Source organism: Mauremys mutica, chromosome 7, assembly GCF_020497125.1.
Source record: "Mauremys mutica isolate MM-2020 ecotype Southern chromosome 7, ASM2049712v1, whole genome shotgun sequence".
Taxonomy (NCBI): domain Eukaryota; kingdom Metazoa; phylum Chordata; order Testudines; family Geoemydidae; genus Mauremys; species Mauremys mutica.
The window spans coordinates 52,297,570-52,368,722 of NC_059078.1; the positions used below are offsets into that span (position 1 = coordinate 52,297,570).

General features: G+C 51.6%; 1 protein-coding gene across 11 annotated transcripts; it reads right to left on the minus strand.

Moving 5' to 3' along the window:
* Nucleotides 1-13,052: 13,052 nt before the first annotated feature.
* On the minus strand, nt 13,053-57,929 carry MST1 (macrophage stimulating 1). Of its 11 annotated transcripts, none has more exons than XM_045024707.1 (18): nt 57,820-57,929; nt 56,715-56,862; nt 41,745-41,857; nt 40,810-40,924; nt 27,920-28,056; nt 27,058-27,178; nt 26,329-26,447; nt 25,270-25,438; nt 24,385-24,515; nt 20,439-20,541; nt 19,964-20,100; nt 19,095-19,127; nt 18,623-18,734; nt 17,090-17,167; nt 15,432-15,578; nt 14,478-14,584; nt 13,960-14,099; nt 13,053-13,491 (listed from the first exon to the last, which is right to left on the minus strand). In XM_045024707.1, exons 1-18 carry the CDS (start codon nt 57,872-57,874, stop codon nt 13,330-13,332), a joined length of 2,127 nt encoding a protein of 708 aa, XP_044880642.1. In that variant the 5' UTR covers nt 57,875-57,929; the 3' UTR covers nt 13,053-13,329. The 11 variants fall into 11 exon arrangements, with proteins under 11 accessions (XP_044880642.1, XP_044880641.1, XP_044880638.1 ...); XM_045024706.1 differs by having other exon boundaries at nt 19,095-19,130; XM_045024703.1 differs by having other exon boundaries at nt 14,442-14,584; nt 19,095-19,130.
* Between the last annotated feature and the right edge of the window lie 13,224 nt (nt 57,930-71,153).

The following is a 71,153-nucleotide window of genomic DNA, read 5'->3' on the forward strand; positions in this document are numbered from 1 at the left end:
GCCCGACTCCCTCAGGGAACTGATGGGCAGGATCGTCTGCAGGAAAGGAGTCCAGGAGAGTTGGATGTAATTTAAATAATCATCATTGAGGTTAAAGGAACAAACCATGACAGGAGACCAATTTGGCTTAACAGGAAATCCTTGCTGATCTTAATCACAAAGAGAGCCTACAAGAAGAGGAAGATTGCACAAATGACCAGGGAGGAGTATACAACTATCGTTCAGGCAGGCAAGAATGAAATCAGGAAAGGCGAAATCACATGTGGATTGCAGCTAGCAAGGTCTTCGGGTATGTTAGCAACAAGAACGTCAGGGAAATTGTGGGCCCATTACTGAATGAAGAGGGGCGGGCAAAAAAGTTATTGTGCTCAATGCTTTCTTTGCCTCTCTCTTAACGAACAAGGTCAGCTCCCAGATTACTGCACTGGGCAACAGAGTATGGGGAGATGACGCGCTCTTTATGGAGAAAAAATAAGTTTAGAGTATTTTGAAAAGCTGGATAAGAATAGGGCCAGATACACGGCATCTGAGGGTGCTAAAGGAGTTGGCGGATGTGATTAGGGAGCCACTGGTCATTAGCTTTGAAAACTAATGGGGATTAGGGGGATGACTGGAAAAAGGCTAATATAGTGCCCTTTCAACCCTGATCGTCTATGATTCTGTGAATCTATCTCTACCCTCGAGCATATCACCCTCTCCCCTCCAGTTGCGCGGCATCTGCAACCTTGCTGAGGGTGCAATCCATCCCATCCTCCACATCATTAATCATGTTAAACAAAAACAGGCCCAGGGAAAAAACCTCGGGAACACTGCTTGATACCAGCAGGCAACTAGCCATCAAGCCGTTGTTCACTAACCATTGAACCCGACAATCTATCCATTATATAGTCTATTCAGCCAATCCATACTTCTTTCACTTGCTGGCAGGAATACTGTGGGAGATCATATCAAAAGCTTCTCTAAAGTCAAGTTATATCACAACTTCCGCTAACCCTAGAGCCATAGAGCAAGTTATCTCATCTTAGAGGGCAACCAGATTGGTCAGGCATGACTTGCCCTTGGTGAATCCATGTTAACTGTTCCTGATCACCTTCCCCAAATCCAAATCCTTCAAAATTGATTCCTTCACTATCTGTGGGTACGTCTACACTACGGGATTATTCCGAATTTACATAAACCGGTTTAGTAAAACAGATTGTATAAAATCGAGTGCACGCGGCCACACTAAGCACATTAATTCGGTGGTGTGCGTCCACAGTCCGAGGCTAGCGTCGATTTCTGGAGCGTTGCACTGTGGGTAGCTATTCCGTAGCTATCCCATAGTTCCCGCAGTCTCCCCCGCCCCTTGGAATTCTGGGTTGAGATCCCAGTGCTTGATGGGGCAAAAATCATTGACACGGGTGGTTCTGGGTACAGCCTCACCCCTCCCTCCGTGAAAGCAGCAGACAACCGTTTTGCGCCTTTTTTCCTGGGTGAACTGTGCAGACGCCATAGCACAGCAAGCATGGACTCTGCTCAGCTCAATACCGCAATCGTGGACGTTTTAAACACCTCGCGCACTCTCGTGCAGTATATGCTGAACCATGACCTGCAAAGCCAGGCGAGGAGGAGACGGCTACGGCAGCGCGGCGATGAGAGTGATGAGGACATGGACACAGAATTCTCTCAAACCGTGGGCCCCTGCGCTTTGGAGATCCTGATGGTAATGGGGCAGGTTCTAGCCATTGAACGCCGATTTTGGGCCCGGGAAACAAGCACAGACTGGTGGGACCGCATAGTTTTGCAGGTGTGGAACGATTCACAGTGGCTGCGAAACTTTCGCATGCGTGAGGGCACTTTCATGGAACTTTGTGACTTGCTTTCCCCTGCCCTGAAACACCATAATACCAAGATGAGAGAAGCCCTCACAGTGGAGAAGCGAGTGGCAATAGCCCTCTGGAAGCTTGCAACGCCAGACAGCTACCGGTCAGTCGGGAATCAATTTGGAGTTGGAAAATTTACTGTGGGGGCTGCTGTGATGCAAGTAGCCAAAGCAATCACTAAGCTGCTGCTACAAAAGGTTGTGACTCTGGGAAACGTGCAGGCCATAGTGGATGGCTTTGCTGCAATGGGATTCCCTAACTGTGGGGGGGCGATAGATGGAACCCATATCCCTATATTGGCACCGGAGCACCAGGGCACCCAGTATGTAAACCGCAAGGGGTACTTTTCCATGGTGCTGCAAGCACTGGTGGATCACAAGGGACGTTTCACCAACATCCACGTGGGATGGCCAGGGAGTTTTCATGACGCTCGTGTCTTCAGAAGCACTACTCTGTTTAAACAGCTGCAGCAAGGGAATTACTTCCCAGACCAGAAAATAACGGTTGGGGATGTTGAAATGCCTGTAGTTATCCTGGGGGACCCAGCCTACCCCTTGATGCCATGGCTCATGAAGCCATACATAGGCAGCCTGGACAGTAGTCAGGAGCTGTTCAACTACAGGCTGAGCAAGTGCAGAATGGTAGTAGAATGTGCCTTTGGCCGTTTAAAGGCGCGCTGGTGCACATTACTGACTCGCTCAGACCTCAGCCAAACCAATGTCCCCTATGTTATTGCTGCTTCCTGTGTTCTCCACAATCTCTGTGAGAGTAAGGGGGAGACCTTTATGGCGGGGTGGGAGGCTGAGGCAAATCACCTGGCTGCTGATTACGGGCAGCCAGACACCAGGGAGATTAGAAGAGCACACCAGGAAGCGGTGCACATCAGAGAAGCTTTGAAAACGAGCTTCATCACTGGCCAGGCTAGGGTGTGACTGCTGTGTTTGTTGATGAACACCCACCCCCCTTGATTGAGTCATTCCCTGTAAGCAACCCACCCTCCCCCTTCGATTACAGCTTGCTTATGGAAATAAAGTCACTATAGTTTAAAAATCATGTATTCTTTATTAATTCATTATAAAACCAGGGAGAGAACTGAGAAGGTAGCCCGGGTGTGGTTTGGGAGGAGGATAGGAGGGATGGAAAATCCCACTAAAAAAAATTCACAGTAATGACAGCCTTCTGGTTGGGCTGTCCACAGGGGTGGAGTGGGCGGGTGCACGGAGCCTCCCCCCACGCGTTCTTACACGTCCGGGTGAGGAGGATGTGGAACATGGTGAGGGATGAGGGTGGTTATACAGGGGCTGCAGCGGCACTCTGTGATCCTGCTGCCGTTCCTGAAGCTCCACCAGACGCCGGAGCATGTCAGTTTGATCACACAGCAGCCCCAGAGTTGCATCCCACCACCGCTGATCTTCCTTCCGCCACCTCTGATCTTCCTGCCGATCTTCCTGCCACCACCTCTCATCTCAGGCGTCCCTCCTGTCCTCACGTTCACTGGCATCTTTCCTGTAATTTGATACCACCTCCTTCCACTCATTCAGATGAGCTCTTTCTTTGCGGGTTACTTCCATTATATCCGAGAACATCTCATCTCGCGTCTTCTTTTTCCTCCGCCTTATCTGAGCTAGCCTTTGGGATGGAGTAGGGAGGCTTGAAAAATTTGCAGCTGCATAAGGGAGGGAAAAAAGGGAGAGAAGTATTTAAAAAGATACATTTTACAGAACAATGGTTATAGTCTTTCACAGTGAACAGCACTATTCACCTTACATAGCACATGTGATTTCACTACAAGGTCGCATTTTTCATCTTAATACTGAGTGCCTGCAGCTCTGGGGTTACAGATCTCTCAGCCACAGGTCTGGGCATCAGAATTCAGCTTGCATGCGGCCATGGTAAGCCACTGTCTTTCGGCTTCTGCAGCCTTCATATATACAGTGCTTTACCCCTCCCCCCACCGCATGGCTGGTATCATGAAAGCTCACTGCTAATCACCCCCCTTCACCCCCCCACCGCGTGGCTGTTAGCTGGGAAGATCCCTGCTGACCAAATGCGAAAAAGCTCATCGATATTTCACTCCTCCCCTCCCCCCGCTTGGCTACGTGCAGGAAAGGATTTTTTTTTTTAAGCTGCAGTCCACGAACCCAGTAGGAAAATGGCCATCTCTGTCCCCTTAATTAAATTCCTGATTTTCAACCAGGTTACCCTGAACGATATCACTCTGCTGAGGATAACACAGCGAGATAAAGAAAGGATGTTTCTTGAATGCCAGCAATCACCCGGACCATACGCAGCTATGCTTTGCCATGCAATGATACCCGATTACTTGCTACATGCATGGCGTGGTAAAGTGTCCTACCATGGTGGACGGAACAAGGCTGCCTTGCCCAGAAACCTTCTGCAAAGGCTTTTGGAGTACCTCCAGGAGCGCTTCATGGAGATGTCCCTGGAGGATTTCCGCTCAATCCCCAGACATGTTAACAAACTTTTCTAAGTAACTTTACTGGCTGCGAATGCATCCCAAGTCCTCAGGGCAAATCAATCATTAAAAAACGCTTGCTTAAAAAACAATGTTTGATATTTACAAAGGTACACTCACCAGAGGTCCCTTCCATGGCTTCATTGTCTGCGATAGTTGCTTGGGAGGGCTGGGAGGCTAATTCCGTCTGGGTCAAAAAAGGCTCCTGGCTGTTGGGGCTAACGGAGTGCTGTGTGCTCTCTGCAAGGTCATCTTCGTCAGCTTCATCATCGTATTCTTCCCCGTCCGCATAATCCTCAGCCATGGCTGAGATTATAACCCCCACCTCGGAATCCATGGACAGGGGTGGGGTAGTTGTGGCACAGCCCCCTAAAATTGTATGCAGCTCAGTGTAGAAGCAGCATGTTTTTGGCCCTGCACCGGACCTTCCGTTTGCTTCTTTGGTTTTCTGGTAGGCTTGTCTGAGCTCCTTAACTTTCACTCTGCACTGCACTGAGTCCCTGATATGGCCTTTATCCATCATAATCTTGGAAATTCTTTCAAATACTTTTTCATTTAGTCTTTTGGAACGCAGTTCTGTTAGCACTGAATCCTCTCCCCATATAGCGATCAGATCCAGTACCTCCCGAGTAGTCCACGCTGGAGCTCTTTTTCGATTCTCAGGAGACTGCATTGTTAACTGTGCAGATGAGCTGTGCGTGGTCACCTGTGCTGATGAGCTCTCCATGCTGGGGAAGCAGGAAATGAATTTCAAAAGTTCGTGGGGCTTTTCCTGTGTACCTGGCCAGTGCATCCGAGTTCAGAATGCTGTCCAGAGTGGTCACAGTGGTGCACTGTGGGATACCGCCCGGAGGCCAATACCGTCGATTTGCGGCCACACTAACCCTATTCCGATATGGTAATCCCGATATTAGCGCTACTCCTCTCATCGGGTCATGGCTATTTCTCCAGTCTGGCACTTTGAATACAGAAGATGTGGGGGGGGGGGGGGGATGAGGTTTCTAAAAAGTAAATTGGCCACACCATACTTGTGGTAAAAGCACAATGTTACAGCTTGTCTCTGAGCCTAGATTGGTAGATGCTCTCATCGAAGTGCAGAACCCCTTGGAGAGCCCAGGAAGGCACCACTAGGGAACTCCTGCCTTAACTGTCTGGGGTTTTAATGAGTAGTTTATTCATGTGACACGGATTTTTTTTTTCCATACCTGGTCCAAATTTATTACAACATAGCTGTATGTATATCTAATTGTCCCCGTAAGAACAACAACAAACAGAAAAATGTGAGCCTTTTTTACATTTTAAAAAGTTATAGCCTTCCAATTGGCTCTTTTGGCCAGGTGCCCACCGACTTCCTTTTACCTTTTTCCTTTTAGGGCAGGTCTACACTATGGGGGAAAATCGATATAAGATACGCAACTTCAGCTATGTGAATAACGTAGCTGATGGGGATTTTCAGGGACCCTGCATGCCTTGCCCCAAACTGTGTCCAGCTGGTCCCAAGCTAAGTTAGCAACAGCAGGCCATTGTAGGCCAGCTTGACATTAAGGCATAGGAAAAATTTGCAAGAGCTTGTGTGGCATAATCAGAAGCTTGTATGGCATAATCAAAAGGACAACAGGAGAAAAAGGGAACCCACGCCTACTGGTAATTGGGTAACCTGACCTAGGATAACAGCATATTAGCTATGGAAGATTAATAAAGCAGAAGAGTCTTGTACAATGAAAACCGCAAGTAGGTGGGCATACAGTTAAAAAAGTGCTTACTGTACAACTCTATTGGAAAATAATTGCATTAGGTAATTTAGTACTCAATAAGATAACGCAAGAAGAGGGACATGGCGAAAGTGGGAGACTCTAGGGACAATAACAGGAAAACCCCTAGATGGTGAGGGGCTCTGATTGGCTTGCTGATAAAAATTATACCAAATAAGGCTGATAAAATTTGTAATGTGTGATTACGCGTTGCGGTTTTTACCTTTATAAGCTTGAAGCAATGTACCCCACGTAAGGCAGCCACCCCCCCCCCCTTTTTGCTGGGGGCTATGCTGACCTTCCCTTTATGCATATCGGTATTTTAATAAAGGTGCCTCAGTGTGTCTGACCCAAAATCAACGGTGTGGTCAATTTTTCCACAACATAGCTGAAGTCGAAGTATCTGATATCGAATTACTTACCGTCCTCGCGGCGCGGGATCGACGTCCGCGGCTCCCCATGTCGACTCCGCTACCGCCGTTCGCGTTGGTGGAGTTACGGAGTCGACATGAGCGCATTCGGGGATCGATATATCGCGTCTAGATGAGACGCGATATATCAATCCCCGAGAAATCGATTGCTACCCGCCGATACGGTGGGTAGTGAAGACGTACTCTCAGGCCTGGTCCACACTGGGGGGCAGTGTCGCGGTAAGATACGCAACTTCAGCTACAGGAATACCGTAGCTGAAGTCGAAGTATCTTATCCCGACTTACCTCCCGTCCTAACCACTCGGGATCGACGTCCACAGCTCCCCCGTTGACTCCGCTACCGCCACTCGCTCCGGTGGAGTTCCGGAGTCGACGGGAGCGCGTTCGGTGATCGATATATCGCGTCTAGATGAGACGCGATATATCGATCTCCGCAAAATCGATCGCTACCAGCCGATTCGGCGGGTAGTCTGGACGTATCCTTAGGGTATGTCTACACTATGGGATTATTCCGATTTTACATAAACCGCTTTTGTAAAGCAGATTGTATAAAGTCGAGTGCATGCAGTCCCACTAAGCACATTAATTCGGCGGTGTGCGTCCATGTACCGAGGCTAGCGTCAATTTCCGGAGTGTTGCACTGTGGGTAGCTATCCCATAGCTATCCCATAGTTCCCACAGTCTCCCCCGCCCATTTTAATTCTGATCCCAATGCAAAAACAGTGTCGTGGGTGATTCTGGGTAAATGTCGTCACTCAATCCTTCCTCCATGAAAGCAACGGTAGACAATCATTTCGTGCCCTTTTTCCTGGGATTGGGAGCTCAGCCAAGAATGCAAATGCTTTTCGGAGACTGCGGGGACTGTGGGATAGCTGGAGTCCTCAGTACCCTGTAACGGGTCGGACTCACCCCCATGGCGCCTCCTGCTGGTGACTCCGGGAATTAGCTCGTTTTCCAGCACTGGAGCGCCCTCTGCAGGCCGGTGATCCGCCTGTCTTCTGGCTCCCCATGTCCCTCCCTGGACCCGGTGCCCTTTTACATGGGGTGCTGCCCCTTGCAGTAACCCCTTTCTCTCTGGGTCTCCCCTCCTTGGGGAACCCCCACCCTCTATCCCCACCTTGCCTCAGTATTGGCTACTGCCAGTCATTGTCTAGCCCCACACTCTGGGGCAGACTGCATTATCAGCCTACTCATCACTGGCAAGGATGGTTTGGACCTGCTGCTTTGGCCTACCCCTGGGCTGCCCTCTGCAACCCCCAGTACCTGTTGGCCCTTCACTAGGCCGCAGCCTGGGGCTTTCTAGGCTGGAGCTCCCCAGCTCCTCAGCCTTTCCCCAGCCCTGCTTCACTCAGGTATCTGGTCTCAAGCTCCCTGCAGCTAGGCCCTTCTCTCTCTGAAGGCAGAGAGAGACTCCTGTGCTTCTGGCTTCCCTGGCCTTTTATAGGGGCCAGCTGTCGCTCAGTTTGGGGCGTGGCCTCACCTGCAGCCACTCCCCCAATCAGCCCAGCCTAGAGCAGTAGCTCTCAAGCCCTGCCAGGCTGCTTTTAAACCCCTCAGGGCAGGAGCAAGGGTTCACCCTGCTACACACCCCCTCCCTCCATGAGCGTCCATTTGATTCTTTGGCTTTCCGTTATGCTTGTCACACAGCACTGTGCTGTGGCCTCTGTCTATCATAGCCTGGAGATTTTTTCAAATGCTTTGTCATTTCGTCTTCTGTAACGGAGCTCTGATAGAACAGATTTGTCTCCCCATACAGAGATCAGATCCAGTATGTCCCGTACGGTCCATGCTGGAGCTCTTTTTGGATTTGGGACTGCATCGCCATCCGTGCTGATCAGAGCTCCATGCTGGGCAAACAGGAAATGAAATTCAAAGGTTCGCGGGGCTTTTCCTGTCTACCTGGCCAGTGCATCCGAGTTCAGATTGCTTTCCAGAGCCGTCACAATGGTGCACTGTGGGATACCACCCGGAGGCCAATACCGTCGATTTGCGGCCACACTAACCCTAATCCGACATGGCAAAACCGATTTCAGCACTACTCCTCTCGTCGGGGAGGAATACAGAAATCGGTTTAAAGAGCCCTTTATATCGATATAAAGAGTCTCGTTGTGTGGACAGGTGCAGGGTTAAATTGGTTTAACGCTGCTAAATTCGGTTGAAACGTGTAGTGTAGACCAGGCCTTAGAAGTGAGACTTTTTAACCCTTTGCAGATAAGGCAAATAGAGACAAGCGACTAGGAGGGATTGTATAGCTACTTGCTGGATGGGTGACCAAAAAAGGGGAATATAACCACGTCAAGGTAGGCGACAGCAAATTTCCCAAATCCAGCCAGAAAGTTATCTACCTGTCTCTGGAAGGTCGCGGTTGCATTTCACAGTCCGAAAGGGAGGCTATTAAATTCATAGTGTCCTGCATAGGTGATGAAAGTTGACCTTTCCTTGGCTGGGTCATCTAGCGGCACTCGCCAATACACCTTAGGGTACGTCTTCACTACCCGCCGGATTGGCGGGTAGCAATCGATTTCTCAGAGTTCGATATATCGTGTCTCATCTAGACGCGATATATCGAACCCCGAACGTGCTCCTGTTGAGCCCGGAACGCCACCAACGCGAATGGCGGTACGGAGTCGACATGGGGAGCTGCGGACGTCGATCCTGTGCCGTGAGGACGGTAAGTAATTCGAGCTAAGGTACTTCGACTTCAGCTACGCTATTCACGTAGCTGAAGTTGCGTACCTTAGATCGACCCCCCCACCCAGTGTAGACCAGGCCTCAGTTAAGTCTAAGGTCAAGATGAATTGGGCACATGCCAGTTTCTCCAACAGCTCATCTATGTGTGGTGTTGGATAGTTCTCTGGCTGAGTTACAGCATTTAGCATACTGTAGTCCATGCAAAAGTGGATTTCCCCATCTGGTTTGGGAACCAAAACCACTGGAGAGGCTCATGCACTCTCAGAGGGATGGATTACACCCATCTGTAACATGTCCTTGATCTCCCTTTCTATTGCAGTTTTGGCTTGAGGAGCCATCCGGTAGGGTTGAGTTCTAATTGGGCGAGCATTGCCTGTGTCAATGGAGTGGTACCCCCGTTCTGTCCATCCTGGGTTGGGTGAAAGCTTTGGCGTGAAGCTGGTGCACAGCTCCTGGATTTGCTGTCACTGCTTATGCCCAAGGGTGGTGGAAAGGCTCACCTCTTCTATGCCACCGTTGTTTTTCCCTTTGTAGTAGACTCGTTCAGGGCCACTTAGCATCCTCTCTCTCTCCTGGACTGTAAACTGGAGAACCTTGATTTCTTGGGAATAAAAGGACTTTAGAGAATTAACATGGTATTGTTACGCTGTGTCACTCAGGGAACACCCTACACCCGCATGTTCATCTCTATAAAATGATTGTGTGTGACCCACTGAAAAGTTTGTCATGTTGACAGTCTTCAGAAGGCTCATGATTCACTGAGCATGGGTCTTATAGTGCAGTTATAGTAAATGTTAAAGAAATGTTTCAATCTTGTTATATGTTATAGTTTCAGTATATATCATCTGTTAGACTCTCGAAGGAGAGACCCCCCCCCTTCCCTTGGTTAGTTTGGGACTACGAAGGGGCAAATCCAACAGGCCACGATAAAAGGGGGTCATTTGCCATGCTCTCTCTCACTCTCTTCCACCTACAGTCTACAGACATCACACGAAGCGTCTGGCTGAGGAGCAACCAACCAGCCTGTGGTGAGAATAATCTAAATTTGTAAGGGCATTGAAAACGTTAAGAATGCCTTTTGCTTTTATTTTCTTTGACTAAAGCTGACGTTTGTTTTGACTTATAATGAGTCAAAAAGCTACATTTATGCTACTGAAACAGTGTATTTGGCTTGAAGTGTGTCAGAGGAGCCCCTCAAGAGAACAATCCTTGTACATAGCTATTTGTTAAATTTACGAACGCATATTACCATGCAGTGTCCATAGGGCATAACTGGACATTGCAAGATGGCGGTTCCTAGGGTTCTGTCTGGGACCAGAAGAGAATTGCACCTTTTACCGCTCTCTCCATCAGCTGTATTCTTTCTCTTTCCATTGCTATAGTGTCTGGCTTCTGTTTTTAGGCCTGGCTTGCATGTGTAAAGTGATCTCCTAGGAACCTTTGAGATGAAACTGACAAGGAGACTTTTCAATCTCATTGCAACCATGATACAATCATGTTCAGAATTCATTGTGGCATCATGTCCTTTCTCTGCTGCGCCCTCAGGTGCAGAGCAACCTTCTGAACCATCCACAACTCCTCAGTAGCGGAGAATGTCAAACAACTGGCTTCATGCGAAAGATCTATAGAACAAGTAATCATCAAGTGACCATCCCCTGTTGCCCATTCCCAGCTTCTGGCAAACAGGCTAGGGACACTCAAGCCACTGATGGACCTATTCTCCAAGAATTTATCTAGTTCTTTTTAAAATCCTGTTATAGTTTTGGTCTTCCCAGCATCCCCTGGCAAAGAGTTCCCTGGGTTGACTTTATAGTGTGTGAAGAAGTACTTCCTTTTGTTTTTTTTAAACCTGCTGCCTATTAATTTAATTGGGTGACCCCTAGTTCTTGTGTTATGTGAAGGATTAAATAAAATTTCCTTATTCACTTTCTTCGCACCAGTCAAGATTTTATAGACCTCTATCATATCCCCATTAGTCATCTCTTTTCTAAGCTGAAAATTCCCAGTCATTTTAATCTCTCCTCCTGTTTCATACCCCTGATCATTTTAGTTGCTCATCTCTGTACCTTTTCCAATTCCAATATATATATATTTTAGGATGGGTGACCAGATCTGCACATACTATTCAAGGTGTGCACGTACCATGGATTTATATAGAGGCAATATGATATCTTCTGTCTTATCTATTCCTTTCTTAATGATTCCCAACATTGTTTGCTTTTGTGACTGTTGGTGCACATTGAGTGGATGTTTTCAGAGATCTATCCACAATGACTCCAAGATCTCGTTATTGAGTGTTAACAGCTAATTCAGACTCCTTCATTTTGTATGCATAGTTGAGATTGTTTTCCAATGTTCATTACTTTGCATTTATCAACATTGAATTTCATCTGCCATTTTGTTGCCCACTCACTAAGTTTTGTGAGATCCCTTTGTAACTCTTCGCAGTCTGCCTGGGACTTAACTATCTTGAATAGTTTTGTATCACCTGAAAATTTTGCCACTTCACTTTTTACCCATTTTTCCAGATCATTTGTGACTATTTTGAAGAGTAATGGTCCCAGTACCAACTCCTCTGGGTTATCATTATTTATCTCTCTCCATTCTGAAAACTGATAATTTATTCCTATCCTTCGTTTCCCATATTTTAACCAGTTACTGATCCCTAAGAGGACGTCCCTTTCATCCCATGATGGCTTATTTTTCAAGTCAATTTAAATTAAATACATTTTTTTTAAAAAATGTTTTAAGAAACCTAGACCTATTATATGTTTTAGTGTAACTTGCATTATCCTTATGTTAAAGTTGCATTATCCTAACAAAACATTTACCATATTTCTTTTATACATCTCATCGGTCTAGACACCCTCCCCTGTAAATTCAACCCCCCCAATTTCAATTCCTGGGGAAAACACTGTCTAGGCACCTCCCCTTGGCAGACACAGAGCCCCTTCCTCCTCCTGTGGGCAGGAATTTCTCCCAGATATCTCGGTTATCCAAAAAAGTGTCCCAGGCTGCAGCCCCAGAGTGCGCTGGTTGGAGTACGCGGGGAGGGTGGGTGAGAAAGTGGCTGGACAGATGGGAGGAACGGGACGCTGGGAGTCCCAGAAAATGTCTGGAGTCTGACTTCCCTGAAGCTATGACTTCCAGGCTATGGCTTGGCCAGATGAGCCTGGTCTGTGCCTATAGTTGCGCAGTCACCGCCCCAGAGCCAGCCCCTGCCCTCCTCCTAGATGCACGCTGTGACCCAGCTCTGGCCTCCCTGCAGTTGGATCCAGCCCAAAGCCCTCTGTCCTGCTTCTGGGTGAAGGTGTCACAGCTCCTGGTCTATTGACAAACATAGAAATATAAATCAGCTCCTCTACCCCAACCATGTTCCCCAGGAGCCATGAGTTGATTGTCCCCGCCAGGACCCGCAGGGGCCACATACATCCTTTCCCCCCGACCCTGGCACTGCCTCATGCCCACCCCGAAGACACTTAAGGACTTTCCCCCCTTTTTTGCCCCCCCTACCATTAACTCCAGCCCCTCGCTGCCCTGTCCTGGTGCGCATGGCTGCAGCATACAAGGGGCTCCCAGAAATCCCTGACTGTGCAGCGAGACATGACTAGGCAAGGCTCTGGGCTGCTGTGGGTCACAACTCAGGATTCAGCCCCCCCTTCCTGATCCTCGGGGAGAGGCTCCTTGAAGTGTGCAGGGCCAGAGCTCTCATCTCCCCCAGGCGGACTTGGAGCCTGGCAGGCCCTAGCCGGGTTACCACCAGTCCTTGAGGCTGGTCCTGTACCCCCAGAACCTTGGGGAGCCCCCCTCCTCCCGACCCACATGACGGAGACAGCCACCGACACCTTGAGCATGTTTATTGAAATCAGTCAATATAGTAACCATGAGTACCCTCTGTCCTAGGGCCGGTGGCCACGGCCCAGGGACGGGCTGACCTGGGTTGGTCTCAGCACATGGGACAGACAATCTGGACTCAGAGCCTTGCCCGAGGATGCTTCGAGGGCTTGGCACAGTTTGGCATGGGTGAACGTACATCTCAGAGCTCACGGCCATCACCAGGCAGAGAGGAAAGCAGCGCTGAGCTCTTTGGGTGTTGAGCGGGGCCCCCCGCCACAAGCTCAGAGCATCCTCATCACTTTGTTAATCCAATCGACGTAGACCGACACACGAGTGAAGACGGCTGGCTTGTCCTTGCGGGCACACACACGCATAGGGGTGATGACGCCCTCCAGCACCCAGCAGTCATGGGTCAGGCAGGCCAGCGGCCCTCCATAGTCGCCCTGCAGGGGCCGAGAAAACATTTCAACTTCTGCGCCCTGCCCTGCCCCCTCACAGAGTCTCCCCGTGCTCATCTTGCATGGCGTCTTCCAGGATTCACTTCCAGCCCTCACAGCACTCCCCTCCCTTCCCCATAGCACTTCTTCCCATCCTGCCTCCCACGGCACTCTACTCGCCATAATATGCCTCTCCCCCCCGCATATCACTTCACTCCCCGCTCGCCCACCACAGCACTCTCCTCCCGCATAGCACTGCCCCCCAGCCTGTCCCCCTATGTCACTTCCTCCCCTCCTCCTAAGCACTCTCCACTCCCCCCCCCACAGGACTCCCCTCTCCCACAGTACTCCCCTCTCTCATGGCACTCCCCTCCCCTACAGAACTCCCTCCCAGCCTGCTCCGTACAACACTCCTCTCTCCCACCGTACTCCCCTTCCACAGCATGCACCTCGCAGCGTGCCTCCCCAGCTTACCTCACAGGCCCCCACCCCGGCTCGCAGGGGCGCAGTACACAGCTCACTCTCCTTCACCTGGCCTCTGAGCACCATGTTGCACTTCTTGTTGCTCATCACGGGTAGTTTGGCTACGTTGAGCAGAGTTTTGTTGCCAGTACCTGGGGGCGGAGATAGAGCAGGTGAGCGACCTGAGGGGGCTAGAACCCAGAGACAGGCTGCCCCATCTCGCTTTCCCCCTGGTCTGAACAGGGCTGGCTGGAGGGAAGACTGGCTAGCCGTGAGGGGAGTCCTTGGTTGGGCTCGCATGTGGAAGTGGTGTGGGTGGCGGGGCGAAGAGTAGCGCAGAGGGGAGGCACCATGGGGCAGAAATCCGGCTGGGGCCCCTGTAGTATAGAGGCAGCTGGGGAAGGTAGAGTGTCATTGCAGACAGTCCCAGCTTGTAGAGGAGTCTGGTCGGCATTGGTGTGTGTGTGCGCCCCATTGTATTCTCCAGTCCTCACCTCCTGGCTGCCCCCTCCCTGGCCCTGGGTCTGTACCTCCGGTTTCACCCCATCCAGCGATTTCGCACTCTGTGTTCTCGGGAACGACGTACCGCTCTGGTGGGAGGCAGATGAGAGCCACCCGCTTGTTCAGAGTCGCTGGCCTGCCAAAAGAGAGCAGTGCCGCACAGCTACCCACCCCCACTCCCTGCTTGCCAACGCCCCCTCACCTGTGTCCATGGCCACCCACCTCCCAGCATGTCACCGAGAGGCTCTGCCCTCACGACAGCCATTGCAGGAACAGGCCTTCAGCGCAGAGCAGATTCCAAATGTGACCCGAGCACAACAGAATGGCTACAGGGAGCCTAGGCCAATGACTCGCAGAGTTTTGAAATGCACCATTCAGCTCTGTCCAGTCCTATGGGGTGCTGAATCCGGATCCCCTGAATTTGGTATTAGCTGGAGGATTCCCCCACGCTGCCCCAGATTTCCTGTCCTCCTGCTTGCAGCTGCCTCTTGCTCGTCAGGGGGAATGCCAGATTGGCTCCAGTGCATACCGCTACAAGAAGCCATTGCACCAGGCCATGGGGGCGGGGGGGTCAGGGAAGCAGAGCCAGAGCCAGGGCTCCACCTGCCAGGGCCATATACTAGCCCACCTGCCTCCCTGTCACAGCCAGACACCTGCCCCATGGGCCGGCCCCCTGAACCACCGGCGCCCATACCGCCCTAGGACTCCAGCACCACCCTGCCCATTGTGGCACCCGACACGCTTTGGCAGGGCATGCCCTGTGGCTGTCTGTCCCCAGCGCCCCCGGCTGCCTCCTGGTGGTTCTATGTGGGAGCACAAGAAATCTCTGGAGCCAGCCGGATCTTACAAGGAAAGGCGACACCCCCCCAGTTGAGGGGATAGGCTGTCACAGCAAAGTCTGCACGGTGGGGGTGGGGGTGATTCAGAGTACGCCTTGGCACGAGGTCCCGGCCCCACTAAGCTGACACCCTCAGCCTGCTCACCTGGCCAGTTTCAGCAGGACCAGGTCAGACACGGAGGGCCCGCAGACAAGTTTCAGTATGGGGAGAGCCTGTTTGTCGGGGTCGCTGAGACTGGGGTCCTTGAAGAGGGTCCCAAGTTGGACCTCATAGCTAGACAAGTCAGTGTCACTGCCAAAGAAGGCACGATCCAAGCTGCAGCACATCACTTCAGCACAGTGCCCCCAGGCCTCACTCTGCTCCTCAGCCCCCGCCCTGAGCCCCTCTTTGACCCAAACGCCCTTCCAGATTCTGCACCCCCCTGCACCCCAATCCACTGCCCCAGCATAGAGCCCTCTCCTGCACCCAAACTCCTTCCCAGAGCCCGCACTCTTCACCCCTTCCTACACCCCAATCCCCTGCCCTATCCCTGAGCACCCTCCTGGAGCCCGAACAGCACATGCCCTCCTGCACCTCAATCTCTTCCTCCAGCCCGGAGCACCCTCCAGTACCAAAATCCCATCCCAGAGACCGCAGCCCAACCCCATGCCTCAGCCCAGTGAAAGTGACTAAGGGTAAGCTGAAGTTGCGTACCTTAGATCAACCCACACCCCCCAGTGTAGACCAGGGTGTGGGAAAGCGAAGGATGGAGGGAGTGGGGAATTAAGTTAGCAGAGTGGGGCCTCGGAGATGGGGGTACAGGGGTTTGTCAAGATTGCTTGGATTTGCACTATTAGACAGTTGGCAACCCTACTGGCTGTGCAGGGGCTCTCTTACAGTCCCCCATATCTGGGACCCCGCCTTTCTGGCCAGGGTGCCATTAGGACTGGTCGAGCAAGGACTGGCCCTTCCATGCAGGCCTAGGGCTGCACAGCCCAGGAAGGTGCCCCCCAGACAGCTTGTGTCTGACTATCACTATGGCGGCCTTTCCGTGACTACGCTGAAGGGCTAGTTCTGGGGCCGATAAATGCTGTGCCGCACAGGGGCGGAAGGCCAGGCCGACAGCGGCTGAGTTCGGTGCTGCCCAGACACCTGTGTAGCCTGCTGGTAGGGAGCGTAGGGGTTGAAGGGACAAACCACAGAGTCCTATTTCCCACTGCCCACCTGGGTACTGCAGCACCCACCAGATGATGCCTGCAACTGCTGCAATGTGCCAGTGAACAGGGCCCATCTGACCTCCTGTTTCTGCTCCCCGTCCCATCACTGACCCCTGCCCCGCTGGCTGAGGCCCCCTAGAGGACTGGATGGCGACAACCCTTGGACTGGTGCGGAGCACCTCAAAGGCACCAGCTAGCTGATCTCTGGACAAGTCAGCGGTCCAGAACTCTCTGCAGACTGTCCCCTGTTCCAGCAACGCCCCCCCACCGCCCCACCCCACACACACCTCACAGTGCCATGAGCTCAGCCAGACTGGCATGTGCACAGGACACTGCACTTCCTCTCGCTAAGGCGGGGGGTCTCAAACTCGGGGGCGGAACCCTGCAGGGGGTCGCGAGGTCATGACATGTGGGGTCGCACGCTGTCAACGCCCACCCCAAACTCCGCTTGCCTCTAGCATTTATAATGGTGTTAAATATATAAAAAAGTTTTTTTACTTTATAGGGGGGGGCGCATTTAGAGGCTTTTGATGTGAAACGGGGCGCCAATAAAAAAGTTTGAGCCCCACTGTCCTAAGGGGCCCCAGGGCACAGCTGACACCTTACCAGGAGGAGAAGCACTGGCGCGTGCTGATGACCCATTGCTCCTTCACCAGGGATCCTCCACAGAAATGCACTCCTTTCCTGCAGGGCAGAAAGCACTTATCACACGGGAGATGCAAGATCCAGGCGGCGCCCCTGCCTTCCTCACAGGGCCTGTCACTCTAGTTAGCATTAGGTGGCGCTGGCAGCAGTAACAAAGAGGCGGTGAAAGGGTGATTCGATCAATGTGCAGTATATCGGCACAGGAACTGAATCTTTCATCCTGGGGGTCTATAAGGGTACGTCTTCACTACCCACCGGATCGGCGGGTAGCAATCGATTTCTCGGAGTTTGATATATCGCGTCTCATCTAGACGCGATATATCGAACCCTGAACATGCTCCCGTCGACTTCGGAACTCCACCGGAGCGAGTGGCGGTAGTGGAGTCGTCGGGGGATCCGCGGATGTCGATCCCGCGCCGTGAGGACGGGTAAGTAATTCGAGCTAAGGTACTTCGACTTCAGCTACGCTATTCACGTAGCTGAAGTTGCGTACCTTAGATCGACACCCCTCCCCCCAGTGTAGACCAGGCCTAAGTTAGCAGAGGAAGAGCTACCAGTGTCCATAGGTGGGATGTTGAAGCTAGACAGCTTCATCCTGGAAATCAGGCTTGCAGTTTTGCTGGTGAGAATAATTAACCATTGGAACAATTTACGCAGGGTCCTTGTGGCTTCTCCACCACTGACAATTTTTAACTCAAGATTGGCTGTTTTCTGGCTCTAGGAAATGTTTTGGAGACGTTCTCTGGCCTGTGTCCTACAGAAGGTCACACTGAACCTCGGAATCTCCATGCCTCTCTGAACACTGGGCGTGCTTGGCCTCCAGCAAATCAGCTATGTGACATTGAGGCACATGAGGAATCTCTGCCTCTGTGACATTGGCCACAGTCAGAGAGAAAGGTCACTGGTCTGCATGGCACTTCAACCCATTGTAAGATGGTAGAGGTCTGTGCAGCTTAGCCCGTCCCCTCTGTCCTCTTTGGGGAATCCATGGCAGGAGGTGTGACCATCACTGTTTTTTCTTCAGGTGCCAGTCCCCAGGCCCACGCTATTGCAGCTACCGACTGCCTGGGGGGGGGCGGGGTCTGGATGATGGGGAACTGTTAGACCCGGGGGCAAGGGCCAACGTTGGTGGCTTGCTGAGCCCTAGCCTGTGCCTTGCAAGCCGGATGGGGGAGGATGCAAAGAATGGGCTGAAGCAGCCAGACAGTGTTACCGCCCCCCCCCCCCCCCACCAGAGGCTCCTGGGCCGGGCTCTAGCTGCTCTGGGTGATGCACACATTGCTGCTCCGCACATATTAAACTTTTGTCCCACTGAATGGAGTTCAAATAGCTGCCGGCTGAGTCGCCTTTTCGAGACAGCGGAGCAGTGGCTAGGCACCAATGGCACATGGCTTCTGCAGCTGCTTCCCCATGACCCAACAGGGTCCCACACTCCAGCTCTCCTGCCCCAGCCCCAACCTGGCTGGGCCCTAAATCCCCAGGGCCACTCCTCACCGGTTGCGGATGCTGACAGTCCAAGGTGAGTTCCCGGGGCGCCCCCCGACGATACGGCCCTTTAGCTGGAGGCGTTCGTCCCTCTTTCCGCACTCGGCAAAGACCACAGTATCTACAGGAACGGGGAGGATGAGGCCAGCACTCAGGGGCCCGGGCCGGCAGCAGGCTCAGCAGGAGCTCCCAAAAGACTTCCCCCAGCGAGAGACAGATGGCCATGGTGCACCTGGTGATCTGGCTCGTGCCCCAGTTCTGAGACAGAGGGGGGGGGTCACCTAGGGTCTCTGTGGCCTCACTCATGAGAACTCCCCACCCCCAGGCTGAACTGCTTCCACCTGCCCCAGTCCTGACACAGAGGTGGGGGGGGGGGTCACCTAGGATCTCTGTGGCCTCAGCTCGTGAGCACTCGCCTCAGGCTAAGCTGTCCCCATTGGCCCCAGCACCCAGACTCTGGGTCACAGATGGCGGGCTTTACCTGCAGTCTCCAGGACGGATGGCGTCTTGTCACCTGCTGAGGAAACAAATCAGAGGCGATGAAAGTCAGTTGCCCCAAGGTGGGGGTCAGAGTACGTGAGCCGAGCATGGATGGTGTCAGGCCTGGGGACTGGCCAAAGCACAGCCTGGGGTTGTGCTGGAGAGCGGCACAGTCCTAGGGCTTCATTCCCTCAGCCCTCAACTCAGCTCCCCTCCCCTCACATTTCTGATTAAATCTTTTGAAAACGCCTCCGGGTTTCCAGAGCAGCGGTCCCCCAGGAGTCCCCAGGCCTCCGCAGACTGGTACTGAGCCAGCCTATAGTTGCATCCCTGGAGTGGGGGCGATTGAGTCCTTAATCGCACCCCTTTACCCCTCCTTCATTGCACCCCCCACCCCCCCACCCCAACTGAGCACCTTCTGGCTATGGCCTGTCCGCGCCCCAGTAGCCCCAACTGCCTGACACAGGCACAGCTGGGTATCTGGAACTCTCAAGGCAGTCTAAGCATGCTTGGGGCCACTTGGGGCCCATCCATCTGCCAGGCCAGAGCCCCAGTCTGCCTTGAGCAGGCTCATATCCATGTGCCGAACAACGGGTGGCCAGGCCTGGTTCTGCTGTGGAGCAGGCCCCTGGAGGGGTCAGACCAGTTTGTGGGCTTGCAGATGTGGCCCTGGCAGTGGCCCTGCCCATCATCAGTGTGGGGCACTGGGACAACAGGAGGCTGGGCCATGGGACAGCCAGGCAGAGGGGAGCCAGGCCACGAGCTCACTGCGTTTTCTCAACTCAGCAAGATTGCGCCGGTCCCCAGAGAACATGACGTGGGGCAGCGGCCATGGGACTGAGCTGTCTCCTCTGTGTGCCAGGCACCCACCGCAGGGCTTGATGGCGCAGTAATCAAACTGGGTGCTGGGGTCCATGGTGTAGCACCAGGGCCCGTGGCTGTCGTTGTCGGGGTTCCGGCAATAATTCTCCTCCAGGTGCATGGCGGGGAACATGGCGGGAGAGATCCTGGGAGGCGGTAGCGCAATCAGCCCTGAGTCCTTCCTCCCTCTGCTGCCCTCAGCCACCATCCCTCAGCCCTCCCCCTGCTGCCTCCTCAAGCCCCCGTTGCCCTGGTTTCCTTCTATCCCCCTAACGCTTCAACTGTCTCACACCTCTCATCCCTCATGCCAACACTCCCCCCGGAGGTGGGTGCCATTCCCACTGCCCTTGGCCCTGCTGCTCGCCTTGACCCAGGCTCCATGGCAGGGTCACACGCTTAGGTTCCTGGACCCAGTGCAGAGACCTCCCCACTGGGGACCTCTCCCAGTGGCTGTGGAGGCCACTGTTGGAGACCCTGCACTCACTGGGGAGTATGGGGCGAGCCTGCTGACCACTTCTGGCAAGTGATGCCCTTCCGGGTCTTGCTGATCTTGCCCTTGTACATTTCACCATTTGCCTGGTAACAGTCTGGAGGTGAGGAAAGCGAAATAAGAGCTGTTACCGGGTGTGCACAACTCCCCCACCCCCTCCAGCTCCCTGGCCCCCATCCCCACCATGCCATCTCCCTCAGGGACTATCCCGGTACCAACGGCCAAGTCCTCCCTCCCCTGCTCTGCACTCAGACCCCCAGACACTTCCCAGGAGGTAACATACACACTGTGTTCTGTTATTGTATGGTTGCTCCTGGGCACTGGGCTGTGGATACTCATTTGTTATGGTATGGTTGCTCCAGGGCACTGGGCTATACGCTCTGGTTTGTTAGTTTAGGGTTGCTACTGGGCATTGGGCTGTGTGAACAGATCATAGAACAATAGAAGATTAGGGCTGGAAGAGCCCTCAGGATATCATCTAGTCCAATCCCCTGCTAAACGCAGGCCCAACCCCAACTAAATCATGCTGGTCAGAGCTTTGTCAAACCAGGCCTTAAAAACCTCTATGGCTGGAGATTCCAACACTTCCCTAGATAACCCATTCCAGTGCTACACCACCCTCGTAGTGAAATAGTTTTTCCCTAATATCCAACCTAGACTTCCCGCACTGCTACTTGAGACCATTACTCCTTGTTCTGTCATCTTCCACCACTGAGCGCAAACTAGCTCCAGCCTCTTTGGAACCCCTCTTCAGGTAGTTTAAGGCGGCGATCAAATACCCCACAAATACTCTTCTCTTCCAGAGATTAAATAAGCCCAGTTCCCTCAGCCTCTCCTCCTACATCATGTGCTCCAGCCTCCTAAAATTTTTTGTTGCCCACTGCTGGACTCTCCAATTTCTCCACATCCTTTCTGTTGCAAGTATCCCAAAACTGGACACAATACTCCAGGTGTGGCCTCACCAGTGTTGAACAGCGGGGAATAATCACTTCCCTCGATCTGCTGGCAATGCTCCTATTAATACAGACCAATATGCCGTTGGCCTTCTTGGCAACAAGGGCACACTGCTGACTCATATCCAGCTTCTTATCCACTATAATCCCCAGGTCCTTTTCTGCAGACCTGCTGCCCAGCCATTCGGTCCCTAGTCTGTAGCAGTGCATGGGATTCTTCCATCCTAAGTGCAGGACTCTGCACTTGTCCTTGTTGAACGTCATCATATTTCTTTTGGCCCAATCCTCTAATTTGTCTAGGTCCCTCTGTATCCTATCCCTACCCTCCAGCGTATCAACCACTCCTCCCAGTTTAGTGTCATCCGCAAACTTGCTAAGGGTGCAGTCCACACCATCCTCCAGATCGTTAATGAAGATATTGAATAAAACCGGCCCCAGCACCGACCCTTGGGGCACCCCACTTGATACCGGCTGCCAACTAGACATGGAACCATTGATCACTACCCGTTGAGCCCGACCATCTAGCCAGTTTTCTATCCACCTTACCGTCCATTCATCCAGCCCAGACTTCTTTAACTTGCTGGCAAGAATACTGTGGGAGACTGTATCAAAAGCTTTGCTAAAGTCCAGAAATAGCACATCCACTGCTTTCCCCTCATCCACAGAGCCAGTTATCTCATCATAGAAGGCAATTAGGTTAGTCAGGCATGACTTGCCCTTGGTGAATCCATGCTGACTGTTCCTGATCACTTTCCCCTCCTTTAAGTGGTTCAGGATTGATTCCTTGAGGACCTGTTCCATGATTTTTCCAGGGACTGAGGTGAGACTGACTGGCCTGTAGTTCCCTGGATCTTCCTTCTTCCCTTTTTTAAAGATGGGCACTACATTAGCTTTTTTCCAGTCATCCGGAACCTTCCCCGATCGCCATGATTTTTCAGAGATAATGGCCAATGGCTCTGCAATCTCATCGGCCAACTCCTTTAGCACCCTCGGATGCAGCGCATCCGGCCCCATGGACTTGTGCTCGTCCAGCTTTTCTAAATAGTCCCGAACTACTTCTTTCTCCACAGAGAGCTGGTCACCTCCTCCCCATACCGTGCTGCAGAGTGCAGCTGTCTGGGAGCTGACCTTGTCTGTGAAGACAGAGGCAAAAAAATCATTGAGTACACTAGTTTTCTCCACATCCTCTGTCACTAGGTTCCCTCCCTCATTCAGCAAGGGGCCCACACTTTCCTTGACTTTCTTCCTGTTGCTAACATACCTAAAGAAACCCTTCTTGTTACTCCTAACATCTCCAGCTAGCTGCAACTCCAAGTGTGATTTGGCCTTCCTAATTTCACACCTGCATGCCTGAGCAATACTTTTATACTCCTCCCTGGTTATTTGTCCAATCTTCCACTTCTTGTAAGCTGTTCTTTTGTGTTTAAGACGAGCAAGGATTTCACTGTTAAGCCAAGCTGGTCGCCTGCCATATTTACTTTTCTTCCTACACATCGGGATGGTTTGTTCCTGCAACCTCAATAAGGTTTCTTTAAAATACAGCCAGCTTTCCTCGACTCCTTTCCCCGTCATGTTATTCTCCCAGGGGACCTTGCCCATCAGTTCCCTGAGGGAGTCAAAGTCTGCTTTTCTGAAGTCCAGGGTCTCTGTTCTACTGCTTTCCTTTTTTCCTTGTGTCAGGATCCTGAACTCGACCATCTCATGGTCACTGCCTCCCAGGTTCCCATCCACTATTGCTTCCTCTACTATTTCTTCCCTGTTTGTGAGCAGCAGGTCAAGAAGAGCTTTTCCCCTAGTTGGTTCCTCCAGCACTTGCACCAGGAAATTGTCCCCTACACTTTCCAGAAACTTCCTGGATTGTCTGTGCACCGCTGTATTGGTCTCCCAGCAGATATCGGGGTGATTAAAGTCACCCATGAGAACCAGAATCATATTGCTGTCTTACATATAGTACAATTCCTCTACCTTTTCTCCCCCGACTTGTCCAATCCCATCATAGCATTAGTAGGAACATTGCCAGCAGATCGAGGAAAGGAATTGTTCTCCTCTATTTGGCACTGCTGAGTCCACTTCTAAAGTACTGCGTCCAGTTTCGGGGCGGGCAACTACAGAAAGGATATGAACAAATTGAAGACAGTCGAGCGGAGGGCAAGAAAAATGATCATGAGGCTGCGACACATGAATTTCGAGGAGAGACTGAGGGAACTGGGCTTGTTTAGTCTGCAGAAGAGAAGAGTGAGGGGGGATTTGATGGCAGCCTTCAACTACCTGAAGGGGGGTTCAAAGAGGATGGAGCAAGGCTGTTCTCAGTGGTAGCAGATGGCAGAACAAGGAGCAATGGTCTCAAGTTGCAGTGGGGGCGGTCTAGGTTGGCTAGTAGGAAAGACGTTTGACTAGGAGGGTAGTGAAGCACTGGACTGGATTACCTAGGAAGGTGATGGACTGTCCATCCTTAGAGGTTTTTAAGGGCCAGTTTGAGAAAACCCTGGCTGGGATGATTTAGTTGGTGTTGGTCCTGCTTTGAGTGGTGGTGGGGGGGGGTTGGACTAGATGACCTCCTGAGGTCCTTTCCAGTCCTACTCTTCTATAGAATCACAGAATATCAGGGTTGGAAGGGACCTCAGGAGGTCATCTATTCCAACCTCCTGCTCAAAGCAGGACCAAGCCTCAACTAAATCCCCAAATGGTCCCCTCAAGGATTGAACTCATAACCCTTGGTTTAGCAGGCCAATGCTCAAACTACTGAGCTATCCCTCTCCCTATGATTCTTTGATAGTTCCCTGACTGTGCCAGGACTTCCAATTATGCCTGGTTCTTCTCCAGGTTTTTTGTGTTCGAGTACAGGCACCTAAGATAACTAGATGATTTATTATTGTAGCGTTGCTCCTGGGCACTGGCCTGTGGGTACCAGTTCTTGTAGGGTTACTCTGGGGCATTGGACTGTGACAACTGGTTTGTTGTCTCCTCCCCGCCAGGGCAGTCCTCACCCTCCACCTCCACCTCGTCGGTGCAGCGTTTGATCTGGAAGCAGAAGGCGACGCGCATGCTGGGCAGGCTGGTGAAGCACCAGGGGGCCTCTGAACCATCAGGGTTCCGGCAGTAATTCTCCCGCAGGTCCCTGGCAGACACACCAGCTCAGCTTGGGAACGTCAAAGACAAAAGGACGCAGCGTGCAGCAGCTGCCAGCCCCCATCATGGCCCAGCCGTGGGTAGGGGGCTGGAATGTCCAAGGCTCTCCCCCCACAGACATGCCAGGAGGAGGCAGGCCCTCTGCAAGTTTGGCGCCACCCCATCTGGGCCAGGCCCTGCAACCACAGAACCAGCGAGCCCTGCCTGGCCTCACACCACACTCCTAGCCCTGCCCGGTTCCTCAAGCTGGCTCCCACGCTGTGACTGCCAGCTGCAGAGCCAGCCCCTCCTGCCCCACTTCGGCTGGGGCAATGCTGCAGCTGCCAGACTGATGTCTACATTGCCACAGGAGAGCCTGAAACACAAAGGACTTGAGCCAGGGAGTCTGGACGCAGCCAGCTCAAGCCAAAGCAGCACAGCCAGCCAGGACCCTGGGTGTTTATTCAGGCAGCTAGAGCAGTGTGCACTGGTGCCGGCCCTCATTTTGCGGGGAACAGATAACCCCTCTCCAGGTACTCCCCCAAGAACCCCTGGCAACCCTAGCCCCCCCCCGGGAGACCAGCGACCCCCTCCTCCAGATAGTTCCCCCAGGACCCCAGTTAGCCTCCAGGGGCCACCCAGCAATCCCTACTCAGATGCGCAGTAAATTATTCTTCCTGTGCACAAGGACTCCCCCCGCCCTTAACGTCCAGCATATAGACCTCTAGCAGCGCCTCCCTCCCCCAACCAGTTCCATCGCCTACTTGCACTCGTATTCCTCGGGCCGGAAGTGGTGCCGGTGGGGGGTCTGGGCGTCCCAGCGCTGGCAGGGGATTCCTGACGTGGTGACGTTTACCTTGCCCCGGTAGCCTTCGCCTTTGTGCTTGAAGCAGCTGCTGGTGGTGTCTGCCACGTGTGGGCGTTTCTCTGTTTCTGTGGATGGGGGCAGTGGCAAAGGCCAAACGTCACTGGGTGCTGGCTTGGGAGCACCAGAGAGCAGTGGTGTATGTTGTGGGCGCTGGGACACCATTCACCCTAGCACCAGCCTGATGACCAGGGGACTGGTCACGCTGCAGACTCTTCGCTGGCAGGGTCCTGCCATGCGCTCAAGACTGTGAGCCAGAGGCTGGACCTCACGGGCTCTCTGAAATACCCCTAAGGACATGGAACATGTTCCTGAGTGCCAGAGGGTGGGCATTGTGCGAGGGGTTGGGGGAGGTCTTATCCCCTGCACAGGGACACAGCAGAGAGCAGTGTTGGGCAGTGGCAGCAGGGAGGCGTTGGCCAGGAAAGGTATGTCATGGCTACATGACTCGACTCTGCTGAGGCATGGGAGCAGCGATCCGGGCACTACAGCGCAGGGTGTCCCTGCCAGATGGCTAGTCCTCACACCATCAGGGACCAGAGCCATATTGGGCACTTCAGCGTGACTCTCAGGCCTGGTCTACACTGGGGGGGGGGGTTGAACTAAGGTACGCAAGTTCAGCTACGCGAATAGTGTAGCTGAACTCGAACTACCTTAGTTCGAACTACTCACCCGTCCAGACGCCGCGGGATCGAAGTCCGCGGCTTCCCCGTCGACTCCGCCACCGCCGTTCACGGTGGTGGAGTTCCGGAGTCGACGGGAGCGCGTTCGGAGTTCGATATATCGCATCTAGATGAGACGCGATATATCGAACTCCGAGAAGTCGAACGCTACCCGCCGACCCGGGCGGGTAGTATAGACGTAGCCTCAGTGAGGTTAACGATGATACGGACATAGCAGTATGGGAAACACATCCCACACATGCCCTTTGGCACCCACAGCACACCACATCACTTACTGCATTTGCGGAGGTGGCAGTATTCCCGCTCCCGGGCAGGATCTGTGGTGTAGCACCAGGGGCCCACGGAGCTGTCAGGGTTGCGGCAGTAATTGTCATCCAGATCCATCTCAGGATATCTGGGTGGGATAGGGAGGAGGCGGGGGAAAGAGGTGAGGGAAACCTTGATATTTACAAAGCCATGTTCTGCTCCAGTCCTGGTCCAAGAACTTCTGGGATGTGCTCTCCCCCTGCTCGGACCCCGCCCAGGAAGTGTATTTTCAGTGAGGCCCCACAGCCTGACCCTTGGCAGTGACCAGCCCTGTTTGGGGGACATGGCCAGGATCCTTGTTACCCACAGAATCTTGGCGCTGGGCCCTGCCTGAACATGGCAGTGGGGCTGGGCAGTGCCAAGAATGCTCCTCTGCAGGTGGCACTGCCAGCCTGCGGGCTCAGCATTGGGAGCAGAGACCGTCTCTGCTTGTGCCAATCCCATTCCAGAGTGTCATGTCCTCAGGCTGGTCTGCATTCACTGCAGGGCCTCCGCAGTGCTGGGGGCTCAGGCTTCCAAGCCCCTAGGAATTCATGGGCAGCAGCCAGTGATCCTGGGGAACGCTCTGCTCTGGACAGCGTGCTGAGATGCCCCGCCACTACCCAGCCCTACTCCCTCCTGAGGCACCCTCCCATCCCAAACTGAGAACATCCTGCCGGGGATGAGCAATCCCAGCCCCAAGCAGGGCGGGCTGGTACTTGTGGGGATGGTACGGGTGCTTGTGCGGGTGCTGTAGGTCCCAGCGCTGGCACTCCCGCCCGGATTCCGTGTGGTCCACCAGTCCCCGGTAATCTTCCCCATTACACAACACGCACACGGCTGCAAGAGAGAGGCATGCTTTAGGCATGGAGCGAGGCAGGGCACACGCAGGCTGGCAGCTCTGGGCCTCTGCCAGCTGTGCAGGTGGGCATCGCGGATGCTGAACCCAGAGAATTCACGGCATTCCCCAAATCTCCCAGCTCTGCCCCCAGAAGAGCCCCCCACATTGCAGACCATCATCCAGCAGACTAATGCCAGGCAAGGGTTTGTGGGTAGTACCCTGGATCCAGTCGTGCATGACAGTGCGCAGGGGTGCTAGGGCATGTGTGGGTTGGGTTCTGGTGCACAGGCACCAGCTGACACGTGGGGAGTGAGGGGCCTTCCCGCCATCACACGGAGGCAGGTGAGATGTCTGGCCGTTGCACGTGGGCGATAGCTATTCCATGTCTGTGGGTTCTCTGGGTCTGGAGCACGAATGGAAAAAAATAGTGGGTGCTCAGCATCCACCGGCCACAGCTGTTCCACCCATGCTCATCAGATAATGGGGAACACCCCCGCCAAACAGCTGATGTTGGTGGTGCCACTGCCAAACTGCGGTTTGGCGTTTGAGGGGACCTGGGGGAGGGCAGAGAGTGGTGGGTGTGTGGGAGCCTCGGGGAGGGGTCAGAGTGGAGGCGGGAAGAGGCGGAGCGAAGACGGGGCCTTGGGGGGAGGCTGAGTGGGGTTGGAGCCTCAGGTGAAACACCCCCTGGGAAAAGGAAAAGTCGGCACCTGTGCTTGGGGAAGGGGGGGTTAACTCACCATCTTCACACTTCTTGATACCACAGCTCTGGTGCCGGACGGCCGGGTCCGTAGTGTAGCACCATGGACCCCGCTCATCTCTGTCTGGGTTCCGGCAGTAGTTCTCCTCCAGGCCGTTCCGCAGAGAGGGCGAAAACCTGCTGGGATACAGAGAGCGCAGGGGACTGGAATGGTTTCAGTGACTGGGTCTCTCTCAGCACTCAGGCCAGGGCTACATTACAAACGTAGGTCAATGTAAGTGGCCTGGCAGAGACTTACAGCCAGATTGTCGCTCTGGTGATCGATGCAGCAGGGTTGATTTAGCAGGTCTAGTGAAGACCTACCAAATCGACTGCAGATCAATCTCTGGTCGACCCCCATACTCCAGCCCTTACGAAAAGATAAGGTAAGTCAACGGGCGAGTGTCTCCCATCAACCCAGTGTTGTGTAGACCCCATAGTAAGTTGACCGTAGCTACGTCGACTCCTAAGCTATGTCGACTAACTCACTTTGGTAGTGTACACATAGCCTAAGGGTACGTCCATACTACCCGCCCGGATCGGCAGGTAGCGATCGACTTCTCAGAGTTCGATATATCGCGTCTCATCTAGACGCGATATATCGAACTCCGAACACGCTCCCGTCGACTCCGGAACTCCACCACTGCGAACGGCGGTGGCGGAGTCGACGGGGGAGCCGCGGACTTCGATCCCGCGGCGTCTGGACGGGTAAGTAGTTCGAACTAAGGTAGTTCGAGTTCAGCTACGCTATTCGCGTAGCTGAACTTGCGTACCTTAGTTTGACACCCCCCCCCCAGTGTAGACCAGGCCTGAGTTATGCATATGTCTTCCAGCAGTTGTCAGAACCCCATTACACCAGCCGAGTAAATTTGCCTCACAGACTAGGGTGTATGACACTCTGTGCCCAAAAGCAACACCCTGACACCACCATATTCATCACTCTCAGATAATTATGCTACAAAGTGAGCCTTGTGAGGTAGAATTCTTGTTGAATTGTATGAGGAGTTATTAATTTTGCTATGTGTATGTCACAGAAAGATGCTATGATGTTGGAAACACCTATAACTAGCCTTTCAGGTACACCAGTGAAGAAACTAGATAATACTACTGGCCCAACAGTAAAGACAATGGACCATGGAAAAAGTTTGTTCTCACTGGGGAGTGCTTCAGCCAGCCTATAGATAATGGCGGCTAATGTAAGGACATGTTACCAGACCACATGTCACTAAACTCAATTCTGGAACATCCATTTTTCCACAATGTTGATAAATGCAAAGTAATGTACATTGGAAAATATAATCCCAACTATAAATATACAATTATGGGGTCTAAATTAGCTTTTCTCACTCAAGAAAGAGATCTTGGAGTCATTGTGGCTAGTTCTCTCAAAACATCCACTCAATGTGCAGGGGCAGACAAAAAAGCTAACAGACTGTTAAGACTCATTAAGATAATAAGAGAAAATATCATATTGCCTCTAAATAAATCCATGGTATGTCAAAGCTTGAATATTGCATGTAGGTGTGTTCGCCTCATCTCAAAAAAGATATATTGGAATTGGAAAAGATTCAGAAAAGGGCAACAAAAATGAGTAAGGCTATGGAACGGCTGCCGTATGAGGCACGATTAATAAAACGGGACTTTTCTGGTTGGAAAAGTGACGATTTGGGGGGTTATGATAGAGCTCTATAAACTCATGACTGGCCTAATAGATAAGGAAGTTTTATTTACACCTTCTCGTAACACGTGAACTGCAGGGGCGGGAGGCACCAAATGAAATTAATAGGGGCAGGTTTAAACCAACAAAAATAAATATTTCACCACACATAATAGGGCTCAAAAAATAATTAGATAAATTCATGGCTGGTAGTCCACCAACAGCAGTATGGGCAGGGATGGTATAGAATCATAGAAGGTTAGAGTTGAAAGAGACCTGAGGAGGTCATCTAGTCCAATGCTTTGCTCAAAACAGGACCAGCCCCAACTAAATCATCCCAGCCAGGGCATTGTCAAGCTGTACCTTTAAAAACCAACTCCTTAGATAACCCATTCCACTGCTTCACCACCCTCCTAGTGAAATAGTTTTTCCTAATATCCAACTGTAGCGGGGTGGTCACCCCAGTCCTGCCCGGAGGGGTTAAAAACAGCCCTAGAGAGGGCTATACCTGGGGAATGGCTGATTGGGAAAGAAGCCTCAGCTGGGTCCATGCCCCAATTACAGCCCAGCTGACCCTTATAAGAGCCCATTGGGCCTGGAACAGAGTCTCTGTCTCTAGCGGGAGAAAGGCCTGGCTGCTGGGAAGCTGAACCATGTATCAGAAGTGGAGCTGGGCTGGGGAAAGGCCGGACGAGCTGGGGAAATATCCGGCCTGGAAAAAACATCCCAGGCTTCAGGCTTTGTTAAGGCCGAAAGGTACTGGGGTTGCAACAGGGCTGCACAAGGATAGGCAGAGGCAGCAGGTCCACAACCTTCTTGTCAGTCATGAGTGGCTCATATACTGCTGTGTTCCCAGTGAGTGGGGGGGCTCAGGGGCGGCTCCAGGCACCAGCGCACCAAGCACGTGCCTGGGGCGGCAACCGGGGGGGGGCGGGGCGGCCTGCAGGTCGCCATGAGGGGGGCAGTCAGGCTGCCTTCGGCGGCTTGCCTGCGGGAGGTCCGCCGGACCCGCCGAAGCTGTGGGACAGGCGGACCTGCCACAAGCATGCCGCCGAATCCATGTTACCAGAGGACCTCCCACAGGCGCACCTCCTAAAGCCACCTGACTGCCATGCTTGGGGCGGCAAAATACATAGAGCGGCCCCTGGGGGTGGGGGGGCTAGATGGTAACTGACAGTAGCCACAGACTCAGGCGACATTGGGAATAGGGGGTTGTGGGATTCCCCAAAGAGGAAACCCGCATAAGGGAAATTGGAGCTGGGAGGGACAGGGCGGGGGGGGGGGGCAGCAGCAAGGCTGGACATCGGCCTGCAGCGGGTGCCCTGTATCAAAAGCGCTAATTCCCAGGACGACCGAAAGGCGGTCACTAAACTTTACGGAATAGTAGATATGCTGGAGGGTAGGGATAGGATACAGAGGGACCTAGACAAATTAGCGGATTGGGCCAAAAGAAACCTTATGAGGTTCAACAAGAACAAGTGCAGAGTCCTGTACTTGGGATGGAAGAATCCCATGAAATCCGACATACTAGAGAATGAATAGCTAGGCAGCTGTTCTGCAGAAAAAGACCAAGGAGTTACATTGGAGGAGAGCTGGATATAAGTCGACCGTGTACTCTTGTTGCCAAGAAGACCAATGGCCTTTTCAGCTGCATAAGTAGGGGTATTGCCAAGAGATCGAGGGACGTGATCATGCCCCTCTATTCGACATTGGTGAGGCCTCATCTGGAGTACTGTGTCCAGTTTTTGGGCCCCACACTAGGATGTGGAAAAATTGGGAAGTGTCCAGCAGAGAATAACAAAAATGATTAGCACATGGCTTATGAGAGGCTGAGGGAACTGGGATTGTTCAGTCTGCAAAAGACAAGAATGGGCGGGGGTGAAGCACTGGAAAGGGTTCCTAAGGAGGGCGTGCTATCTACTTTCTTAGAGGTTTTTAAGGTCATACTGGGATGATTTATTTGGGAATAGGTTCTGCTTTGACCAGGGCTTTGGAGTAGAAAACTGCTTGAGGATCCTTTCAACCCTAATATTCGATGATTCTATGAGAAGTCGCCATCCCTTTACACCCCCTCCCCCACTGCAGCTTGAGAGCATTGCTACTTGTTCTGTCATCTGCACTCAATCATCTTTGGAACCTCTCCTCAGGTAATTTAAGTTTGCGATCAAATCCCACTAACTTTTCTCTTCTACAGACTAAAAAAGCCCAGTTCCCACAGCCTCTCCTCAAAATTCATGTGCCCCAACCCCCTTATCATTTTCATTGCCCTCCTCTCTTCATTGGTCCACATGCTTTTTGTAATGGCCGACCCAAAACTGGACGCAATACTCCAGATAAGGTCTCACCAATGTTGAATAGTGGGAAATGATCACGTCCTTTGATCTCCTGGCAATGCCCAATACTCCAGATGTGGCCTTGCTAGTGCCAAACAGAGGGGACTAATCACTTCCCGCAATCTGCTGCCAATACTCCTACTAATGTAGCTTTCTTGGCAAAAAGAGCACACTGCTGACTCATATCCAGTTTCTCATCCACTGTAATCCCCAGGTCCTTTTCTGCAGAACTGCTGGTTAGCCAGCCTGCAGCAGTGCATGGGATTCTTCCATCCTAATTGTAAGACTCTACACTTGTCCTTGTTGGACCCCATCAAATTTCCTTTGGCCCAATCCTTCAATTTGTCTAGATCACTCTGGACCCTGGCCCTACCCTCCAGGTATCTACCTCTCCCCACAGTTTAGTGTCATCCAGACAATTAATAAATCTGTTGAAGAAAACGGCTCCAGGACTGACCCCTACTCACCTTGATACCAGCTGCCAAATAGACATCGAACCGCTTAGCACTACCCATTGAGCCAGATGACTTAGCTAGTTCTCTATCCAATATATAGTCCATTTATCCAATCCATACATCTTGAACTTGCTGGTGAGACCATGTCAAAAGCTTTGCTATAGTCAACAAATATTACATCAACTGGTTTCCCCATATCCACAGAGCCAGTTTGGTCATCATAGAAGGCAATTAGGTTGGTCAGGCATGACTTGCTGTTGGTGAATATATATTTACCGTTCCTAATCATCATCATCTCCAAATGTTTCAAAAGCCCTAGCCTCTTTTTGCCAGAAGCTGGATGTGACGGTTTTGGTCACAGCGCTGTTCTTGGGACTGTCTCATGATGTGCTGAAATTACATTGGAGTCTGTTTTTCCTACCAGCTTGGGACTTCCAGAACCCTGCCTTGTTGAACCAGACATGCTAGACTGCTGCAACACAAACCCACGGTCCAGGACATACGCCCAAAGCTGCATGCTTAAGTGAAAACAGCTCTGCGGGTTACCTGACACCAGCACACAGACACCCAGCTCAATAAATCTGTTTTATTCTGTATAAAGCTTATACAGGCTAAAAAACTATTAAGGACCATCAGCTACACAACTGGCTCACTGGGAGAAGGCAGATACACCTTGTGACTCAGCAGGGACATGGCTGGGTACCTTAGTTGTGTTGTGTATTTGGTTGTCATGGGTTTTGTTACTATGGCAACTGAGTTAGACTATTAAGGGATAGCTCAGCCGGTTTCAACCGGCTGAGTGAGCTCTCTGTTTCTGTAAATAAAATGGAGGTTTTGGTTAGCTGTCTGCTCTCTGGCCTCAAGTGATTGCTTCCTACACCGGCTGCCCCTAGGACATAACACTGGCGACGAGGGTGGGATCCTGGTGCTGCTCCAGTAACAGAAGGAAGTAGAAGTCAAGGTAAAGACCAAACAAAGAAAAAAAGCTGCTTGTTTGCACTGACTGTGAAAGTGAAACTAAAAATCATGGCTACTCTGACCAGGCCCCTGGAGCCTTTTGATGAGAATACAGAGCAGTGGCATGTGTATACTGAGCGTTTTGAGCTTTTTGGTATTGCAAATGACATTACAGAAGCGAAGAAGGTGCCAATATTCTTAACTGTTGTAGGGGCTAAAACCTACTCTCTGCTACGCAGCTTACTACACCCTGTTAAGCCTGAGACTAAATCTTACAGTGACATTGTGGAAATCCTGGGGTCTCATTTCTCCCCAAAACCACTGGTAATTGTTGAAAGATATAGGTTCCACAAAAGAGACCAAAAGGAAGATGAAACAGTTGTACAATTTGTAGCCATTTTAAAAAAGCTAGCAGAACACTGTGAATTTAAAGAGATGTTAAATGATGCCCTGCGTGACAGGTTAGTGTGTGGCCTCTGCAGTGAAGCTATACGGAAGCGCCTACTGACAGAGGCTCAGCTTACATTACAGAAGGCTGTTGATATTGCTGTCTCCATGGAACTGGCTACAAGGGAGGCACAATACATCGGTGCATCCCCTACGGTGCAAAAAGTGTCACAAGAACTGACCCACAAAACGGTGCAGAGTCAAGAATGCTACCGCTGTGGTAAGCTGGGTCACCAGGCATCAGAATGCTGGTGTAAGGACCTGGTGTGTTGACACTGTGGCAAAAAGGGACACATTGAGTATGCCTGTAAACAAAAGAAAAAGAGGCCTGTGGTCTGGCCGACAAAAAGAGGAACCTTGCATACCCTAGAGCAGACCCAGGATGATCAAGGTGACACCTCCTCACAAGAGGAAGTGCCACTGCATGTTTTGTCTTTGGCAGCGGGCTCACATGAATACTGGGTAACCCCCTTATTGGAGGGCAAACCTATACGCATGGAACTAGACACCGGTGCAGCTGTCTCGCTGGTTCCTGAGACTGTGTATAAGGAAAAGCTACAGCATCTTCCGCTTAAGGCAACAAAAACTGTTCTGAAGACGTATACAGGTGAAGCTGTGCCCATGTTGGGCACTATTGATGTTAAGGTGGAGCTCAATGGACAGGCGGCTAAATTGCCACTGTTTGTGGTGAGAGGTGACTACCCAGCCTTAATGGGTAGGTCTTGGCTTGGGAAGATTCAGCTGAACTGGGCAGAAGTGCACCGGATGACTAAAGAAGAAACCAGTCTAACCCCTATACTAAGGAAACATGCTGCTGTTTTTGGAGATGATTTGGGAAGTATGAAGGGAATCACTGTGACATTGAACATTAAACCTGGCAGTCCACCAAAATATCTGAAAGCCCGAACTGTGCCATATGCCATCAGGCCAAAAGTTGAAGCAGACCTGGAGCGCCTGGTCACCAATGGAGTCCTAATACCAGTTACCCATAGCTCATGGGCCACTCCTATCATTCCAATAGTGAAGAAAGATGGCTCTCTCCGGATTTGCAGTGATTTTAAAGTCACTGTCAACCCAGTGTTGTGTGCAGAGCAATACCCGCTTCCCCGCATCGATGACCTCTTCGCAGGCCTGGCTGGGGGACAAAAGTTCAGTAAGATTGATCTGAGTCAAGCATATTTACAGATGCACGTCGATGAAAAGTCCCAAGAGCTGTTGACTATTGTGACTCATAAGGGGCTTTATCGATACTGTCGCCTACCCTTCGGAATCACATCGGCTCCCGCCCTGTTCCAGAGGGCTATGGACCAGATCTTGTGTGGCTTGTCAGGAGTTCAGTGCTATCTGGATGATATCCTGGTCACTGGAAGAAATGAAGAGGATCACTTAAAGAATTTAGAGGCTACCCTACAAAGACTGGAAGAGTATGGCCTACGAGTTCGCAAAGACAAGTGTGAATTCTTCAAGCCCTCTGTTGAATATTTGGGACACATCATCGATTCTGCAGGTCTTCATAAGGCCCCTGCAAAAGTTAAAGCTATTGTGGAGGCTCCCCCACCTCGAAATGTAAGCCAGCTACGCTCATTTCTAGGACTACTGAACTATTATGGAAAGTTCATCTCACAGTTAGCCACACTGCTAAAACCACTTCATGAGCTCCTTGGGCAGAACAAGGCCTGGAAGTGGACTGAAGCCTGTGATGTTGCATTTAACAAAGCTAAGGATGCATTGTTAAATTCTGAAGTTCTAACGCACTTTGATCCATCCTTACCCCTGCAATTGGCCTGCGATGCTTCCCCTTATGGAGTGGGAGCGGTCGTGTCACACATTATGCCTTCGGGAGAAGAAAGACCTATTGCTTTTGCTTCACGCACTCTAAGCAAAGCAGAAACTAACTACGCCCAAATCGAACGTGAGGCATTAGGAATTGTTTTTGGAATTAGGAAGTTTCATCAGTACCTGTTTGGGCGAAAGTTTACTCTTCTTACAGACCATCGACCTCTGACATCAATTTTTGGACCCTACACAGGCATTCCCCCATTAGCTGCTAGTCATATGCAACGTTGGGCATTGATACTTTCTGCACACACATATGAAATCAAATATCGGAAATCCACTCTGCACGGCAATGCAGATGGCCTCTCAAGGTTGCCTTTACCGGTCAAACATCAAGATAGTGCCCAAAAGGAAATCTTCTACTTTGAACAGGTAGAGAATACACCCATCACTGCTACTCAGATAAAGAAGGCAACCCGCGTTGACCCAGTATTATCCCAAGTTATGGACCTGGTGATGCATGGAAAATCTCGACAAACCTCTCCGATCTCACCCGACCTTGTTCCCTACATGTCCAGGCGGACAGAGTTATCGGTCCAATCTGGTTGTTTGTTATGGGGGAGGCGTGTCATTATTCCACCACCCGTGAGATCACAGATGTTAGAACAGCTACATTCCGGTCACTGTGGAATAGTGCGCATGAAGGAAATTGCACGAAGCTATTTTTGGTGGCCTAGATTGGACAGTGCTATTGAAGAGAAGGCAAAAGCTTGTATGTCATGTCAGAGTGTAAGAAATGCACCCCAGTGGGCACCTCTACACCCATGGGACTGGCCTGAAAACCCGTGGCAACGTATTCACGTTGACTTTGCTGGCCCCCTTGAAGGAAGCATGTTCTTGGTGGCAGTAGATGCCCATTCTAAATGGCCAGAAGTCTCTATAATGCAGTCCACTACTGCAGAGAGTACTATCCAAAAACTACGAGGACTCTTTAGTCGTTTTGGTCTGCCAGAACAACTTGTGAGCGACAACGGACCGCAGTTCGTCTCTCAGGAGTTTCAAAATTTTATGAAGGCAAATGGGATACACCACATCACGTCAGCACCATATCATCCGTCCACCAACGGATTAGCTGAAAGATTTGTGCAGACAATGAAAAACGCTTTGAAATCAGCAAAGGGACAACACTCCATTCAAAAGCGTCTGGATACCTTCTTACTTTCCTATAGAAACACACCTCATGCTACAACCCAGGCTTCCCCAGCCTTTCTAATGATGGGACGACAGCTGCGCACTTGCTTTGATCTGCTGAAACTTTCTGAACCCAGACAAACTGTGCAACATCAGCAGCAATATCAAGTAATCAGACGGGCACCCAGAGCAAAAGACCGAACCTTTAGCCCAGGGCAGCCAGTTTTGGCTCGGAATTATACTTCCAGAGCTAAATGGGTCCCGGCCACAGTCATCACTCAAACAGGACCTGTTTCCTATACAGTCCGGACTGCAGAGAATCTTACCTGGCGGCGACATGTAGATCAGCTGTTGCCAGGTCATGCCAGTCTTCAGGACCCATATGCAGTTGAGGGGTCTGACTTCACCCCTCCTGGTGAGACACCGAATCATGAGTCACCTGTTCCTGACTGTTCTCCTCCATTACTGCCGGCAGCTGAGATACCCCTTTGCCCAGCACGAGCTGATACCACCTCCTCACCTATTCGTGCTGCGGACCCTGAGCCCCTAGTACTTCCGGGTGCAACAACACCAGAAGTTCGCCGTAATCCACCTAGAGACAGAAGGCCTCCTCATCGGCTGGATCTTTAGTTAGGGCGAACCCACGGTTATGGGGCAAAATAATCCCCAGGGTTTAGCCAGGAATGGAGGCAGTCTACCCTCCTTCTCTAGTTTAGTGTGTGTTTTATTTAGGGGATGTTCTTATTAGGGGGGGAGGAATATGTTGTGTATTTGGTTGTCATGGGTTTTGTTACTATGGCAACTGAGTTAGACTATTAAGGGATAGCTCAGCCGGTTTCAACCGGCTGAGTGAGCTCTCTGTTTCTGTAAATAAAATGGAGGTTTTGGTTAGCTGTCTGCTCTCTGGCCTCAAGTGATTGCTTCCTACACCGGCTGCCCCTAGGACATAACAAGTTGGAAAAAAGAACGCCCAAGCCGCATGGCACATTATCATCATATTCATTTTGTCTTCAATACAAAAAAGTATTATAAGTGAAAAATTACACCCTCTGGGATAGCGGTGGAATTGTCTAATGAAATACAAAGCAAAGGAGTGTTCTTGAGAAGCAGGGCTGCTATCACCAGTGCATGTCATTGGCTCCAAAGGTGGCCAAAAAGGAATTGAAGGAACAGCATTCTACGTTCCTTTGCTCGGGCTCAAAAAAGGTGTATTCTGTCTGGTGACTTAACTGGCAGGGACAATGCTGGCCGTAACTGAGCCATAGATCTGTGCCTAGCTGCCATGGACATCCTGTCTGAGTCCTTATAAGACTCCTGGAAAAGGAAAAGGCTCATCAGATAGCAGAAATTATACATATACTGAACTATTGCTCTTAATACCAGGATTGACTAAGTTGGGTGTACTGTAGGGGTGGTGAGCAAAGAGCTGGCAAAGTGGCAAAAAATGCTGACAAAAAAACAAACTGGTTTAGCTACGCCTATCAGTGAACTGCACATTTCGCAGCAGCATGAGGCCCAGAAAACAGGCAATGGCACAGTTCCATGGCTCTTATCTCTGAGCCATGGGACTCACTCTTGGCATTTCAATAGTGACAGTAATGGTAATATCCCGGTCCAGAAAAAAAAGTCCCTGCTTGCAGATTTCTGAACAGTCCTGCGTTCTAAAAGATGCAAGTGTTAGGCCTCTTCCTCGACCAGCCCACACTGATATCGTTGAGGTTTTGCTTGTGAGACACCAATGTTTGAATAACCATATAAAAGCATCCCTTTATCTTGCCTCACTGCAGCTAAGAAATCGAAACCTGCAAATCCATCTAGTCACAGTCCTACAGAGCAGGAGGTGATTAACGGTGCTACACAATTCCATGACAACGGCCCCACTGTGCATTTTCAAATTCAAAATTATGTGGGAGACAGGGCAGGGGACCCTTGAATTTGACCCATGACTCCTGGGAAAGCAAACTGAAGCACTAGAACAGCCAGTAAGTGCGTGTGTGTGCGCCACTTTAAGAAGAGACTCCAGGCTCTGATGGCTATGGTGCAGAACAACCTTAGTTGATGGCCCTATCCTCCATGAATTTATCTAGCTTTTTTTTCCCCCATCCTGTTATGGTGTTGGCCTCTGTTGACTGTGTGTTGTGTGAATCAATACTCTTTTGTTGATTTAAGCCTGCTGCCCATTAATGTCATTTGGTGACACCCCCCCCCCAATTCATCTGTTATGAGAAGTAGTAAACACTTCCTTATCTACTTTCTCAACAGACCTCTATCATCTCACCCCTTCGCCCTCTCTTTTCCAAGCTGTAAAGTCCCAGATATTAATCGCTATTCATAAGGAAATCGTTTTTCTAAAAGCTCTGCTCCAGAAAGTGTTTTGGAGCCAGTCTCTGGCTCGTATCCCTTCTGCTTTGGGCATCTCTGAACCTTCCATCCATTTGGGAGGTCCCCAGCACATTTGCGAGGTCCTTCTGCCCTTTGTGTAGGACTAATGGCAGATAGTCCCAGCTCTGAGAGCGGCTGTAATGCTGTGCGATTAAATATGACCACGTATAGCATTAATATTGCCACTGTTAGACAATTACAACAAATCTTGTACAATGTATATCACGTAACTTGTCAGTGGAAAACATAATTAGCTAAGTATGTAAGTATGTATGCTTTTGTGTATTTGAAGTTATTAATATTGACTATTCATATATGTGTGTTGTCTGGATAACAGCCACCAGATAAAATTTAAACTGATGTGTTGATGTCGCATGAAGAACACTTAGCTCTCACAATGTGCTATAGAAGAAACTCCTTCCGCCCTGATAGCACTTCCTGAAGAAGGAGGCTTCAGCCAGAACGTGGGCTGTGGGTGATCCAGCATATAAGGACATGGGATGTGCTCATGTGATCCTGGACTCCATCTTGGGCCAGGAACTTTCCGTGCACCTGGGCTGTGAGCTCTGGTCGAGACAGTAGATTTCCAGGCAAATGGCAGAGGATATAAAAGAGCCCTCCGCTATCTCTATTTGGCCATCCATTTCCTGCCCTGATTCTCTGGACTGTGGATTTACAATTCAAAGGGCCATTTTGAATTATGGACTGAGGACCTTCCAGTCTTTTGGAACTTAGCAGAGAGACTTTATAAGCCAGCAGTCTGTTCCATCACTGCTACAGATCTGATATAAGGACTTTGCGATCACTTAGGGTACGTCCTCACTACCCGCCGGATCGGCGGGTAGCAATCGACTTCTCGGAGTTCGATATATCGCGTCTCATCTAGACGCGATATATCGAACTCCGAACGCGCTCCCGTCGACTCCGGAACTCCACCACCGCGAACGGCGGTGGCAGAGTCGACGGGGGAGCCATGGACTTCGATCCCGCGCCGTGAGGACGGGTAAGTAGTTCGAACTAAGGTACTTCGAGTTCAGCTACGCTATTCGTGTAGCTGAACTTGCGTACCTTAGTTCGAAACCCCCCCATAGTGTAGACCAGGCCTTACTGTTAACCAGTGTGGAGAGCCTGAAGTTATTTTGATTACTGGCTTCGTATATCTAAAGACAAAACAACCACCAATATGCAGTGAGTCTGCCCTATTTCTGCACAGTCTGTGCTGAATTTGACCTCCTCAGTTGTGGGATAGTGACAGAAGCCCCATTTGCTCTGGACTTCCAGAGCTATCAACTCCTGCAATACCAGCCGAATGAGACAAGTAGCAAGCTGGGGGCAGGGCTGCGGGGAATCTAGCCCCTTCCACCCGAGGCCCTCCGTCCCAGGCTGTCACACTAACTGGCTCGACCCACCAAGCCCGGCCCCAGTCACCATGGGCTGCTGGCTGGCCCGAGCGGCCCTTGGCTACTCCAGCCCCGGTCACCAGCCCGAGCCCCAAGCTCCAGGCCCCTGATTTAGATTCGATTTAGGGAAGAGGTGGAAGCATGGGCGAGGCCACAGCCTTGGTTAGGGGAGACAGCCTCCCCTGGACTTCGATACTCATTGGCCATACCACTGGGCCGGCAGGTGGCACAGCCCCATCATGGGAGAGCCTCAACTCATCCCCAGCATGGCGTCCGCATTACCCTCACAGCACCTGTGATCATGGGGAAACTTCAGCCTCCACTGTTGGCAGTTCTTCCCCTTCTCTGTCGTGGACTGCATGCCTCGGTAGCTCCTTCCATCTCCCCTAATGCAATTCTGCATATAATCTGTCGGTTAGAAAGGTGTCCTCGTGAGCCCAGGGATGGGTGCCTTCTGGAGAATGTTTGCAGGGAGAGCAACTAGAGTGCAGCACGAGTGGCTCCTGTAGCTCCGTACCAGCTCCATCCAGCAGTGCGGAACACGCAGCCATCATTCCCGTAGCGAGCGTGCTGGGGCGTTAGAGCGCTGGGGTAAAAACTGGGCAAACTCCCTGCAGTCGGGAGCCCGGACCAGGGCGCGCTAATCACAGAGTCACACAGGGCGAACTGGTGGTTTGAGACTGGTAGGAGAGCTGGCTCCTGTGGACTGCATAGCTGGCCAGTTTGGGGCTCCAGGAGGTCACTGCCCTCGGAGAGGCTGGCACGGGCTAGGCTAGGTGGTAGGAGTCAATGTCTGTAGTGGTGGAGCCCAGCAGCCTGGCAGCTGTGAGACCGACCGGGCGTGTTTTCATATAACACAGCCATCCATGCAACCCTCTCCCAGGCCGGGCGAGCCGCCGAGTGCCTGCTCTGGAAACGCTGCTGCCCTCACTCTGCCCTCTCACCTCTTCGCTCACTGCAAACCCACCCAGGCTTGGCTCACGGTAGGAAGAACCTATTTGGCCAGAGGAAGCAGCGGGATCTCGCAGTTAGGTTTGATCAGCCCGAGCTGAAAGCGGTGCTGAAAGTGCCCCTGCTCTCTGCTGCCCCTACCCTTCAGCCCTTGTCCTTGTCCACACCCCCACCACCCTGCCCCTGGGCCACCCTGCACTCCCCTTTGCCCTCACCCCCCCCACCTCTGCCCCTGCTCGTCATCCCTCCCCCACCCCTCACCCCTGCCGTCACCTGCCTTTCTTCTGGTAGAGGTCATAGTGGATGTTCCTCTTAATGTGGGTGTCTGCCAAGTGCTGGGTCCATGGCAGTAGCTGGCAGCTATGGCGCTGGTGGTTGAAGTGAAAGGCCCTGAAGAGCAAACCCAAGAGTCACATCCAGGCTGGGACAGGCCCAAAAGCCCCCAACCCCCTGGCAGACCCCACCTTGTCCTCAGCACCTTCTATCCCCATAGCAGAAGTCACCACTCGTGCCTGGCTACAGCCTAGCGAAGCTGGGGGAGTCCTTCCCCAGTTGAGCTCCAGCCCTCAGCTCTTCCACCACGCCAGCTCCGCCCTTCCCGGGAACCGGATCCCGGCTTCTCCCACACGCCGGCTCCATCTCCTAGCTCCTGGGGCTGTGGTGTGGTCTGGAAAGGGGCAGACTGTGAGTTGAACAGGATGTGTCCATAGGGGAAGGAACTATAGGCGGAAAGGGTGGGGACGCGCCCAGTGTTTCTGCTATTTCCCACGCATATGCGAAATGAATTTTGTGATGTGGAAACGAGTCGATTGGAACCTGCGCGGCAGTGACCATGAGATATGTGATCATTCCCCTCTATTTGGCTTTGGTGAGGCCTTATCTGGCGTACTGTGTCCATTTGTCGGCCCCACACTACAAGAAGGCTTTGGGAAATTTGGAAAGATTCCAGTGGAGAATAACAAAAATGATTAGGAGGCTGGAGAACAAGATTTATGAGGAGAGGCTGAGGGGACTGGGATTGTTTAATCTGCAGAAGAGAAAAATGAGGGGGGATTTGATAGCTGCTGTCAACTACCTGAAAGGGGGTTCCAAAGAGGATGGATCTAGACTGTTCTCAGTGATACCCGATGACAGAACAAGGAGTAATGGTCTCAAGTCGCAGTGGGGGATGTTTAGGTTGGATATTAGGAAAAACTTTTTCACTCAGAGTGTGGTGAAGCACTGGAATGGGTTACCTACGTAGGTGGTGGAATCTCCTTCCTTAGAGGTTTTTAAGGTCAGGCTTGACAAAGCCCTGGCTGGGATGATTTAGTTGCATATTGGTCCAGCTTCGAGCGGGGGGGGGGCGGGTTGAACTACATAATCGCCTGAGGTTTCGTCCAACCCTGATAGTCTTTGATTCTATGTGCACCAATATAGAGGTGCTGTATGACCAGCTCTGTGCACCAATATGCATATGATGTGTTAGACAGCACCTCCATATTGGTGCAGATAAAGGTCGTGTGATGGGAGTGCGTCCGAGGATTTTGGCGTGTGAGAGGGGCTCAGGGCTAGGGCGTAGGATTGGATTTCGGTGCGAGGGGGGTGTGAGGCCTTCCCCAGGACTTCAGAGATGAGCGAGGACTCTCCCCAGATCAGGCGCCTCTTCCTTTACGCAGCTGCTCTGCGTCTGACTCGGTCGGGGCAAGGGGAAGGGCATCTCTCTCCCCCCGCCTCAGCAGGTCCGGGGTGGGGCCGTGGGTGGGACTCTCCCCACGAAAGCCCTGAGCGCTTGTGCAGCACTTAATAGGCTGTTGCATGACCGGAGAGCTTAGAGCCTCCCGCCCCACCAACACACAGACACTTTCTCTAGCCCAGGGCCCCACGAAACTGTAATCTGTTTCTGGAAACTTTAATCTTAAGAATATAAGAATATAAGAATGGCCGTACCGGGTCAGACCAAAGGTCCATCTAGCCCAGTATCTGCCTACCGACAGTGGCCAATGCCAGGTGCCCCAGAGGGTGAACTTAACAGGCAATGATCAAGTCATTGTTGCCCAATCACTTAGTTTTGTGAGATCTTTTTGAAGTTCTTCACAGTCAGCTTCGGTCTTAACTAGCTTGAGCAGTTTAGTATCACCTGAAAACTTTGCCACCTCACTTTTTACCCCTTTCTCCAGATCATTTATGAATAAATTGAATAGGCTTGGTCCTAGGACTGACCCTTGGGGAACACCACTAGTTACCCCTCTCCATTTTGAGATTTTACCATTAATGGAATTTTGGAAATCTACGTATATTATGTCCACTGGATTCCCCCTTGTCCTCATGTTTGTTGAGCCCTTCAAAGAAATCTAGTAGATTAGTAGGACACGATTTCCCTTTACAGAAACTATGTTGACTATTGCTCAACAGTTTATATTTTTCTATGTGACAATCTTCCACCGTAAATTGGGAGCCAGCTGTCTTTGGCCAGTGGGAAAACAAAGGGCAGAAGAAAGACGCCAGGTGTTTTCCCCAATGTGACAGAGGACAGATGAGGGGCCTTTGGGGAGGTGTTTTAAGTGCTCCATATTCGTTTTGGTGAATCAGGCCCCACTCTCTTGCCAGTCTGATTCACGGTGGACCTCACGCCAGCCTCTGCTTGAACCAAAACCAATCAAAAGACATACTTACAATAAGGACTGAAAATGCATTGGGAAAGATACCTAAACCCCTCCGGACAAAGGTGACAAGATTAAGGAAACTCCCAATCTCATTTGCATCAGCGATCTGACACAGAAGCGTCTCAATAAGCATTCAAAATGGAGGATACAGATTTCCAAGGCAAGAGCCACAGGGAAGCACTGCATGATTGGGAGCTCTGCTCGACATGGTAATGAATACATATCTGTATACACCCAGTTCAGTAGTTATAAGACCAAAGAACACCGCCCATATCCAGAAATGTTCCTATTGTCTAGCCTGACCAAAACAACTTTGCTGAATTCCCTCCAGCCATCAGTTTACCCATAAACAAATCTAGTGTTCTTTTTTAAACCATTGTTGTTTCACTATTAAAAAAGCCCTGCCCATGCTCAGGTAAGTGTTTCAATGCCGCCAACCAAAATCTGCATCAGTTCCATTGGAAGTTCATCTTCTGACTGATCGTACAGGGGCTCTGCCTGTCTCAAGCCCTGCGGACCTTCACCTACCACCACAACCTGGGAACCCCGAAAACTTCGTTTCACAGAGTGGTGAGAACCCAAATCTCTCTCGCGCGCTGTTTTTATCCTATTATAGCTATAGCTTTCTTAACCTGACATGTGTGATCACGTATCTTTTTTTCTAAAGCTGACTTTTTGTAATCAATTTTAAGATAGATTTAATATTCCAATGGTTTTGCCTTGTATACCTGGCAATAAATAACTTTATGGTCAAGATGGTTGCTTTTGTCCCTCCGGCTAATCTTTTTTGTGTTTTTGGCTTCCCATTCGCTCTGCAGCAACGCTCCGCTTACTTAAGCTAAAGATCCTTGCCGCGTCCAAAATTCCTGTAGACTTTGCTCATCAAGTGTATTACTACCCGAACATGAAAGTGGGGCTATGTATGCGCTGAACCTGTGGCATTGGAGGGTGGTAGCTTGGAAGTGCTGCTCGACCCAGCCTGCTGAGTCCATGAGCATCTGAAAGGGTGACAGCTTGGAACTGCTGAGTGACCTGGTCTGCTCAGCGTCTGTGATGTATGAGTCGAGGTGGGGGAGATCGCAGCCAAATGGGTGGAGGTGGCGGGGAAGAAGAAAGTTAGTAGCAGTTGGCTACCAGAAGGAGCAACCCGAGATGACACCACACCATTGGGATCAGCTTAAGACCCCACCTCTCAAGGCCCTCCACACAGGTAGAGAATCATAGAATCATAGAATTCAAGATCAGAAGGGACCAATATGATCATCTAGTCTGACCTCCTGCAAGATGCAGGCCACATAAGCCTATCCCCCCACTCCTTTAGCAAGCGACCCCTGCCCCATGCTTCGGAGGAAGGCGAAAAACCTCCAGGGCCACAGCCAATCTACCCTGGAGGAAAATTCCTTCCCGACCCCAAATATGGTGGTCAGCTGAACCCCGAGCATGCGGGCAAGACTCTCCAGCCATACCCTCTGGAAAAAGGTTAAGAATATCATATCATTGACCCATGTACTATTTACCAGTGTGGCACTTAATTAACCTATTGACTAAGCCCAGTATCCTATCATACCATCTCCTCCATAAACTTATCTAGCTTAATCTTAAAGTCATGGAGGTCCTTCACCCCCACTGTTTCCCTCGGTAGGCTGTTCCAGTATTGCACTCCCCTGATAGTTAGAAACCTTCGTCTAATTTCAAGCCTAAATTTCCTGACTGACAATTTATATCCGTTTGTCCTCGTGTCCACATTAGCACTGAGCTGAAATAATTCCTCTCCTTCCCTGGTATTTATCCCTCTGATATATTTAAAGAGTGCAATCATATCTCCTCTTATCCTTCTTTTGGTTAGGGAAAACAAACCGAGCTCCTCAAGTCTCCTTTCATACGACAGGCCTTCCATTCCTCGGACCATTCTAGTGGCCCTTCTTTGTACCCGTTCCAGTTTGAATTCATCCTTCTTAAACATGGGAGACCAAAACTGCACACAATACTCCAGATGAGGTCTCACCAACGCCTTATATAACGGGACTAGCACCTCCTTATCCCTACTAGAAATACCTCGCCTAATGCATCCCAAGACCGCATTTGCTTTTTTAACGGCCACATCACATTGCCTGCTCATAGTCATCCTACGATCAACCAGGACTCCCAGGTCCTTCTCCTCCTCCGTTACTTGCAACCGGTGCGTCCCTAGCTTATAACTAAAATTCTTGTTAGTCATCCCTAAATGCATAACCTTACACTTCTCACTATTGAATTTCATCCTGTTACTAATACTCCAGTTTACAAGGTCATCCAAATCTCCCTGGAGGATATCTCGATCCTTTTCCGAATTGGCAATACCTCCCAACTTGGTGTCGTCCGCAAACTTTATCAGCCCACTCCTACTCTTGGTTCCCAGGTCAGCAATAAATAGATTGAATAAAATCGGACCCAAAACCGAACCTTGAGGAACTCCACTGGTAACCCCCCTCCAACCCGACAGTTCCCCCTTCAATACTACCCTCTGCAGTCTCCCCTTTAACCAGCTCCTTATCCACCTCTGGATTTTCATTTCAATCCCCATCTTTTCCAATTTAACCAGTAATTCCTGATGCGGTACCGTATCAAACGCCTTACTGAAATCCAGATATATTAGATCCACCGCATTTCCCTTGTCTAAAAAATCTGTTACTTTCTCAAAGAAGGAGATCAGGTTGGTTTGGCACGATCTACCTTTCGTAAATCCATGCTGTAAACTATCCCAGTTGCCATCGGCCTCCTGCTCCGTAACCACTCTCTCTTTTAAAAATTTTTCCATGACTTTGCATACTACAGATGTTAAACTAACAGGCCTGTAGTTACCCGGGTCACTTTTTTTTCCCTTCTTGAATATAGGAACTACATTAGCTAATCTCCAGTCCAACGGTACAATCCCCGAATTTAGAGATTTATTAAAAATCATCGCTAACGGGCTAGCAATATCACTCGCTAATTCCCTTAATATTCTAGGGTGAAGATTATCCGGACCCCCCGATTTACTTCCGTTAAACTGTTCAAGTTTGGTTTCCACCTCCGATACCGTAATGTCTACCCCCATATCCTCATTCCCATCGGTCCCTCTATCACTATTCCTTAGCCCTTCGTTAGCCTCATTGAAGACCGAGGCAAAATATTCGTTCAGATATTGTGCCATTCCAAGATTATCCCTAATCTCCACTCCGTTCAAAGTTTTAAGCGGTCCCACTTCTTCTTTCTTGGTTTTCTTCCTATTTATATGGCTAAAAAACCTTTTGCTATTGGTTTTAATCCCCTTCGCTAGGTCCATCTCCACCCGTCGCTTTGCCTTTCTCACTGCTTCCCTACACCCTCTGACCTCAATAAGGTAGAAACCCCAGATGCCATCTCATCTCATCAGCCTACTCTCCAAGAACCCACCTCGCCCAAGCCTACAATTAGCTGGCCGATGCTTCAAAATTAATGATCTGGGGTTTGTGAAGGCCATCTGCTCCACGAGCACCAGCCAACTCCAACTCAGCAATCAGTGGTCCCACCGAGAGCCTTCAGGTCCAGATGCCTCGCAGATATTGCCAGATAGAAAGGAAACTGTGAATGTGTGGATGGACACTGGAGCACAGGCGTCAGCTAGCCACCAATCCCTGGTGGACCCCAAATTCATCAGCCAAGACGCCAAAATGATAGTGCAACCTCTTCAGGCAAATTCTTTTAACATACCGATAGCCAAGTTGCCTGTCCAGTAGAAGCAGCAAAGAATCCTATGGCACCTTATAGACTAACAGACGTCTGTTAGTCTATAAGGTGCCATAGGATTCTTTGCTGCTTTTACAGAACCAGACTAACACGGCTACCTCTCTGATACTGTCCAGTAGAAGGGCTGGTCAGGAATATTGACTTTTGCAGTGTATGATTACCCGGATCCCATTCTGCTGGGAAGGCTTAGCCAACCATGTACATCCAACAAACAGGGTGGGCATCGCTAAACAGGCCGCCACAATCCTGACCCTCCTAAAGGGACTGAGCCACAGGGGGGAGCGGAACGCAATTCCAGACCAAAGTGTATGATAGCAATTGTAGATCCAGTTCGTATGCTCCAGGCAGAATGAGCCCAAGAATCAGAACTGGGGGAGCAGTCAGCACCAGATCCCGTGCTTGCAACCTATCCAGAATCAGAGGAGCCAGCGCCAAAGGGCGCCGGAGCCTGAAATACAGCCTAGGGCACCAGCAGTTCATAATCGACAGCGACACCCTTATCACCTTCATCGCTTACAGTCCACAACACAGCGGGGAACTAATGTCTCCAGCATAAAGGGAGACGTTCCAGGCAGGGCAGGAAGCAGATGGAAGCATAAAGGGACCTTGAACGGCACTTCAGAGCTACCCAGTGCTTCTTGGGCCTGGTCTACATTAGGGGGGGAGTCGATCTAAGGTACGCAACTTCAGCTACGTGAATAGCGTAGCTGAAGTCAAAGTACCTTAGCTCGAATTACTTACCTGTCCTCACGGCGCGGGATCGACGTCCGCGGCTCCCCCGTCGACTCCGCTACCGCCACTCGCTCCGGTGGAGTTCCGGAGTCGACGGGAGCGCGTTCGGGGTTCGATATATCACGTCTAGATGAGACGCGATATATCGAACTCCGAGAAATCGATTGCTACTCGCCGATCCGGCGGGTAGTGAAGACGTACCCTCAGCTATTCCAATAGGTCCAGGTTTTTTCTAGAAAGAGGATTCTAGTATGAGAATCCTAGGAAAAACTTTCTGGTGGGCACGAGGACTAGCATCCTCAATATCAGTATATCGGCACAGGAACTGAATCTTTCATGCTGGGGATCTATAAGGGTATGTCTTCACTACCCGCCGGATGGTAGCAATCGATTTCTCGGAGTTCGATAGATCACGTCTCATCTAGACGCGATATATCGAACCCCAAACGCGCTCCCGTCGACTCCGGAACTCCACCGGAGCGAGTGGCGGTAGCGGAGTCGACGGGGGAGCCGCGGACGTCGATCCTGCGCCGTGAGGACGGGTAAGTAATTCGAGCTAAGGTACTTCGACTTCAGCTACGCTATTCAAGTAGCTGAAGTTGCGTACCTTAGATCGACCCCCCCCTAGTGTAGACCAGACCTAACAGTTGGATGTTCCAACTAAGTATAGGGCACATCTCTTGAGCTTAGACTATGATCACATAGTGATCATGCTGGGGTTAACAGGACCAAAGACCATTTGGGGAAATCATTCCACTGGGAGGGAATGGGCAAGTCTGTTTCTACCTATGTCCGGTGGAAAGCCCCACCACCAGGTCCAGGCCCATCTCCAGCCATTGCCCATAAGTGAGCTTCCATTTCAGCGTGTTGTATTTGTCATGCTCACGTCACTAAAACGTGGAACGATTTGCACCCTGACCGCCACTCACATGTAATTTCATATGTGGATTACATTTTCAATACACATTCCCCCCCACACACACACTTCGAAAATGACCAGGGAAATCATCAGGGAGGTGATGACTACAGTACAGTAAATCGGTTCTAAGGTAAATAGAGAAAAAATGATAGAATCATAGAATTTCAGGTTTGGAAGCGACCTCAGGAGGTCATCTAGTCCAAGCTCCTGCTCAAAGCACGATAAATTCCCAACTAAATCATCGCATTCAGGGCTGTGTCAAGCCTGATCATCAAAACTTCTAAGGAAGGAGATTGCACCACCTCCCTAGGTAATCCATTCCAGCGCTTCATCACGCTCCTAATGAAAAAGTTTTTATACTATCAAACCTAAACCTCCGCGACTGCGACTTGAAACCATTACTCCTTGTTCTGTCATCTGCTACAACTGACAACAGTTTTCATTTTCTTTAAACCCCCATATTTCAAGGTAGTTGAAAGCAGCTATGAAATCCCCCTCATTCTTCTCGTCTACAGACTAAACAATCCGAGTTTCCTCAGTCTCGTCTCATAAGTCATGTGTTCCAGCCCCTAATAATTTTTGTTACTCTCCACTGGAATCTTCCTAATTTTTTCCAAAGCCTTCATGTAGTGTGGGGGCCAAAACTAGACACAGTACTCTAGATGAGGCCTCACCAATGTTGAATAGACGGGAATGATCTGCTGGCAACACTTCTACAAAGTGAGAACAAAATGCCGTTAGCCTTCTTGGCAATAAGGGCACACTGTTGATTCATATCCAGCTTCTGGTCCACTGTAACCCCTAGTTTCTTTTCTGCAGAACTGGTGCCTAGCCACTCGGTCCCTAGTCTGTAGCAATGCATGCGATTCTTCCGTCTTAAGAGCAGGATTCTGCACTTACCCTTGTTGAACCGCATCAGACTTCTTTTCGCCCAAACCTCTACTTTGTCTAGGTCCCTCTGTATCCTGCCCGCCAGCATATCTACCACTCCTCCAAGTTTAGTGTCATCTGCAAACTTGCTGAGAGTGCCGTCCACACCATCCTCCAGATCATTAATGAAGATATTGAACAAAGTCAGCCCGAGGACCGACCCTTGGGGCACTCCGTTTGAAATCGTTTGCCAACTAGACATAGAACCTTTGATTACTACCTATTGAATATCTAGCTAGCCTCCTAGCCACCTATAGCCCATTCATCCAGCCCATACTTCTTTAAGTTGCTGGCAAGAATACCGTGGCAGAACGTATCAAAAGCTTTGCTAAAGTCAAAGAATAACACGCCCACTGCTTCCCCATCATCCAGTTAGCTCATCATAGAAGTCAATTAGGTTAGTCAGGCATGACTTGCCCTTTGTGAGACCATGCTGACTGTTCCTGATCACTTTCCTTTCCTCTAAGTGCTTCAGAACTGATTGCTTGAGTTCCTGCTCCATGATTTTCCAGGTAGTGATGTGAGGCTGAGTGGTCTGTAATTCCCCCGAATCTCCTTCTTCCCTTTTAAAAAAGATGGGCACTACATTAGCCTTTTTCCAGTCTTCAAGTTCCTCTCTGGAATCGCCATGACTTTGCAAATATAATGGCTATTGGCACTAGAATCACATCTGTCAACTCTTTTAGAAGCCTGGGTTTATGTCTTGGAGAGGGTGGCTCGACTCCCGATCAGCAAAGGGTAGACATGATAGGAAAGGAACCTGCTCCAACCGACACGCACTCCTTACGAACTCTCTTGGGAACTTTTAATTTTGGTAGAAAGATCATTGACATGTTCTCTGACGAAGCCAAGTCTCTGTACGAATTATTAAAGAAAAACAGGATTTGGATACTGGGACCAGACCAACAGATTGCCCTGGTTACCGTGAAGCAAAGTTTTGTTAGTGCTTCTGCCCTGGTTTATCCTGCCCTTGCCTTGCCATTTGTGATTGAATTTGCCTCCTCAGATAAGAGTCAGAGTGACTCTCAACCAACGGCAACGCATATGCCTCCAGGCTCCTGGATCAAATAGAGACACGCGTTACCCCTTGTAAAAAAGAGTGTCTTGCGTTGGTCTGAAGCCCGATGCATTGGGAATTTATTATTGGCCATCAAAGGTTCACAGTAATAAGAACAAAAGATCATAAGAACGGCCGTACCGGGTCAGACCAAAGGTCCAGCTAGCTCAGTATCTGTCTGCCGACAGTGGCCAATGCCAGGTGCCCCAGAGGGAGGGAACCAAACAGGCAAGGCTCAAGTGATCTCTTTCATACCATTCATCTCCATCCTCTGACAAACAGAGGCTAGGTACACCGTTCATTACCCATCCTGTCTACTAGCCATTTATGGACTTAACCACCATGAATTTATCCACTTCTCTTTTAAATGCTGTTATAGTCCTAGTCTTTACAACCTCCTCAGGTAAGGAGGTCCACAAGTTGACTGTGCGCTGTGTGAAGAACTTCCTTGTATTTGTTTTAAACCTATTAATTTCATTTGCTGCTTATTAATTTCATTTGGTGATCCCCCCCATAATTCTTGTATTATGGGAATAAGTAAATAACTTTTCCTTATCCACTTTCTCAACATCACTCATGATTTTATATAGCGCTATCATATCCCCCCTTAGTCTCCTCTTTTCCAAACTGATGAGTCCTAGCCTCGTTACTCTGTTCTCATATGGGACCCTCCCGAAACCCTTAATCATTTTACTTGCCCTTTTCTGAACCTTTTCTAGTGCAAGTATATTTTTTTAATGTGAGGAGACCACATCTGTACACAGTATTTGAGATGTGGTCGAAGCATGGATTTATATAAGGGCAATAATATATTCTCTATCCCCTTTTTAATGATTCATAACATTCTGTTTGCTTTTTTGACCGCCCCTGCACAGTGCTTGGACATCGTCAGAGAACTGGCCGCCATGACTCCAAGATCTTCTTCCAAACTCTTTGTAGCTAAATTAGCCTCCATGTATGTATAGTTGGGGTTATTTTTTCCAATGTGCATTACTTTACATTTATCCACATTAAATTTCATTTGCCATTTTGTTGCCCAATTACTTAGTTTTGTGAGATCTTTTTGAAGTTCTTTACAGTCTGCTTTGGTCTTACCTATCTTGAGCAGTTTAGTATTATCTGCAAAATTTGGCACCTCACTGTTTACCCCTTTCTCCAGATCATTTATGAATAAACCTCCTCTAGTGACACTAATATGTGACAGTTCCTCAGATTTGTCACCTACTCAGATTTGTCACCAGCTCAGGTTTGGGAATCTCCCTAACATCCTCAGCCGTGAAGACTGAAGCAAAGAATCCATTTAGTTTCTCCGCAATGACTTTATCATCTTTAAGCGCTCCTTTTGTATCTCGATCATCAAGGGGCCCCACTGGTTGTTTAGCAGGCTTCCTGCTTCTAATGTACTTAAAAAAAACATGTTGGCTAGCCGTTCCTCAAACTCCTCTTTGGCTTTTCTTATTATACTCGCACTTAATTTGGCAGTGTTTATGCTCCTTTCTATTTGCCTCACTAGGCTTTGACTTCCACTTTTTAAAGGAAGTCTTTTTATCTCTCACTGCTTCTTTTACATGGTTGTTAAGCCATGGTGGCTCTTTTTTAGTTCTTTTACTGTGTTTCTTAATTTGGGGATAATACATTGAAGTTGGGCCTCTATTATGGTATCTTTTAAAAGTGCCCATGCAGCTTGCAGGGATTTCACTTTAGTCACTGTACCTTTAACTTCTGTTTAACTAACCCCCTCATTTTTGCATAGTTCCCCCTTTTGAAATTAAATGTCAGTGTTGGGCTGTTGAGATGTTCTTCCCACCACAGGGATGTTGAATGCTGTTGTATTATGGTCACTATTTCCGAGCGGTCCTGTTATAGTTACCTCTTGGACCAGCTTCTGCGCTCCACTCAGGATTAAATCTAGAGTTGCCGCTCCCCTTATGGGTTCCCATACCAGCTGCTCCATGAAGCAGTCATTTAAAGTATCGAGAAAATTTATCTCTGCATTTCGTCCTGAAGTGAAATGTTCCCAGTCAATATGGGGATAATTGAAATCCCCCCTCTATTACTGGGTTCTTAATTTTGATAGCCTCGCTAATTTCTCTTAGTATTTCATCCGCAATATTACAGTCCTGATCAGGTTGTCCATATTAGATCCCTAATGTTATATTTTTATTAGAGCATGAAATTTCTATCCACAGAGTTTCTATGGAACGTGGATTCGCTTAAGATTTTTCTTCATTTGAATCTACATTTTCTTTCACATATAGTGCCGCTCCACCTCCCCGTATTTTGTACCCCGGAATGATTGTGTCCCATTGAGTGCTCTCAGTCCACCATGTTTCTGAGATGCCTATTATATCAATATCCTCAAGGCACTCTAGTTCACCCAGCTTATTATTTAGACTTCTAGCATTTGTATATAAGCACTTAAAAACTTGTCCCTGTTTATTTGTCTGCCCTTTTCTGATGTGTCAGATTCTTTTTTATGTGACTCTCATCTGATCTGGCCCTTACATTATCCTCTTCCATCCTCTTCTCCTGGCTATAACCTGGAGATTCTCTATCATTTGATTCTTCCCTAAGGCTACGTCTATACTACCCGCCTGGGTCGGCGGGTAGCGTTCGACTTCTCGGAGTTCGATATATCGCGTCTCATCTAGATGCGATATATCGAACTCCGAACGCGCTCCCGTCGACTCCGGAACTCCACCACTGCGAACGGCGGTGGCGGACTCAACGGGGGAGCCGTGGACTTCAATCCCGCGGCGTCTGGATGGGTGAGTAGTTCGAACTAAGGTAGTTCGAGTTGCGTACCTTAGTTCGACCCCCCCCCCAAGTGTAGACCAGGCCTAAGAGAAGTCTGCGTCCGATCCACATGCTCCTCTGCAGCATTCGGCTTTCCCCCATCTCCTAGTTTAAAAACTGTTCTACAACCTTTTTAATGTTTAGTGCCAGCAGTCTGGTTCCACTTTGGTTTAGGTGGAGGCCATCTCTCCTGTATAGGCTCCCCCCATTCCAAAATTTTCCCCAGTTCCTAATGAATGTAAACCCCTCCTTTCTGTATACAGTCTACACATTCCCCAATCAAGTTCATTAGATCAGGGAAGATACAGGACAGGAGATTTCTATCGCCCGCATTGCTCAATGGACCCTCATCCTAGTAAATGGAGGAGTCAAGTTTAAAATAGAACATGCACTTTCATCAGACCCCCGTACGGGCTAATTACAGAAGGCGATGAGCATACCTGCTCCCTCCCCCTTGTAAAACATTTTGAAGGGCCAGTCAAGGGAGGCGTGAGGCTTGTAGACGCTAAGCAGGAGGAGCTTGCACTTTGATTTACCTTTGGATCATCCCCAAAGAGGGCATAGAGACCTCTGGGTAAATGACGGAGAGAGGCGCTAAGGACCAGCTCACCTCCCCATTCTGCCCAAACAGACGAGGTGTAGGCTGTTAGGGCTGTCTTAGCTTATGAATCCCGGGACATTTCTGTTACTATTTACACTGATTCTCACTGGACAGCCAGAGAAATCACTGTGTTGCTCCCCCCTTTGTTGAACAGAGAAAAAAGATACCTTGGGCTTAAGTACCCTTCAAGATGGGGCTACAGCAATCCGGTCCTTAGCCAAGACAGGGGAAGATCCCACAGGAAAATACAGGATTGAGCAGGTTTGGAGATGTCTGGTGGGCAGTGGATGCTGCTTGTCAAAGGAACTGGATAGTCGCAAACCAGGTACAGTGGGACCTGATTCCATTTGTGCATGAGCAAGGGCACAGAGGAGAACAGGATACTTTAAACACAGTTAAAGATACAGGGTGGTGATCAGGCATGAAAGCAGATATAAACCAGTGGTGTGCTAATAGTCTGCAGTGCACCATGGTTAATGCTGATTGCCAGGGTCAAAAAAAATGCATTGGTGTACCAAAAAATATAGGGTTCCTGGTTCAGGATTCAGGTAGATTATATAGGTCCTTTACCCAGCACCAGTAGAGGAAATAATTACTGCCTGGTATAGTATATCCCTTTGCTAAATGTGTCGAAATCATTCCTACAAAAACCAACACTGCCTTGATCTGTGCTAAAAAAACTCTTTGAAATGGTTTTCTCAAGAATGGGCATTCCCAGAGTAATTGCTTCAGATTTAGAATCCCATTTTGTGGGAGCTGTTATGTAAGTCATTACGTATTAAGCAACTTTTCCACATAGCTGGACACCCTGAGTGCTCTGGACAAGTTGAACGATCCAATCGCATGGTAAAGGAAGCTTTGAGAAAAGTAAAGAGCTGAGAGAGGGATTGGGATGAAAAGCTACCAACCATCTTAATGTCTCTAAGAGGCTCTAAAGTGATACATGGGTAAACTCCCTTTGAAGTTATGACTGGAAGGCAAATGAGCATTCCTGAAAGTTGCTGGTTGGGAAGGTGGTAATAGATGAATGGGTACAAACCCTAGTAGAGCCCATAGCTGCTTTGCACAAGCAAGTGGCAGCACAGGCAGGCTTAGTACAGCAAAAAACACAAAAAACTAGCCTCCTGGCGCTAAAGAGCCATTCAGAGAGCAGAGTTTTTCTCCCACACCGCAGCAACACAAAGCCAGTCTCACTCTGTGTGTGTGTGTGTGTATGTGCGGGCGCGAGCGCAAAGATCCCAACAGCTCACGGCCTCCCCCCGCTCAAGAGACCTGGGGATGGGACAGTGATTTCTAGTCACTCTTTTTGTGCACATAACAAAATTCATTCCGCACATGTGTACGAAAAATTAGAGGGCACCCTGACAGACTCTGCCACCCTGCTCCCACCTGGGCAGCGGTGTGTGTGTGGGGGGGGGGGGGGGGGGATTTAGCAGTCCCTGGACTCTCCACCACAAGCTGGGAAGGGGAAGACGGTTCCCTCTGGAGCCCTTGGCCTGGTGTGTGTGTGTTTGTGTGTGAGAAACCCTAGGAGGCACAGATGAAACTTGGGGGGGGAGGAGTGATTGAGAAGTTGGGCAGAGGCAGAAGTGGGGGGACAGAATCCCTTCTTTCAGTAGAGAGGGACGGCAATAATCGGCAGCCTGTGCAAAATGTTGAGACGCCTGCGCTGCTGAGCTAGCACTTTGGGATCAGGCTCCTGACTGCAGCTCCCCTGAGGCAGGCATCTTTGACCCGTTCATGCATCACATGGGGGAGCTCACACACATGCAGCCACACACAGTTGTGTGCAACCTTAGCTGGGCCACTCCCCCGCTCACCTGCAGTCCAGCAGCACCATGCAGCGTCTGGCACACTCCTCGGTGTCTGAAGGCTCCTCCTGCTCTGGGCCAGAGCCGCGCTGGTTCAGGGATAGCAGCTGGGTTGCTTTGAGCTTCTGGAAGTCATTGAGAGGGGAGCGCCGCTGCCCTGGGGTACACATCAAGAGACACACTCCTGGTAACCACATGGCTGAGGGTGCCCAGCTTTGGCCTCTCTCCCCGCCATGGGCATGGAACAAAGAGGGGTCCAGAGATGCACTGGGGCCAGGGAGGCAGAGATGCCTGGGCAGGCAGCAGAGCTATGGACAGGCAGCGGAGCCGTCAGTGGGGCTGGTGGGCCGTCAGTAGGAGCAGTAGAGGGGGTCAGCTGTAGGCAGGCAGAGGGGCTGGCGGGTCGGCCGAGTGATCAGCAGTGGGGCCGGCAGTGCGACTGGCCACAGCAAGGGGCTGTTTCAAGCTGTGTTTTGTATCGTCTAAAATTCTCAGTCATAGTCTGGCCTGTTAAGTGCTAGGTCAGGGCCGAGGCTGGGGTTCCAATGGGAACTCCTCAGCACCAGGGGGCCTGTCTGAGAGGTCTCAGCACGTCTTTGCCCAAAGACAGGGGAAAAAACACACCGGAGCCCAGCCAGCACTGGTTGGCCAGCCGAGCTAGGACAAAGCACATCTGTGAGTGCAGTCACTGGCTGGGGCACTGCCCTAAAGGCTCTGCCAGCATTCCTGCCCCACAGAGCCCATGGCCTGGCCCCACTCAAGGGCACCGCTGCTCATTGCTGTCCACCTCCCTCTCCCCTCTTGGCTGGGGCCATGACCAAGCTATGCTGGTCAGAGTCCGTTCCTCTGTGGGACTTGAGCACTAAGGGAGAGCGGCAGTTCCTGCCCTGCCTGATGGGGCTTTTCCCCATGGTCTCCCCTGGGCCCTACTCCTCTTGGCTGCCTGCTCCCAGACCTCCTCAGCAGGGCAGCTGCCAGCAGCACTGAGCTGCAGGAGAGAGAGCCATGTCTTGGACCTCATGCCAATCCCAAAAGGGCCCTCTGCCCTAGTCCCAAACCCACTGAGAGGGCAGGCTCACAGCAGGCCCTGGTTGCCCCAGGCGGGCACTCCTACCTGTGCTGGGGGCACAGGCCAGGGCAAGCAGCAGCACTGCTCCGGCCTGAATCATCCTGCTGCGCCTCAGGGACTGTCGTGGAGCCTGTACAGAAATGCTCAGGCTGAGGTTGGACTGGCCAAGCAGGGCTGTGCCCTGAGCTCCCATTCCCCACCACCTCCGCTGGGTAAATATTTGCCTCTGGGCCAAAAGCCAATAATGCAGCTCTGGGGAGGGTGAAGGTTACCATTTAAGGGATCCCAGGCACGGCACAGGGGAGCAGCGCTCGCCCCCAACACACACACAGCTCATGGGGGTTTCAGATTCCTGCCATCAAAAGTTCCTGGGTTTCAATAAATAGTCACCCCCTGCATGGCCATATCGACCTAGAGGGGGGCAGGTTGTGAAACTGCTCTATGCCTAGCTCTGGCAGGACTCGGCCAATTATCCCCTCTTCCCTTTGCAATAACTGGCATGACTCCTAGAGCTGCCCTGTCAGGTTCGAGCCACGCCCCATGCAGCCGACCCTCGGCCCTTTCACAGCTCCAGAAGCCGGGCACCGTGGGCGGGGGACCGAGGGACTTTGGAGACAGCTGAGCCGGCAGGTGGCCCACACGCCCTGGGGCAGCAGGACAGTGCTATCAGAGCCTCTGGCCACGCTGAGTGAGCCAAGGCTGCAGCAGAGCCCAGAGGGAAGAGATGCACACGGCCTGACAGGGTGAACGTGAACATGCACCAGGCCAGCCACACTGGGGCAATACTCACGGTGGGTGGTGTATCCTCACATCGGTTAGACCTCTATCCCACCAAAGGGAGGCAGTGTCCCTGCAGCACTGTGATAATATCTATATAGGGCTGTTTTTGTCCATAATCCCCAGCGGGCAAATGTCTGTATGGCTGTGAGGTCCCTAAACTATATCCAAGGGGCCTTGTCCCTGCATCACTGTAATTCAGGCGCCGGCTCTCCTCTGGGGGCCATGTCTGGGTGGCTGGGGCTAACTACTGGGCTAGTGTTGCTGGGGGTCAATGTACCCAATGAGTTCCATGCACTTCTCCCTGCAGCACACTTACACTGCACAACTGATGCAGATCTGGAGCCTGACATACCAGAATCTCAGCCTGCTCAGGCCCAGGGCAATACGCACCATTCACAACCTGTATAACTTGCACTAGCCAGAAAAACATCTAAAGTCTTTGAAACCCATGGTTGCGCTTTCAATCCTTCAGGAGGCCATTTAGGGATTTGGGGCTTGGTCCTTCTTTGAGCAGGGGGTTGGACTAGATTACTTTCTGAGGCCCCTTCCAACTCTGATATTGTATGATTCTATGACATGCAACGTGCGAAGTCAGGTTTTTGCTGTGACATAGTCCCTTGCTCCTAGGCCCTTTAGCTGGAGATTGTTCCCTAGGAGAGCCACTGTCTGGCCAGCTCGCAGATGGTCATACCCTGGCTTTGAGGATCAGGGAGCCTGGGATGAGACGGGGATAAAGTCTGACCCATTTTTTTATAGGAGACAAATCAAGCCAAAGAAGTCCCCGAGGGGAAAGAAGAGAACAGCACCAAAAGAACAAGTAGTGGCTGGTTCTGGGGTTGCCTCTCACTTGCAGCCTGAGCAGTGTAGAAAAACAGGCCCAGCGCATGACAGGATCAGTCATGCTGAGGCCAGCCACAAGCCAGCATCGTTCTGTTCTAGCTTTGCAGGTAGTTGCCTCCTCAAACCCAGCTCTCAGCAGGGCTTTAGAACAATCTCTTCATAGCTTTTACAGGTGCCTGTCTTATAAAACACTGACAGTTGAGTGGAGTGAGGCACTAACTGCAATGGGGGCTGCCATGTGATCAGGACAGAATAGAGGATTTGAACACATAGTAAATATCATACGATGAACAATTTATTTTACTTCAACTTCTTTATCATCACTAGTGGTTCGACCTAATCTTTGTGCTATGTTTCATGGGATGAAAGAAGTAGGAATTAATCTCTTGCTACTCCCAGTCATACTAGCTTACAGCTGAGTATTCTTTTTCCTCATTGAATAGAATTTTGTGTTCTGAAAGAAGTCACCTTGTGCATGATCATGAGCATATCATGAAGGACTGGAAGTACTGGAAACATGAAAAGCCACCAAAAATGAACACACTGCATTTGAGAAGTTCATTATCAGAGTTGTTCAAAAGTACAAGAAACCAAGAAGGAGGTACAGATAGTGCTTCTTAGTAGATTTATGTAGTCAACTTTACTTTGTGTGATGATTTAAAAACATGCGTTAAAGCTAATAAAATGGTCGTGGAACATTTTTCAGTTTTTACTATGGTGCCATACAGCTTACCTTCACCCTAATGGTGTCATCCCTCATTGGTCCTCACCCTCACCTTGTATTTTTTGACCCTCCCCCCAAAAATTTCAATTCCTTGGGAAAACACTGCTATTTGATATCAGGCAACTGTGAATCCCGTTGAGTTCAGAACTTCACAATTAACTGCACTGCCATTCGAGATGTGTTACTGACAGCTAGCAGAGCAGTGGAGAGCAGTGTGGGACCCATCCTTTCACACAGAGATGGCGAAGTGACCAGCAAACAAGGGCTGTTGAAAAATGCCACAAACCGAAGATGGAAGCTCATCGAATGCTGGGGTGGGAAGCATCATGGGACATTGAGCCCAGCCCCATGATGCGCTGCAATCCACTCTACCTTATTAGACGACCTAGCGGCAGAAGTGTGGGATAGCTACCCACTGTGCACTGTTCTCACTGTCAATGCTCCTGCCCAAGTGTGCATGCGCTTTGCCGACAGTGCGAACATGAAAGTACAATTTTTTGATTGTCCACAAAACTCTGGAGTGTCATGGAGGCCTTAGTAGCTGTTTATGTGAGCTTAACTTTGAAGCTCTTGCAGGCATCGTGAAAGAGCTATCACCTATAATTTTACATGACCCATTCATTATTTACACAGCTCATGCCATATTGCCAATTGGTTACCATGAGGTGGCCTGTGTGGGTCAGCGGCAAGGTATTGCCTTTGTCTACAAATGATCACAGGCTCATTTCCTGGCTAAATTCTGGCAGAAGTGGGAAAAGCATCTAAAATCTCACTCTGACCATTAGGCACTTCCAGGGCCAGCTGGGCAGCCGCAGAAGCGTAGGGAAGGGCTCCTTTTTGGCATGGGAATCGGCAGCAGGTCAAATCCTGAGTCACTTCTTGCAGGAGTAATAAAAATTCTCCTGCCTCTGTATTTGAAACATCCCCCATGTGATGTTTGGGCTCTCCCATATGCCAGTCAGTGCAGCGAGGGGGCAGGAAGTGGGATGAGGGAAAAGACCCAATTCCCTGTGCAACTGGGGAGGGCCTTTGGCCAAGCAGGATGCCGGTGGGGATTCCCAGGTGAGAAGGGGGCTGGTGAAGGGAAGGTCCCTGGGGAGGGAGGTCTGCTAGCTCACATGAAAGGCGCTGCAAATCGCCAGTGGATGAGCTACTGGACTTCACCCCTTGAGTCCGCAGGCAGCCATGCCAGGGCCCAGTGGATCTTATTGCCTGGGAGCCTAGAAATCTGTTTGCCACAGAAAAATGTAGAATGTGCATTTTTACAGTGAATCTTTATTTTTTTTTACATTTTGTGAAAAAATAAAAGCATCCATTAACTATGAACTAAAGTTCGCTGACAGCACTGGTGTCACTTATTCAGTGCGCACAACCTCCCCCTCTTGGGGTTGATTTTTGAATGTGCTTTAAATTGGCATATATTAGAACCGTTTATCGGAGCCTCAGTTAACCTGAGCCCCGTATTAACTGCAGCTGGTGGTTCAGTTAACACGGAGCTTAACCGAACCACCAGCCGATGGTGCAATGGAGGCTCGGGTAACCGGGGCTCTGCTGTATATCAATAAAATATTGTGTTCACCTGAGTCCTGTATGTGTTGCGACTAGTGAAACGAAAGGTCAATGTTTCATTTTAATCATGGAAAAACTTAGATTTTTATGGTTGTTTATCAGACAATTTTGGTTTTTATCACAGAAAACTAGGATTCCTGCTTATTACTAACTGTGCAGCTGAGAGAGACAGCAGTTGCTACTCACAATCCGCCAGGGGGCAGTGCAGGAGTGGGAGTGCTGCTGCTGGGTCTGGACAGCCAGGCATCAGCCAGCTGTCACTGCCCTGGCCTGGAAAGCTGGGCCTGTGGCACAGGCTGGTGCGCCCCAGGCATGGGCGGAGGCCTGCAGAACTCCAGGAGGGGAGGCCAGGTAGAAAAGGGGCACTGTGGCTGGGCTGTCTGCCCTGCTCAGCGCCCTGCATGGTGGGGATCACATTGGTTTTGGTATTACAATCACAGGGCTGGGAACGCCCTGGCGCCAGCCTCAGACCTCGTGAGCACAGGGCTTCATTCAGCGGTCATCCAGGGTTGCAGCCCCGAGGGGACCAGGCACTAACACTGTTAGCACAGAGCCTTGTTCTCCCGTCCCCAGCTGAGGGCAGGTGCTGGGGCTGGGCCAGCCCATGGTTGGAGATGGATGGCTGTGATGGTGCAGGTTGGCCCCCAGCCAGCTGTGCTGTCACCTGGGCCCAGTGAAAGCACAGTGGGGTTGATACCCCGCCCTCACTCTTCCCCACGTCAGTGGGTTTTGCAGCTCTGCCTGGGAAGTTGCCTAGGGTGGGCAGGCAGGAGATGCTGTAAGGGGCAGCGCAGAAGGTGCAATGAGTCACAAGCCCAGGGGACACCTCCCAAGGACAGTGTGTGGCAGCAGGACACAGAAGACAATGGCAGGGTGCAGGGGCATGGCTATTGGCTTGGATCCATGTGGGTGGGGTCTCAGGCAGCACTGGGGGGGGTGGGCAGGTTCGGAAGTGTTAGGGGTGTGAAGCTGGCTCTGTGGGTGGGGTCTGAGTGGTAGGCTCTGGGTAGGGTCTATGGGGATGGGGACATGACATATTTTGTGGGGTGTGACTGGCACTGCATGGGCACTGGGATGCAGGCGGCCACTCAGTGGCGTTCCCACCTGCGCTGGGTGCCGGGACCAGAGCGAGGCCCTGAGGTCAACCTGCCCAGACACACTGCAGCACCTCCCCAGCCCCCACCGGCAGCAGTGGGTGCCCTCACGCTGCAGCAAGGGGCCATGCAGAACTTGAGCAGAGGGCAGATGCTGTGCCCAGACAGGTGGCAGCTGCAATGGAAGTGGCTCTGTGCCACTACCACATGGATCGTGGGCAGCAGATCGTCACCCCCGGGTGACCATGGAGGCACCTGGGGAGAAGAAGGGCAAAGGGGCCCTGGGGCCACTTTCCTGAGCAGGGAGAGAGCCAGAGAGCTTGGGGAGGAGCAGGCTGGGAGGAGCCAGAGTGGCTGGTCTGCAGCCCTGGATGCGGGCAGGGAGGATCTGGCAGGAGCAGGTGGGCAGTGTGCAGGGCTGCTGAGGGGCATAGATTCAAGCCCTGAGTACCCCTTGGTCCCCAGCCCTGAGATCCAGCCAGGACCATGTTTAGTGCAAGCTCTGGGATGAGCAGTGGGTGACTTGCAGTGCAGCGCACCCGGGGCACAGGATGGCGTAGGTGAGTTCGGCGGGATCGTGGACCAGAGGGGAGAACAGCCCCAGTAGTGCCTGCCAGCATCACATGGCACTGAGTGCCAGCAGCTGCCCACAGTTTGGGAGCAGTGGAACCTGTGCATGGCGTGGGTCAGAGATCAGCACCTCCTCATTCTCTACCCTCCTGGCTACTACCTCCCTCCCCATCATTCAGACTCTGACTCCACCTGCCCACTGGACCCAGTATTCAGGCCATGTCCAAACCCTGCTGTTTCCTCTCCACCCTCTGCCACGCTCAGTATCTCGCTCCTTGGTGCTGTTGCTGCCTCCTCCTGGCCGGCTCTGGCACCTCGCTCCCCTGGGCTCCATGCAAAGCAGGCAGCTCGGTCACCTTCCCAGCTCAATGCTCTGCCTCTTTCGAGCCCTGCATGCCCCACTCACCTCTGCCATGGCTCATCACCTCCCCAGCAGTGTATGGGAGAGTCAACCTGCCTCCACCCCATGAACATCCCTAGCCTCCATTGCCTGCCCGTCATCTCCTCCCACACCACTCAGAGACCCGTTCTGTCCAGGTGTCTGTCCATCTGTTGGGGCTCAGCACCTGCTGCTCTTTCTCTCTGGCCCCTTTCCGCCTAGCCACATTCTTCTCTCATGCACCAATTCGTTCTGCCCTCTGGGCTGGCCGGCTAACAGGGTTAGGAGCAGCTGGATTTGCTTTGCTATGTTATTGCTGCTGAGAAACATGGGCCCAGCTGTGATAAATTCCACATGGTCCCATGCCCTGCCGAGCTGCCTTTCCTGGCATTCCCAGCCTACAGTGCTCCTGTTCAGGCACATTGCCTCTCATTGCATAACTAGTCATAGTCACTTCAGTGCCTGCTAAGCTTGTCTCCCCCTGAGTTCTCAGCCCAGATACTGGCAGCATCCATTCACCAGCGATCCCTCTGCCTAGCATGTGCTCTCATCCTGCCAGGCTGGGCAGGGCAGGAAGGCACAAGGGCTGCCGTGGGGCATGACAGAAAGCACCCAACTTTGCTGCGCGTGGACCAGTGGATCCGCTGCCTCAGGAGCCCAGCTCTGGGGCTGGATCATTCCATAGCCGGGTCCAATCTGCCCCAGAGCAGGGCTCCAGAAGGGACCTGTGCGCTGGCCAGGGACATTCTCGCTACAGCATCTCAGCAGCACAGGTAGAGACCATGGTCCTGTGGTTCCCCATCGCACTGGCTTTGCCATGGGACTGGTGCTGAGCTCTGGCCCTGCCTGAGCTGGCCCCGTCGCTCAGTCCCTGGTGCCAGACCAGGGTGCCTCCCCGCAGTGTCTCTGCCTGGCTTGCGTTCACACTCCCTCTTCCTGGAGACCACTGCTGCCTGTGGCGGAGCCACTGCTGCCCCACCCCGCTGTCATAGGCCTTGGGGGAAGATGGGACTGGTGGGAGCAGGGATACCATGAAGGCAGGGTGCTGTGAGCCCCAAGGAGGTTGAGAGCAGGGAGAAGCACGTCTGGCTGGAAAGCCAGAAGCTCTGGCTATGGGCCCCACACTGGTGTTTTAGCCAGCGCAGCTCAGGTCCTGCCAAGGCCGTTAGCACCACTTCAACTGGCGAGACAGTGGAATGGGCCAGCTCAGGAATATAACCACCCTGGGTGACGGGCAGGCGTTGGCAAGTCAGAGACTGCTGCATGCTTCCCAGATACACTCGTGTCTCCACCCATGGGAGGCTGCCTCAGCCCCATAGCAGAAAAGGCCCCAAAGGTCCCAGCACATGTCTGCCCTGGGAGGGTTGGGGGGCCAGGGTACCAGCCTTAGGAGGCTCTGTGTTCAGTACCCCCAGCCCGTTCACTGCTCTGGCTTGGTACTGTGCCGGACTGGAAGCCTGAGTGGGGGGCAGCTGCTTCCTCGCCCCACAGGAGCCCCCGACTCAGCCTTCCAGCCCGGCACAGTACCAAGTCCAGAGCTGGGCAGAGTGATGCCTTGTCTGCTGCTGCTTCCTGGGAAGGGCTGGGGCAGCAGCCACCGAGCAGTGGCCCCAAGTCCCCAGGGGATGGGGGACAAGGGTAAGAGACTTTCCCCGCGTCAGGCCTAGGAGCGCAGCCAGGAAACTAATGGGGAACACAGCCAAGAGGCAGCCTCCACCAAGGCCTCGCCTGCCCTATGAACTGCATCGGGCAGGCTATGAATGAGGGGCTCAGGCTGCCCACCAATCCCTGTGCTCAGCCCCCAGGAGCAAAGGGCCCCTCCGAGGCCCCGCTCTGCACTTGGGAGCCCCCAGCCAAGGAACAACCTCTCCTCTGCCATGGCTGCTGTTACCAGAGCCCCTGTCCCACCCTGGGGTGGTGCCTGGCAGCAGCCAGCAAAGTCTGCAGGAACACTCGGGCCCAGGGTGGGACCAGGCAGGGCCTGACCCCTGTGGAGAGTATGCCAAAGCCCTGTAAGTTGGGCTGCTCCTGTACCCCTTCCTGGGAAGGGGCCCTCCCCAGTGTAAATGCAAAGTATTAACACACAATCAGCACAGTATCCTAATATGCAGTTATTTGCTCTAACTGCTAGCCCCCACTTCCCTCCTGAGCCAGGGCTAGAACCCAGGTGTCCTGGCTCCTACCCACCACTCTAACACACTAGACTCCCCACCCTAATCTGGAGCTAGAACCCAGGTGTCCTGATTCCCAGCCCTCACTGCTCTAACCTAATACACAGTCCCCTGCTCTACCCCACTAGCCCCCGCATTCCCTCCCAGAGCTGGGGATGGAACCCAGGAGTCCTGACTCCCAGCCCCCCGCTTTAACCACAAGCCCCCCACTCCTCTTCTAGAGCTGGGCTAGAAAACTGGCCACGGGCGTGTGCATGGCCATCTTTGCACTGAGTCCCAGCCTAGCCCCGAGCAGCCTGGAGAAGGAAGCAGCCAGTGCAGGTTGATTGCTGGCGCTTCTGTTGCACTGCCTCTTGCCTGCTGTATGTCATAAGAACGGCCATACTGAGTCAGACCAAAGGTCCATCTATCCCAGTATCCTGTCTTCCAACAGTGGCCAATGCCAGGTGCCCCAAAAGAAATAAACAGAACAGATAATCATCAACTGATCAAGCCATTCCCAGCTTCTGGCAAACAGGCTAGGGACACCATCCCCAGGGGCGGCTCTAGGTATTTTGCCGCCCCAAGCATGGCAGGCAGGCTGCCTTTGGTGGCTTGCCTGCGGGAAGTCCCCGGTCCCACGAATTCGGCGGCAGCCTGCAGGAGGTCCGCCAAAGCCGCAGGACCAGTGGACCCTCCGCAGGCATGCCGCCGAAGGCGACCTGCCTGCCGCCCTCGCGGCGACTGGCAGAGCGCCCCCCGTGGCTTGCTGCCCCAGGCACGCACTTGGCGTGCTGGTACCTGGAGCCGCCCCTGCCCATCCCTGCCCATCCTAGCTAATAGCCATGGAGTTATCTAGTTCTCTTTTGAACCCTGTTATAGTCTTGGCCATCACAACATCCTCTGGCAAGGAGCTCCACAGACTGACTGTGCATTATGTGAAAAAAATACTTCCTTTTGTTTGTTTTAAACCTGCTGCCTATTAATTTCATTTGGTGGCCCCTAGTTCTTGTATTATGAGAAGGAGTAAATACTTCCTTATTTGCTTTCTCCACATCAGTCATGATTTTATAGACCTCTATCATATCCCCCCTTAATTGTCTGTTTTCCAAGCTGAAAAGTCCCAGTTTTATTAATCTCTCTTCATACGGCAGCCATTCCATACCCCTAATCATTTTTGTTGCCTTTCTCTGAACCTTTTCCAAGTCCAATATATCTTTTTTGAGATGGGGCAATCACATCTGCATGCAGTATTCAAGATGTGGGTGTACCATGGATTTATACAGAGGCAATGTGAAATTTTCTGTCTTATTATTTATCCCTTTCTTAATGATTCCCCACATTCTGTTTGGGTTTTTTGACCGCCGTTGCACATTGAGTGGATGTTTTCAGAACATAGCGTGTGGTGTCATGGGAAGTAGGGTGACATGGGGCATAGGATGGGCACTGCCTGGAGGTCACTGGGCTGGTGGGACATGGCAGGGCGACAGGTTGACTGGTAGGGCTTCTGGTCCCTGTGTAGCAATGGGGCAGTCAGATTGCTGGGGGTCAGCACTGGCACCAGGAAGGCTGGCACAGCCTGACTGGTGCTGTCTGGTTGGGGGGGTGGGGAGGGGCTGGCCCCTGCTCCCAGGGTCAGTTCTCACGCCCTCCCCCCGCCCCCAAGAATAAATTCTGCTGGTTTCACTAGGTCTCCTACTGGGGCTGGGATCCCCCAAGGGTTAAACCCTGACATGCTGCAGCCAGAGCCCCCCCAGAGGCAGAGTGAAGGGGGTCTCACCCTGGGGGGGGGCAGCACAGGAGCCAAGTAGCAGGGTCACTGTGTCGTAGGGCTGGCAGGACAGCTGGATCAGCATGGTGCTAGCAGTGAGCTCCAGCCCCTCCTGCTCTGGACCATGAAGGTTCAACACAGCTTTGCCTGTACCCAGGGCAGCCATCATGTGCCCGACTGGCACAGGCAGGAGACAGAGCTTTGCCGCCCTTGGTATGGGCTTCAGTGGGCGGGGCGTGCCCTCACACAGGACCCGGTCGAGGTAGGCCCGAGCAGCGGGCGGCAAAGCGGCCTTCACCTCCTGTAGTACGAGCCGGGGAGTACAAGGTCTGGAGAGCCCCATTCGCCGAGCGAGCGCCAGGGGATCCAGCCAGTCTCCCCGGTCGTAGTCCAGGAGGTCTCCGACTCTGGTGGCTTCCGCCAGGACCAACCTCTGGCGCACCGCGGGGGACTCTGCCACCTGCACACGGAGCTGGGGGTTGTGTAGCAGGGGCTCCACGAGGAGATCTGCCCCCTCGGTGGCTGCCACGGACCTGGTGTCACGGAGTGTGGGGGAGTCCGGCCCTGCACCCCACTTCCTGGGACTCACAGTGACTCTCAGCCAGCCAGTAAAACAGAAGGTTTATTGGAAAACAGGAACACAGGATATAGCAGAGCTCGTGTTCAGAGCCAGGACCCCTCAATCAGGCCTTTCTGGGGGTTCAGGGTGTCTGGATTCCAGCCTAGGTGCCCCTGCAAACCCACCACCCAGGTCCCAAAACGAAGACTGACCCAACCCTCCCCCTCAGCTCTTTTCCTTTGTCTAGCTCCTGGGCAGAGGTGTCGATCTCCCCTCCCCCAGGCCTAGCTCGTCTTACAGTCTGAATACCTGCGTCTCACCTAAAATCCTCCCTGGCTTTCCCATCCCCCACATAGACAGTCCCTACTCCCTACTCCACCACACCTCTCCCCCCTCCGAGACTGAACTGAGCGGGGTCACTCTGTCCAGTGACCCGGGGAAGTTCAGGGCCCCCTCTCCGGGACAGCGCATCTGCTATCAGGTTGGCACTTCCCTTCACGTGGACCACGTCCATGTCATAGTCCTGCAGGAGCAGGCTCCACCTCAAGAGCTTGGCGTTGGCTCCTTTCATCTGGTGCAGCCAGGTCAGGGGACAGTGGTCGGTGAACACGGTGAAGTGGCGCCCAAAGAGATATGGCTCCAGTTTCTTAAGGGCCCACACCATGGCCAGGCATTCCTTCTCGATGGCCGCGTAGTTCTGCTCCCGGGGTAGCAACTTCTTGCTCAGGTACACGATGGGGTGTCTCTCCCCCTTTTCATCCTCCTGCATCAACACCGCCCCCAGTCCCGAGTCTGAGGTGTCGGTGAACACCAGAAAGGGCTTGTTAAAGTCTGGGTTTGCCAGAACTGGGCCTCTGAGCAGAGCCTCCTTCAGCGCCTGGAGAGCCTGCTGGCACTGCTCGGTCCAGACCACTTTGTCTGGCTTCCCCTTCTTGCACAGCTCAGTAATGGGGGTGGCTATGGCGCTGAAGTGGGGCACGAACCTTCGATAATACCCTGCCATCCCAATAAAGGCCTGGACTTGCTTTTTGGTCTGGGGAGCGGGCCAGTCTCTGATCACCTCCACCTTGGCTGGTTCCGGCTTTAGGCAGCCGCTCCCCACCCGATGGCCCAGGTAAGATACTTCCGCCATCCCCACCTTGCACTTCTCAGCCTTTACGGTTAGCCCAGCCTCCCAGAGTCGGTCCAGCACTTGTTTAACCTGGGACACGTGGTCCTTCCAGGTCTGGCTGAAGACGCAGATGTCGTCAATATACGCCACGGCAAAACTCTCCATCCCCCTCAGTAGCTGATCCACCAGGCGCTGGAAGGTGGCCGGTGCTCCCTTGAGGCCGAAGGGCAGGGTCAGAAACTCATAGAGCCCCAAAGGGGTGATAAAGGCCGATTTCAGCCTGGCATCTGCGTCCAGTGGCACTTGCCAGTAGCCCTTGGTAAGATCCATGGTGGTGAGGTACCGAGCGCCTCCCAGCTTGTCCAGGAGCTCGTCAGGCCTTGGCATGGGGTAGGCATCAGATACAGTGATGGCATTGAGCTTCCGATAGTCCACACAGAACCAGATTGACCCGTCCTTCTTAGGGACCAGCACCACCGGCGAGGCCCAAGGACTGGAAGACGGCTGGATCACCCCCAAGGCCAGCATGTCCCTGACCTCTCTTTCTAGGTCCTGGGCAGTTTTCCCGGTGACCCGAAAAGGGGAGCATCTTATAGGGGTGTGTGACCCCACCCAGTGGACAGTCAAATTAGTGCGCCCAGGCTGGTTGGAAAACAGCTGTCTGTATAGATGCAGCACCCCTCTGATCTCAGTCTGCTGGGCCGGGGTCAGCTGATCAGAGAGGGGAATCGTCTCCAGGGGGGAACCAGCCTTTGTCCCTGGGAATAGATCCACTAAAGGGTCATCTCCCGGCTCCTCCCAGTGTCCACACACGGCCAACACCATATTCCCCCGGTTATAATATGGCTTCATCATATTCACATGGTACACCCGGCGGTGGTGCGCCCAGTTAGACAGCTCCACCACATAGTTTACCTCATTTAGTTGTTGGACAACCTTGAAGGGCCCTTCCCAGGCGGCCTGGAGTTTGTTTTTCCTCACGGGGATGAGAACCATCACTTGATCCCCGGTGGCGAAGGCGCAGGCCTGCGCCGTGCGGTCGTACCAGACCTTCTGCTTCCTCTGGGCTCGGGCCAGATTCTCCCTGGCCAGGCCCATGAGCTCAGCAAGTCTTTCCCGGAAGGTCAGGACATACTCCACCACCGACTCTCCATCGGGAGTGGCCTTCCCCTCCCACTTGTCTCTCAGCAGGTCCAGGGGCCCCCTCACCCGCCTTCCATATAACAGTTCGAAAGGTGAGAACCCAGTAGATTCCTGGGGTACCTCCCTGGAACAGCAGGTGCGGTAAGTACTTGTCCCAGTCCTGTGGGTGCTGGTGCATAAATGTTTTTAGCATCATCTTTAGCGTCCCGTTGAATCTCTCCACCAGCCCGTTGGTCTGGGGGTGATACGCTGAGGCCCAGCTGGGTCGGACCCCACATTTCTCCCACAGGGACTGGAGCAATTTTGACATAAAGTTAGACCCTTGGTCCGTTAAGACTTCCTTGGGGAACCCCACCCGGCTGAAAATGGTCAGCAGCGCATCTGCCACGGTGTCTGCTTCAGTAGAGGACAAGGCCACCGCTTCAGGGTAGCGAGTGGCGAAATCTACCACCACCAGGATGTGTTTCTTCCCCGACCGGGTTGTCTTGCTGAGAGGTCCCACCATGTCTATGGCCACCTTCTGGAAAGGTTCTTCTATGATGGGGAAAGGCCTCAGAGCTGCTTTCCCATTGTCCTGGGCCTTCCCCACCTGCTGGCAAGGGTCACAGGACTGGCAGTACTGCCGGACATGGGTAAAGACCCCAGGCCAGTAAAAGTTCTGTAGCAGCCTCTGCCTGGTGCGCCGGATT

Bases quoted from the DNA above. Each gene is read 5' to 3' on its own strand.
- MST1 (XM_045024702.1), bottom strand. From the start codon at position 57,874: ATGATTCAGGCCGGAGCAGTGCTGCTGCTTGCCCTGGCCTGTGCCCCC. The intron at 17,168-18,622 runs GTGAGGAGTGGC...TCTGCCCTGCAG, and splicing joins ACTGTCAGCATCCGCAACCG to GAAAGGAGTGCATTTCTGTG. The intron at 15,579-17,089 runs GTAAGGTGTCAG...CTTCTTTGGCAG, and splicing joins CGCCAGTGCTTCTCCTCCTG to TGACACTGACTTGTCTAGCT.